Raw genomic sequence first — 70,548 nt, forward strand, 5'->3', positions numbered from 1 at the left:
AAACTAGAAATATAATTGTTTTTTGTATCTCAATCCACTGCATCCGCCTATGTCCCACTTCCGATCTGCGGTGAAAGGTGACAGAGCTGGAGTAGTGTTTGTCAGACCATCGGTCTTCTCACAAAATCGTCTGTGGTGTCCGAATGGTTTGGCCTACAAACTATTATTTCCTTTATGGAAAGGAATGAATAAGAATATGTACATATAAATATATGGATGAGCAATGGCCGAACAGCATAGGCAAGATGCAGTAGATGATATAGAGTACAGTAAAAACATATGAGATGAGTAATGTAGGGTATGTAAACATTATATGAAGTGGCATTGTTTAAAGTGGATAGTGATAAATTTATTACATCCAATGTTTAATAGTTAAAGTGGCTAGAGATTTGAGTCAGTATGTTGGCATCAAATTAAAGTTTATTTGTCACGTGCACCGAATACAACAGGTGTAGTAGACCTTACAGTGAAATGCTGAATACAACAGGTGTAGTAGACCTTACAGTGAAATGCTGAATACAACAGGTGTAGTAGACCTTACAGTGAAATGCTGAATACAACAGGCGTAGTAGACCTTACAGTGAAATGCTGAATACAACAGGTGTAGTAGACCTTACAGTGAAATGCTGAATACAACAGGTGTAGTAGACCTTACAGTGAAATGCTGAATACAACAGGTGTAGTAGACCTTACAGTGAAATGCTGAATACAACAGGTGTAGTAGACCTCACAGTGAAATGCTGAATACAACAGGTGTAGTAGACCTCACAGTGAAATGCTGAATACAACAGGTGTAGTAGACCTTACAGTGAAATGCTGAATACAATAGGTGTAGTAGACCTTACAGTGAAATGCTGAATACAACAGGCGTAGTAGACCTTACAGTGAAATGCTGAATACAACAGGTGTAGTAGACCTTACAGTGAAATGCTGAATACAACAGGTGTAGTAGACCTTACAGTGAAATGCTGAATACAACAGGTGTAGTAGACCTTACAGTGAAATGCTGAATACAACAGGTGTAGTAGACCTTACAGTGAAATGCTTACTTACAGGCTCTTACCAATAGTGCAAAAAAGGTATTAGGTGAACAATAGGTAGGTAAAGATATAAAACAACAGTAAAAAGACAGGCTATATACAGTAGCGAGGCTATAAAAGTAGCGAGGCTACATACAGACACTGGTTAGTCAGGCTGATTTGAGGTGGTATGTATATATGGTTAAAGTGGCTATGCATATATGATGAACAGAGAGTAGCAGTAGCGTAAAAGAGGGGTTGGCGGGTGGTGGGACACAATGCAGATAGCCTGGTTAGCCAATGTGCAGGAGCACTGGTTGGTCGGGCCAACTGAGGTAGTATGTACATGAATGTATAGTTAAAGTGACTATGCATAAAAGATAAACAGAGAGTAGCAGCAGCGTAAAAGAGGGGTTGGGAGGGCACACAATGCAAATAGTCTGGGTAGCCATTTGATTACCTGTTCAGGAGTCTTATGGCTTAGGGGTAAAAACTGTTGAGGAGCAAAGATATACAAAGATATACCTGCAATCCTTCACAACAGTGCAGTGGACAAGGCCTTGTAGAGTTAGAATGGACACCTGGACTTGTTCCTCCGCTTCTTTCTGGGCCTCTCACTGGATTCCAACCACTTTCTGCTGCGAGACCTTTTGAGTAAATCAAGGAGAAGATCAGAGAGAATCCCTCTCCAGGGCGGAGCATCAATCTTTTCCACTGTCTGAGTTGAATGACCATTCACTGGTAGAGATCCAAAGCTATGTGAGCTCAGGAAGTCTCTCTAAAGAAGAACTTCACTGACATGTAATCACTGTCTGTTCTCCAAGTGTACAACATGACTCTGAGTGCTGGTTAATATCAGCACTGAAGAAATGGAAGTCTTGGGAAGATCAACACCTTATGTAAACCTGAGTAAATCATTTTTTGTTGTTCCTTGCTTTAGCAAACTGGACATGGAGAAATGTTGTTGAAACAATTGAACCGACATATGGAACGTTTACAGTGAATGTAGTCTCCGCAAATGCAGAAAATTGCCTTTAAATTTCAATCTCGCTGCTCTTCCTTGATGCAGATTTAATCTAGGCACAAAAGTTTCCCATTTGAACACATTCTGGTAATAGGAGCAAGGCATCACAATGAAATCTAAATTAACCCATGAAAAAACTATAATTACAATAATAAGAATGTTGACATATTTTGTTTCATCAGATGCCTGTGAGCTCACACCAGATTTCAACACCAGACATCCAGCGCTCTTTCTGACAGAAGGAAACAGAAAGATGGTGTACATAACAGACAAATGGACTGACTATCCTGAGCACCCAGAGAGGTTAAACCAGTGGTCTCCGATGCTGTGTAGAGAGCCTCTTTCTGGGCGCTGCTACTGGGAGGCAGAGTGGGAGGGTTATGGGGCTTATGTAGGGCTGACACATAGAAGACTTGTTAGGAAAGGAGGGAATAATGACTGTGTGATTGGCTACGATAACATGTCCTGGAGTTTGTACTGCAATGACAAGTCCTATGATGCCTTTCATAACATAAAGATCACCCCCATCCTTTAACCATCCTCCAGCTCCCGCAGAGTAGGAGTGTACCTGGATTGGCAAGGTGGTACCCTGTCCTTCTACAGTGTTTCCTCTGACACACTGACCCACCTGCACACATTCCACGCCACCTTCACTGAGCCACGTTATGTGGTGCTATGGCCTTGACTCAGCTATTACCCTGTGCAGAGTAAGACAGTTCTGAGTCCTCAGGCAAGTCACCTCCTGCTCCAGCACACATGTTCTAGTCCTGTTTATACCTGGAGCTATAACATAGCTTTGTCCTGATCTTGTCCACATTCTGATTGTGCCTACATTTTTAGACAGGTGTAGACAATCAAAAAACACATTACCTGATTGTGATCAGATCTTCCTTCCCACCTCCGGAGGCAGACAGGCACCCACTGTGTCTGAATATCTTTACAAGTGTAGATGTATCTGGACACTAAAACCATTTATATCATCATCATCCCACCTTCTAAATCAGGCCCCCTTTTGAAGGCCCTCGGATCAACCCTAAAAAAAACTAAACCTAATGAACTCAGTCAGGTTCTCAACTTACTGTCAAATAGTAGAATACAAGAGACCATTTCAAAATCATTTGCATACAAGAAGGGACGAGGAAATCTGGTCACTATGCCGACACAGTGGACGGATGAGAGACACATTTTAATACCATGTGTAGATGCATATCTGACAAAGTGGGCACAATCTGAAAGTGGACAAGGACTTGTTGGAACATGGACACAGCCTGACTTCAGGACTCTAAATCAGTGGGAGTCATTTTCTCTCTGTGTTTTTAGGGTAAATAGCCTTAAGAAATGCTGCAGGAAAAATATAAATGTTTAGTAATTTGTCATTGTTATTTTATTCATGTGGTTTGTACATCTGTTTGTCTTTCTGCCCTTTGAAATGTGTTATCCAACAGGTTAATGTGTGGTGTGAGTAGCCTTATTAGAAAACTAAATAGTGCATTGATTCATGTTTTTATTGAACGATTTCTCTCTCTAGGGATAATTTCCAGTGTACTCTGCAGAGTGGGAACATGTCCCCATCCCCTCTCTGTCGTGCTCTGTAACTTGTTTAGACAATGACTTCAATATCAAGTGTTAGCCTGTAATGCTCAAATCAGTTTGGTTAATGATTGATCATTGAGGGGGGATTTTTTTTTTAATGTGATGATCAGTCTGAAAATGAAGGAGTTGTTATTGTTGAGCAACACCAGGAGGACACCATCTTAGTTCAAACAGTCATGTTTATTGTCTCAGTGCATTTCCAGTAGAAAACACAGCAACGGTATGTTCCAGGGTCAGGTGACGTCAGTGTGAGGTGAGGGAAGTGAGCCAACAGTAGGACTCCAACCGTCTGAGGATAAATAAGCAGTCCTCCCAACCTCAGACAGCTGACGCTTTGGCCACATTAGAGGATGTCGTGCTTCACATACAGAGTACTCAGAATACATACCTGTACATCGTTCACTTGGTGTAAACAGTTACATTTATCATGTGAAAGTTCATCCTTCTCCCATAAATGTGGAGTGAATGTGTGTGTGTAATCTGGGGTATGTATGTGATAGATTTATAATAGGATGTAGTTAGTACAGGCCAGGACCCACTACCTTATTACCGTGACATGTAACAACTACAGCCCTTTAGATTACATTCACCTTACAGCAGCACTGACATCAACCTGTGTGTGTGTGTGTGTGTGTGTGTGTGTGTGCGTGCGCGTGTTAGAGAGCAAAACATAAACTTGAGCTGAAAACTAATCTGTTTTTAAATGTAAAAACATCAACACAGGAAGTTCCACCTCTCAGCACAGGAAGTGCCTGCATACAGTGCTCATTGCCACGTCAACAGAACTCATAAGCATGACAATGCATCATAAAACACGTAACCATAGAGATAATAAAACAGCATTATATTAATGATAACAGTAAAGATGATAAAAACCAAAAGCGCTAAGTGTTAATATTGGTGGCATCTGGAGGGCACCAGTGTGTACAGGCTTTAGTTCCCTTATTAAATCCTTCATTACTGGAATCAGATGTGTTAATGCTGGGCTGGAACTAAACCCTGCCCATCCAGTAGCTCTCCAGGGTTAGTTCATTGACTCAGTGCTCCATTGCTCCGTTGCAGCGTACAACGTGTGACCCATTCTGAACTTTAACCTTCACAAAAGTGCCAGGTAGAGGGGGCAGAAAGGATTGGGGGAGAGGGTGGGGTAAGATACATCCCACCTTAGGCAGGTCTGTAGATATGGTACTGGGGGGTCTTATATGTGTACATAGAATGGATAGAACAGACCCATGTTCTACAATCCACATGTCCCATCCCTTATTGCAACACTGAAAGAGGCACCGCATTCAGCGAGATGATTAAACATTCACTATTAAATATGGTGTGCCCAGTATACATATTGTGGACCATTTATTTGATTTGTAATGTAAATCTGTTCTATGGTCTCATATGTGTTGGGGGAGGGGAGGGTCTCAACTCCATGGTCTGAAAAGTAGCTTCATCAGGCTGATGGCATCGTGGGTAACCTCCCCTCACACCCTGCCACTCCGCCTGGGAGATCCCGTAGAGCTCGGGAGGAGCACAAGGGAGGAAAGGGTGCTACTCCCAGGTAATCAGCCTATAAGAAGCCAAGGGACAGGCACCCAGCCAATGAGAAACCAGGAGACACTCCACCTCTCACTCGCTCACCCTCTTCAGCACCGAGGGAGTGGTGTCCATGAAGGACCTGGCAGGGTGTTGTGGCCAGCTAGACTGTACAGGGGTGGGCTGGGCAGAGTTGGGGCTCATCAGCATGGCACTGTAGATGTTGGAGGCTACCACCAGGATACAGAGCAGGATAGGACCGATGATCGCCCCCTCCAGACCCAGATAGTATGCTCCTCCTGCCACTGCTAGACCAGTCAGATACGGGTGGCCACCACTGTGGGGGGGGACAGACATCAACACACACTTACTTTAATATCATAACAGATTAGATTTCTCTCTCTTACACACTGATCTCATAAACAGTGAATACGCACAAACACGTACACACTCTCTCTCTCACACACACACACACACACACACTCGTACCCTGATATATCGGAGTAGATGGCTGTGTCACACACACACACACACACACACACACACACACACACACACACACACACACACACACACACACACACTCGTACCCTGATATATCGGAGTAGATGGCTGTGTCTACGAAGTAGGTGGGCAGCAGATGGAAGAGTAGCAGTAGCAAGGCTTTGACCCCCTCTCCCTGGGCCAGCCACAGGTCACACACAGCGGGCAGCGCGGCCCAGTACGTCCCCAGGAATGGCACTGCACCCAGGATAGCTGCCAGGGCTGAAGGGGGCGAGGGAAGAGGACACATGGAACATGTTTGACAATAGTAAGACAGAAGACTGGAATAGAACAGTCCTGTTATAATAGAACAGAATAGAACAGTCCTGTTATACAAGTTATTCATCTAATAGTTTGGACACAAGGAGGGTTTTCCTCGTCTCCAGTCTAGTCAGTCAAACATCAGCAAGTTAAGATGTTCTATTTGATCAGTCAGTTTTGAACACACTCACCAGAGGGGATGAAGACGATGTGGATGCCGAAGATGGTGTGTGTCAGCCAGGTGTAGAGACCATAGAACCCTGCCATCTTCAGAGAGGCATCAAACACCCCTCTAAAACACACACAATTAAACAAACATATGTTTTAACATGTAAAATGTGTGAAGTGTGTGTGTGGACGTGTTTAAATATTCTTGTGGGGACCAGAAGTTTAGGTTTAGGAGCTAAGGTTAGGTTTAGGAGCTAGGGTTAGGTTTAGGAGCTAAGGTTAGGTTTAGGAGCTAAGGTTAGGTTTAGGAGCTAGGGTTAGGTTTAGGAGCTAGGTTTAGGAGCTAGGGTTAGGTTTAGGAGCTAAGGTTTGGTTTAGGAGCTAGGGTTAGGTTTAGGAGTTAGGGTTAGGTTTAGGTTTAAGAGCTAGGGATAGGTTTAGGAGCTAAGGTTAGGTTTAGGAGCTAAGGTTAGGTTTAGGAGCTAGGGTTAGGTTTAGGAGCTAAGGTTAGGTTTAGGAGCTAGGGTTAGGTTTAGAAGCTAGGGTTAGGTTTAGGAGCTAAGGTTAGGTTTAGGAGCTAGGGTTAGGTTTAGAAGCTAGGGTTAGGTTTAGGAGCTAGGGTTAGGTTTAGGTTTAAGGGTTAGGTTTAGGAGCTAGGGTTAGGTTTAGGTTTAAGAGCTAGGGTTAGCTTTAGGAGCTAGGGTTAGGTTTAGGAGCTAGGGTTAGGTTTAGAAGCTAGGGTTAGGTTTAGGTTTAGGAGCTAGGGTTAGGTTTAGGAGCTAGGATTAGGTTTAGGAGCTAAGGTTAGGTTTAGGAGCTAGGGTTAGGTTTAGGAGTTAGGGTTAGGTTTAGGTTTAAGAGCTAGGGATAGGTTTAGGAGCTAAGGTTAGGTTTAGGAGCTAAGGTTAGGTTTAGGAGCTAGGGTTAGGTTTAGGAGCTAAGGTTAGGTTTAGGAGCTAGGGTTAGGTTTAGGAGCTAGGGTTAGGTTTAGGTTTAAGAGCTAGGGATAGGTTTAGGAGCTAAGGTTAGGTTTAGGAGCTAAGGTTAGGTTTAGGAGCTAGGGTTAGGTTTAGGAGCTAAGGTTAGGTTTAGGAGCTAAGGTTAGGTTTAAGAGCTAGGGTTAGGTTTAGGAGCTAGGGTTAGGTTTAAGAGCTAGGGTTAGGTTTAGGAGCTAGGGTTAGGTTTAGGTTTAAGAGCTAGGGTTAGGTTTAAGAGCTAGGGTTAGGTTTTGGAGCTAGGGTTAGGTTTAGGAGCTAAGGTTAGGTTTAAGAGCTAGGGTTAGGTTTAGGAGCTAGGGTTAGGTTTAAGAGCTAGGGTTAGGTTTAGGAGCTAGGGTTAGGTTTAAGAGCTAGGGTTAGGTTTAGGACCTAGGGTTAGGTTTAAGAGCTAGGGTTAGGTTTAGGAGCTAGGTTTAGGTTTAGGAGCTAGGGTTAGGTTTAAGAGCTAGGGTTAGGTTTAGGAGCTAGGGTTAGGTTTAAGAGCTAGGTTTAGGAGCTAGGGTTAGGTTTAGCGTTCAGGTTAGGTTTTTGGTTTAATTTGAGGGTTACAGTTACGGTTAGTGTAAGTGTATGGGTTAGGGTAAGTGTACGGGTTAGGGGTTAGGGAAAATAGGATTTAGAATGGGACTGAATTGTGTGTCCCCACAAGGTTAGCTGTACAAGACCGTGCGTGTGTGTGTGTTTATGTGTGTGCTGTGTGTGTGTACCTGATAGCCTCCTCTACAGACTGTCCTATGATGTTAGAGGATGGTCCGGGCTGGGACAGAGGAGTGAGGCTGATCACCCATTTGACAGGCTCGTAGTACTCTCCACTGGAACTCAGCAGGTAGAACAACGTCGTCAGGAATATCACCTACACACACACACACAAAAGGACACACACACACACGGACACACACTCAACAGTGTAAATATTAAGGTATGAAGGCGGAGGCACACAGAGAGAGCTATGTGTGTGTGTGTGTGTGTGTGTGTGTGTGTGTGTGTGTGTGTTACCAGGCTGAGGGCGAAGTTGAGTAGAGCTGTGCCGCTGTGGAAGAGGACAGTGAGGAGTGTGGTCGTTGTGGAGATCAGCAGCCCAACGTTCCGACTCATCACCACCCACAGAGACTCCACTATCTATAGCAGAGGATACACACGTTATACACACACACACACACACACACACACGGTACACACACGTTACACACACACACGTTACACACACACACACACGTTACACACACACACAGACACACACACACGTTACACACACGTTACACACACGTTACACACACGTTACACACAGACACACACACACACACACACACACACACACACACACACACACGTGTACTCACAGAGAGCAGTGTTTCTATGTTCTCCTGAGCGAAGGAGGCGATGTCCTGCCAGTCTAAGATCTCTCCCAGCCAGCTGTTCTGTCTCTGGACAAGCTTCTGACCACCACTACGGTTACGCCCTCCTGTATGGGTTACATTCTGAGACAGAAACACCATACAGACATACACGTAAGCACACAGACACACACACAAACATACACGTAAGCACACAGACACACACACAGACACACACACAAGCACACAGACATACACGTAAGCACACAGACACACACACAAACATACATGTAACCACACAGACACACACACACGCACGCGCACACACACACACACACAGACATACACGTAAGCACACAGACACACACACAGACACACATGTAAGCACACAGACACACACACAGACACACACACAGACATACACGTAAGCACACAGACACACACACAGACACACACGTAAGCACACAGACACACACACAGACATACACGTAAGCACACAGACACACACGCACACACACACGCACACACACACGCAGACGGTGTTGGAAGAGTGAGACATACATGAATGTATAGTGTAGTTCTGGTCTGTGTTTATAAGGGGTAATCAGTGTTTCAGTCTGTATATTCTCAAGCCAAACATGAAGATGTGACCATGTGAACCCCCCTATACTATGGTCTGATGGACCAGGCCACCCCCTGCGTTACCTTGACAAACCAGGAGTGGTACAGTCTATCCCACAGTTCCAGAACCTGCTTCTCTATGACAGCTGTGTGGTTCCCCTTTTCACCAAGCATCTTATGGAGCTACACACACACCACACACACACAATCAGTGATTTTACCAGTGTGTCTCCACCCCCCTCCCTCTCTTTCCATCTCTCTCCTGTTGTCTCTCTTACCTTGAATGTTATCCATTCTCGACCGTGCTGGTAGACGTTAGTGGCAGCTGAGTTCATAGCTTTCTGGATGACCTGTGCCTCAGGGAGCCAACTGGAGGAGAGAGAAAGAGTCAGGGACTGATTAACCAATAAAGCACCCTGTTCAGCTGTTGAGTGATGTCTATGAGAAGCCAGGGGGTTATCACCACAGGGTGGTGTGATGTCTATGAGGAGCCAGGGGGTTATCACCACAGAGTGGTGTGATGTCTATGAGGAGCCAGGGGGTTATCACTACAGGGTGGTGTGATGTCTATGAGGAGCCAGGGGGTTATCACCACAGGGTGGTGTGATGTCTATGAGGAGCCAGGGGGTTATCACCACAGGGTGGTGTGATGTCTATGAGGAGCAGGGGGTTATCACCACAGGGTGGTGTGATGTCTATGAGGAGCCAGGGGGTTATCACCACAGGGTGGTGTGATGTCTATGAGGAGCCAGGGGGTTATCACCACAGGGTGGTGTGATGTCTATGAGGGGCAAGGGGTTATCACCACAGGGTGTTGTGATGTCTATGAGGGGCAAGGGGTTATCACCACAGGGTGGTGTGATGTCTATGAGGGGCAAGGGGTTATCACCACAGGGTGGTGTGATGTCTATGAGGAGCCAGGGGGTTATCACCACAGGGTGGTGTGATGTCTATGAGGAGCCAGGGGGTTATCACCACAGGGTGGTGTGATGTCTATGAGGCCCAGGGGGTTATCACCACAGGGTGGTGTGATGTCTATGAGGCCCAGGGGGTTATCACCACAGAGTGGTGTGATGTCTATGAGGGGCAGGGGGTTATCACCACAGGCTGGTGTGATGTCTATGAGGGGCAGGGGGTTATCACCACAGGGTGGTGTGATGTCTATGAGGGGCAAGGGGTTATCACCACAGGGTGTTGTGATGTCTATGAGGGGCAGGGAGTTATCACCACAGGGTGGTGTGATGTCTATGAGGAGCCAGGGGGTTATCACCACAGGGTGGTGTGATGTCTATGAGGAGCCAGGGGGTTATCACCACAGGGTGGTGTGATGTCTATGAGGCCCAGGGGGTTATCACCACAGGCTGGTGTGATGTCTATGAGGAGCCAGGGGGTTATCACCACAGGGTGGTGTGATGTCTATGAGGAGCCAGGGGGTTATCACCACAGGGTGGTGTGATGTCTATGAGGAGCCAGGGGGTTATCACCACAGGGTGGTGTGATGTCTATGAGGCCCAGGGGGTTATCACCACAGGCTGGTGTGATGTCTATGAGGGGCAGGGGGTTATCACCACAGGGTGGTGTGATGTCTATGAGGGGCAAGGGGTTATCACCACAGGGTGGTGTGATGTCTATGAGGGGCAGGGAGTTATCACCACAGGGTGTTGTGATGTCTATGAGGGGCAGGGAGTTATCACCACAGGGTGTTGTGATGTCTATGAGGGGCAGGGAGTTATCACCACAGGGTGGTGTGATGTCTATGAGAGGCCCAGTCCACTGCTCACCTAGTTAACCCCCAGGCCCAGTCCACTGCTCACCTAGTTAACCCCCAGGCCCAGTCCACTGCTCACCTAGTTAACCCCCAGGCCCAGTCCACTGCTCACCTAGTTAACCCCCAGGCCCATTCCACTGCTCACCTAGTTAACCCCCAGGCCCAGTCTACTGCTCACCTAGTTAACCCCCAGGACCAGTCCACTGCTCACCTAGTTAACCCCCAGGCCCAGTCCACTGCTCACCTAGTTAACCCCCAGGCCCAGTCCACTGCTCACCTAGTTAACACCCAGGCCCATTCCACCGCTCTGTCAGAGCTGAGTGCCTTTGAGCCGTCTGTACCATGAAGAGATGAATGTTGGGTAAATAAAGCAGTTCTGGCTGGATGACAATCTATTCAACCTCCAGTGCCTCCAAGCCACCAGCAAGACCTCAACTCAACACATCTTTACACAGCAATATGTCCTCTCCCACTCACCAGAATCCATGTAGCATTCACTGAGCCTGTCTCCTCCGTCTACAACTCCGGCAGTCTCAGCAAGACACACATCATTGGTCAACAACTCACCATATATCAAGAAGAGCCCACCTTCCACATCATTGGTCAACAACGCACCCCCCAGCAAGAAGAGCTCACTTTCCACATTAATGGTCAACAACTCACCCCCCAGCAAGAAGAGCTCACTTTCCACATTAATGGTCAACAACTCACCACCCAGCAAGAACAGCCCACCTTTCCCAGTGTTTTCCACAAGTACATAGTACCCTGCCAAATAGAAAAAGTAGCCAGCGATGTTGCACAGCGCGTTCAGCCAATGGTGATGGAAAAAATTGGGTTTATTAAGACTATTAAAGATAGTGAAGGAGGGAAATTACAACTTTTCAGGCTGAATGAAGGACGTTTTATGTGCGAGCCAGTCCACGGGGGAAACCAGTGTATGTATTACTGGGAATGCAAATCAATCAGACAGTCGTGCAGATCTAGCGCCCACTATCGGCTGCCTAAGTACATAGCCTACTATGCACCACCACTCCGCGTGGCTACCTAAGTAAATAGCCTACTATGTGCCACCACTCCGCGTGGCTGGCTAAGTAAATAGCCTACTATGCACCACCACTCCACGTGGCTGGCTAAGTAAATAGCCTACTATGCGCCACCACTCCACGTGGCTACCTAAGTAAATAGCCTACTATGCGCCACCACTCCGCGTGGCTGGCTAAGTAAATAGCCTACTATGCGCCACCACTCCACGTGGCTACCTAAGTAAATAGCCTACTATGCACCACCACTCCACGTGGCTGGCTAAGTAAATAGCCTACTATGCGCCACCACTCCACGTGGCTACCTAAGTAAATAGCCTACTATGCGCCACCACTCCGCGTGGCTGGCTAAGTAAATAGCCTACTATGCGCCACCACTCCACGTGGCTACCTAAGTAAATAGCCTACTATGCGCCACCACTCCGCGTGGCTGGCTAAGTAAATAGCCTACTATGCACCACCACTCCGTGTGGCTGGCTAAGTAAATAGCCTACTATGCACCACCACTCCACGTGGCTGCCTAAGTAAATAGCCTACTATGCGCCACCACTCCGCGTGGCTACCTAAGTAAATAGCCTACTATGCGCCACCACTCCACGTGGCTGGCTAAGTAAATAGCCTACTATGCACCACCACTCCACGTGGCTACCTAAGTAAATAGCCTACTATGCACCACCACTCCGCGTGGCTGGCTAAGTAAATAGCCTACTATGCACCACCACTCCACGTGGCTACCTAAGTAAATAGCCTACTATGCACCACCACTCCACGTGGCTACCTAAGTAAATAGCCTACTATGCACCACCACTCCGCGTGGCTACCTAAGTAAATAGCCTACTATGCCCCACCACTCCGCGTGGCTGGCTAAGTAAATAGCCTACTATGCACCACCACTCCGCGTGGCTACCTAAGTAAATAGCCTACTATGCCCCACCACTCCGCGTGGCTGGCTAAGTAAATAGCCTACTATGCACCACCACTCCGCGTGGCTACCTAAGTAAATAGCCTACTATGCCCCACCACTCCACGTGGCTGGCTAAGTAAATAGCCTACTATGCACCACCACTCCGCGTGGCTACCTAAGTAAATAGCCTACTATGCGCCACCACTCCACGTGGCTACCTAAGTAAATAGCCTACTATGCCCCACCACTCCGCGTGGCTGGCTAAGTAAATAGCCTACTATGCGCCACCACTCCGCGTGGCTACCTAAGTAAATAGCCTACTATGCGCCACCACTCCGCGTGGCTGGCTAAGTAAATAGCCTACTATGCGCCACCACTCCACGTGGCTACCTAAGTAAATAGCCTACTATGCACCACCACTCCGCGTGGCTACCTAAGTAAATAGCCTACTATGCGCCACCACTCCACGTGGCTACCTAAGTAAATAGCCTACTATGCCCCACCACTCCACGTGGCTACCTAAGTAAATAGCCTACTATGCACCACCACTCCACGTGGCTACCTAAGTAAATAGCCTACTATGCCCCACCACTCCACGTGGCTGGCTAAGTAAATAGCCTACTATGCACCACCACTCCACGTGGCTACCTAAGTAAATAGCCTACTATGCACCACCACTCCGCGTGGCTACCTAAGTAAATAGCCTACTATGCGCCACCACTCCACGTGGCTACCTAAGTAAATAGCCTACTATGCCCCACCACTCCGCGTGGCTGGCTAAGTAAATAGCCTACTATGCGCCACCACTCCGCGTGGCTGCCTAAGTAAATAGCCTACTATGCGCCACCACTCCGCGTGGCTGGCTAAGTAAATAGCCCACTATGCGCCACCACTCCGCGTGGCTGGCTATGTGAAACACACCAAAGAAAATACATGAATGTGTCAGAAAATAATCATTCGGCAAAGTCGTAAATTTCACCTCATCGTCACATCACATTACATGTGCGTGCAAATTCACAGGCATCATGCTCTCTCCCTCAGTGTAAAATCATTTGACTGCAACCAAAGATCTGTATATAATGACGAGATGCTCATGTCTCTGCCCAAACAATGGGAGTCGTTGTCCCAAAGATGGGAAGGCAGGTGACAAGCTTAGGTCCAAAATAAGAACATAGAAACGCATTGGACAGATTTTGGCGAGCGTGAAACCTCTCACTTTGCCTCTTCCTCTCTGCTGAATTTCCCTGTCATCACTCACTTTGTGACTGACCAGCGCCTGTCCTATAAATAGATCGCTAGAAGAAGGAAAGTAGCCTAGTTAATATGAAGTGGAAAATGTAGCTGGCTGAAAATGAGTCTGTAACCGGCTGATTAGCTGACTGCCGATGCTAATGGAAAACACTGCCTTCCACATCAAAACTCACCCCCCCAGCAAGAAGAGCTCACCTTCCAGATCAACAACTCACCCCCCCAGCAAGAAGAGCTCACCTTCCACATCAACAACTCACCCCCCAGCAAGAAGAGCCCTCCTTCCACATCAACAACTCACCCCCCAGCAAGAAGAGCTCACCTTCCACATCAAAACTCACCCCCCAGCAAGAAGAGCTCATCTTCCACATCAACAACTCACCCCCCAGCAAGAAGAGCCCTCCTTCCACATCAACAACTCACCCCCCAGCAAGAAGAGCTCACCTTCCACATCAACAACTCACCCCCCAGCAAGAAAAGCTCACCTTCCACATCAAAACTCGCCCCCCAGCAAGAAGAGCTCATCTTCCACATCAACAACTCACCCCCCAGCAAGAAGAGCTCACCTTCCACATCAACAACTCACCCCCCCAGCAAGAAGAGCTCACCTTCCACATCAAAACTCACCCCCCAGCAAGAAGAGCTCACCTTCCACATCAACAACTCACCCCCCAGCAAGAAGAGCTCACTTTCCACATCGATGGTCAACAACTCACCCACCCAGCAAGAAGAGCTCACCTTCCACATCAACAACTCACCCCCCAGCAAGAAGAGCTCACCTTCCACATCAACAACTCACCCCCCCAGCAAGAAGAGCTCACCTTCCACATCAAAACTCACCCCCAGCAAGAAGAGCTCACCTTCCAGATCAACAACTCACCCCCTAGCAAGAAGAGCTCACCTTCCACATCAACAACTCACCCCCCCAGCAAGAAGAGCTCACCTTCCACATCAAAACTCACCCCCCAGCAAGAAGAGCTCACCTTCCACATCAAAACTCACCCCCCAGCAAGAAGAGCTCACCTTCCACATCAACAACTCACCCCCCAGCAAGAAGAGCTCACTTTCCACATCGATGGTCAACAACTCACCCCCCCAGCAAGAAGAGCTCACCTTCCACATCAACAACTCACCCCCCAGAAAGAAGAGCTCACCTTCCACATCAAAACTCACCCCCCAGCAAGAAGAGCTCACCTTCCACATCAATGGTCAACATCAATGGTCACATACTGTACCTTGGCAATGTCTAATTTGGAGAACCTGGCTAGCAACCGACACACCTGGTGTTCCACCTGGATGTCACACACCTCCAGGACATAATCACAGAGGAGAATCCAACATGAACCCCAGCAGCAGGGGCAACACACTCCTCCTGTGGCAAACCATGCAGGTCTGGCTTTGGCCTGCACAGCCACTGGCACAACCACAACCCCACACAGTAATCACACCTCTGTGACAATTGGGAGTAACGTCATCATCAATAATGATGGACAGCCAAGTGTACAAGGTGTGTGTGTGTGTGTGTGTGTGTGTGTGTGTGTGTGTGTGTGTGTGTGTGTGTGTGTGTGTGTGTGTGTGTGTGTGTGTGTGTCTCACTTGGCCCATTCTGGATGGCTGGACACAGTCTCGTTGATAAGGTTACTGGTGACCTCTATGATATGAACACTCTCATGATGAACCTACAGAGAGAGAGAGAGAGAGAGAGAGAGAGTGAGGTTATGCTGAAAATAGCCTATATCTCAATTAGCTATGTACAGTGGAAGAGGAGGAAATCAAACTATGGTAAGCTCTGAGGAACACACAGTACCGCACCATAGCAGTGAGCAGGAGACCCATGAGCAGAGTTCCTGTCACCAGCAGGAAGATGATGAAGATACTGATGAGTTTATCCAGGGAGCGCTCTAACCATATGACCATCTACAGAGAGAGAGAGAGAGAGAGAGAGAGAGAGAGAGAGAGAACAGACAAAGAGTGAGAGAAAAGAGAGAGTGATATAAAAGAAAGGGAAAGGTGAAAGAGAGACATAAGTCAGTATCTGCCATTAGGAGTTGTCGCAGATGTGACTGGACACATGGAGAAACCTGTGTCCTTCTCCCCTGGGAAACCAGAGACCAAGGCAGACATTCTGTGTCTGAACTAAACCCTACCGCCGCCATCTTGGATCCTGAGAACAGCCTGTGTACACAGACACACTCTATCACACACCATGCATGAGTGCACGCATGTTAAACCCCAGGGCTGTGTGTGAGACGTGTGCTCTGTCTGCAATCTCTTTACACGTCTTTATTGTAACTTTTAAGAGGCAGTTCCTCTAAGGGCCACAGAGAAGGACAGTCACTTCCCAGTATTTAGGTTTCTCTATGTCCCCTGCCTTATAACAACCCTATGATACCTTATGACAGCATTATGACGCCTTCCTAAGAGACCTGGGAGTGTGTGAGGTCACTGAGGAAGAATGCTGAACGTTACCATCAGGAGGCTGGAGGTGACGGTGAGATGTTAGTAAGACAGTGTCCCAGTGGTATTACACAACATGGCCACTGACCTGACAGCACATGAAGCAATATGGTGGCAACCTCAGAGTATTGAAACACATCCTGAGTCAACACATAACAGAACGAGAAGCTGAGAGAACTAGAAAATCTACAATATAGACTCTACAGAAATATAGACTACAGCAAAGCTCAGCTCAAGACCAGTCAGAATCAGAATTGGTTTGATGTAACTGCTGTTTTAAAGGTAGACTCAGCGATATGATGTAGATGCACAAAGTAACCAGCGAGTTGGTCAATTTCCACAACAACTAAGAGCGTTGGAGAGAGAGGCTCAACTTCTCCTCTGTTTTGGTCCCGTAGCTAGCACGCTCTATCAGTGTGAAGCGAACCTGTGAACATGCACGGATACTGTGTGACTGTGTGAAAGCGAAGTCTTGTATCTCACTCATCTCAATATCAGTCGTGCTGCTTGAGGCTGAGTCTACCTTTAAAGATGCTAATCTAACGCCTTCACTACAGAATAGTCATTTATATGGATGTCCCCCCCTGTCCAATATGGATCAGACTCCAATTCAATTCAACCCAACCCAGTACCAGCTCAGTCCCACCCCTCCCAAACCCATGTAACCCCCAGGACACCACCCAGATCTTTCTTTAGGAAGTCTGCTAATGCCATGGTACAGCGCTTCATTTCCAGAACTAGGGAATAGCAGGGGGCGTCTACCCTGTCTTGGTAATAGTAGGGGCAGCCCTTCCCCCCCAACCCAACCCCCCCGGCACTCCCCTCAGCTTGGTCTAAAGCAGTCTCTTCTCTCCATGCACCTCACACACGCTCAGAAGCCAACCAGCCAATCAAATCACAGAGGAGAAGCTACGGAAGGTTGAGGAGCCAATAAATGAGCTCGCCCCACCGTAGCTTCACCACAACAGAAGCAGGAAGCAGGGAGGAAGTGAGGTCAGCGAGGGGCGGAGACAGGATGGAGGGATGGTTACAGCGTCACTCCAAGCTACTATAGGGCGCTCACACTGCTTCACATACTCTCTTTCTTCCTTCCTTTATCATTCTCTCTCTTTTGTTCTCGGACTATTTCACACTCATACACAATCTTCCTCTTCTTCTCTCTTTCATTCTCATTTTGACATTATCAGACACACACTTTCATGCTCTCTCTCTCTCTCTCTCTCTCTCCCTCTCTCTCCCTCTCTCAGCAGAGCTCTCCTCCAGAACATTACCTGCTTGTTAAGCCAATGCCAGAGCTTCAGGAGGAGACAAAGAGACATTGGGGAAATTATTATTTGACAGACCTGTGAAGCAATCATCACATGGTTCCCAAGCACAAACAACACAGATTGTGATTGGATACAGGCAGTAAAGGGGGGCTTTAGAAAACAGGAAGTGCTGCAGGGTATTTCTGATTGGATGCAGGGAGTGAATGCCGTTCTGATTGGATACCAGATGTGTCAACGTGTGCTTGAGCAGAATACAAAAAAACAACAAAACGGTGCAGACAAAAAGAGAGCGAGAGTGCAATATTTTTTCTTCTTTCCTCAATGAGGTGTAGAGGTGAAGACGAGGGGGGTTAGACAAGGGAGTGAGAGGAGGGGGGTGAGACAAGGGGGTAAGACGAGGGGGTGAGACAAGGGGGTAAGACGAGGGGGGTGAGATGAGCGGGTGAGACAAGAGGTAAAACAATTAAGTGACATCATTCAGTAGTAATATAACCTGTAGGGAGATCATTCAGTAGTAATATTAACCTGTAGGGAGATCATTCAGTAGTAATATTAACCTGTAGGGAGATCATTCAATAGTAATATTAACCTGTAGGGAGATCATTCAGTAGTAATATTAACCTGTAGGGAGATCATTCAGTAGTAATATAACCTGTAGGGAGATCATTCAGTAGTAATATTAACCTGTAGGGAGATCATTCAGTAGTAATATTAACCTGTAGGGAGATCATTCAGTAGTAATATAACCTGTAGGGAGATCATTCAGTAGTAATATTAACCTGTAGAGCGATCATTCAGTAGTAATATTAACTCATTCATATATCATAGAGAAGACCAGCTCCTGCCTCTTCACCCAGCTTCAACACTTACCTTAACTGTCCAGAACCGTTACCCCAGGGTAGACAGGACACTACCCTGCTGCTAGCCGATCAAAATCACAGAATCACGGTGGATAACAATTGTGTTGTATCTTGTCTACAGTGTTGTATGCATCAGAACCCTCCAGCGGTGACCAGAGATAGATCAGGAAGTGGTTTATAAAAATACAGGGTGGCTGTGTGTCTCGGGGAGGTGGCAGGGTGGCTGTGTGTCTCGGGGAGGTGGCAGGGTGGCTGTGTGTCTCAGGGAGGTTGGCAGGGTGGCTGTGTGTCTCGGGGAGGTGGCAGGGTGGCTGTGTGTCTCAGGGAGGTTGGCAGGGTGGCTGTGTGTCTCAGGGAGGTTGGCAGGGTGGCTGTGTGTCTCGGGGAGGTTGGCAGGGTGGCTGTGTGTCTCAGGGAGGTTGGCAGGGTGGCTGTGTGTCTCGGGGAGGTGGCAGGGTGGCTGTGTGTCTCGGGGAGGTGGCAGGGTGGCTGTGTGTCTCAGGGGGGTTGGCAGGGTGGCTGTGTGTCTCAGGGGGGTTGGCAGGGTGGCTGTGTGTCTCAGGGAGGTTGGCAGGGTGGCTGTGTGTCTCAGGGAGGTGGCAGGGTGGCTGTTTGTCTTATGGGGTTGGCCGGGGGGGTGGGCCATTACCTTGGTGTCAACGCGTAGCAGGAACTGAACGAGTCCTTTGATTGGTCCAGGCATGATGGCGTCCTGTCGCTCACGGCCAAACTTCTCCAGTCCTACCCACCATGACGACAGAGTCTTCTCAGCGAATCGCTTCAGACCAAAATGTACCACCAGCTTCTTCAACACCCACACTGCAACACACACACACACACAAACACACACACTGTTATGCATTTTTGTGTGTGTGTGTGTGTGTGTGTGTGTGTGTGTGTGTGTGTGTGTGTTTCAGATATTACCAGCCACTGGGATAGGCAGTAGTTGTAGCATCCAGAGATTGAGCCAGACTTGGACCAGTACAAAAGCCCAGGCCAGCAGGACAAAGTAGATATCACTGGCTCTTTGGGACCCCTTCTCCTTCTGGAAGAGACCCCTCAGCTCAGGACGGGCCTGACGGGGGAACGGGAAGACAGAGGGGGGACCGGAAGGGCCAGGGCCCACAGAGTCCACCCCATCTACAGAGAGAGAGGAGGGGGAGATGAGGAAAGGAAGGAGTGAGGAGAGGAGAGATGAGAGGTGTTAAGCCGTTGTGACTGTGACAGTCAAGACAATGAAGTATATTTGGATTGAAAACGTGATGGAAAGTGGTCGTTAAATCAGTCCAAACCTTCAACATCTACTGAATTAATATAGAATTATGACTTAGAGAGCTTTTTGTGGCTGATGGTTAGTTACTGCAGTACAACGCCTACGTGTGTGTGTGTGTGTGTGTGTGTGTGTGTGTGTGTGTGTGTGTGTGTGTGTGTGTGTGTGTGTGTGTGTGTGTGTGTGTGTGTGTGTGTGTGTTATCTGACCTGCGGAGACACTACTGGTGCTGGTATCTCTCTCGGGGCCCAAGTGGAGGTTACTGCAGGAGATGGCCATGTAGATGGTGTTAGCAGCGAACGACAACACCTGTCCTGACAGCTCACCCGAGTTGCCAGGGACAGGTGGTTTCTCTTGAGAGCCCACGATGAGGAGCGTGACCATGATTACAAACACAGGAACTCTCCACGAGCCAGTCAGAGACACTAGAGAGAGAAGCATGGGGGAGAGGGGGAGGTATATGGTGGGAGGGGAGTATGGCAATGTGATGATTAATGAACAGTAGACTCCTTTTGAAACTACATCAGAATGTACTACCCCCCCCCCACCTGTAAATACCTCTGTCCTAGCAGTGCTTCAGCTCTCATCAGAATGTACTACCCCCCCCCCGCCCCCCCATGTAAATACCTCTGTCCTAGCAGTGCTTCAGCTCTCATCAGAATGTACTACCCCCCCCGCCCCCCCCATGTAAATACCTCTGTCCTAGCAGTGCTTCAGCTCTCATCAGAATGTACTACTACACCCCCCCCCCCCCCCCCCTGTAAATACCTCTGTCCTAGCAGTGCTTCAGCTCTCAGAATCTTTTAACATTTCCGCCTGAAGGTTAACACCCCTCCCTCTCTCCCAGCACACTACCAGCTATCGATTAATACTAAAGACTAAATATCCTGAGACCACGGCCACACACTTGACCTTTATACACTTCCTTATCTTATGATGGAACATAAGTTACCTCCACTCCCTCTCCCACTCCCTCTCCCTCTCCCTCTTCCACTCCCCTGTCTGTATCCAGGTAGAAGAATAGAACATGCTGTCCAGACAGGTCCAGGCATGGCTCTCACTCACATAGCTCCTCCTCTCTCTCCCTCTCTCCCCCTCTCCTCACCCAGGTAGAAGAGTAGTATGGTCCAGACAGGTACAGACATAGTCCTCAGGTATCTCTCTGTACCGGGGCTCCATTTGCAGGCTACAGCCAGCACATACCCCAACACCACTGTCATCACCTAGAGAGAGGAAGACAGGAAGATAGAAGATGGGGGGGGGGGGGGCGTAGAGCAAGAGAGAGGGGGGGCAGAGCGAGAGAGAAGATGGTGGAGGGAGTAGAGAGAGAGAGAGAGAGAGAGAAGTTGAGGGAGGAAGTAGAGAGAGAGAGAGACAGAGACGATGATGAGGGAGTAGAGAGAAATCTAAATGTAGTTAGCTGAGTACTTGATTCATGTAAGGGCTGCATTACAGTCTTATCCCCTGCCCATCCTGTTGTAGGCTACAGTATTGGAAAAGCCTTTCTTATTGTTGTGGGGGCCTTCCTCCCTCAGCGTCAGTGGTGTCCCTGTCACTCACCCACACATAGTGGAAGCAGTCCAGCGCGCTCCCGATGACGCCACACACGTGCCCGATGATCACCTGCATGCCAATGACGCTCCAGAACAGGTAAAAGAAGTAAATGAGTGGCGCGCCTGCCCCGATCACCAGCAGCACCGTAAGCCTCTCCAGCACCAGACCCCCCAGGAAATCCACCCCGTGGTTGAAACACCACACCGGGACCAGCAGCGTCCCCAGGAGTATCGGCGTCCCGCTGTCCTGCAGGCCGTTGAGCCAGGAGCGTCCCAGCCGGGCTAGGGAGTGTTTAAATGGGTGTAGGAAGGTCCCGCAGAGAACGGCCCAGAGCAGTGGTCTCAGAAAGGCTTCCAGGATAAAGAAGACTAGCACAGCCGCTCCACAACAGATAGCCACGAAAATCATCGCTCCTGTGTTGTAGAAGGCCTGTTTGATGTTCTTGTCGAATTTGAGGGAGGAAGGCTGGCTGAGTAGCTGGCTCATCATGCCCACCGCTGGCTGGACGCTCTCGGAGAACGAGACGTAGTGAGGCCGGGCGGAACTAGGGGTTTCCGCGGGAGAGGAAGGAGCCGGCTCTGCCTCCGGCCCCGAGTCCTCCTCGTCTGCCATCTTCAATGAATCCGCCTCGGTCTGCGTTCCTCCTGCGGATCCCACCCAATTCCACCACAGACGGAAGAAGAAGCGTTCGTTTCCAGGATCTTTGATACCACTATCACACATGAGGAACAACACAACACTAGACGTACTGGTGACGTAACCGTCGCAAGGTATGATGGGTATTGTAGCTGGCTGGTGCCAGACAGAGCTGTGCTCGCTGCTTAGTTTGCTGCTAGTAGCCTACTCTTTGGAATGCCCAGTTGAACTACACACAGAAACGTGAATAAACAGACCTTTGTCAGGAGGATCACCACGAATTCAGGATGTCCGTGCTGTCACGAAGGAAATATGCAAAGTAATCACATATTTGCATAGCCTATCATTACAATCATTACAAAACAGGTATAGTTAAAACTTCATTTTAAGTGCCCATATTAGAGTGTAATGTGCACTGTTGAAACTACATCTCCACTCAGTGTTGTTGCTAGCACTTGCCGCTAAAATAAAGTGTTCAATCTGGGTCGATTTGGTTGAGCTGGTAAGAACAGATCAGTAAGTCAACCTCACTGGCTGGGATCTAATATGGGTGGTATCGCAGATGTGGAAAAATACACTACTTCAAAGCATAGTACATGTAATGTACTAAGTACAATGTAATTACTAGTTGTTACACAGGATTTAGCTAGTTAAAATGAAGTGTATCTTGAGGGGTATTTACTTATACAGTACACATCCTGACAACCTGGCCCTCAAGCTTCTGGAAGTTTCACTTCATTTCACAATAAGGTACAGAAATTAAGTGAAACTTCCAGAAGCTTTAAAATGAGGGCCAGGTTGTCAGGATGTGTAGTGTACTGTATGTATACACATTAATTACAACTAAATACCCCTCAAGATACGCTTCATTTTAACTAGCTAAATCCCGTGTAACAACTAGTAATTACATTGTACTTAGTACATTACATGTACTATACTTTCAAATAGTTTGTTTTTCCTCATCTGGGATGACCGAATTAACCCAGATTGAACACTTTATTTTAGTGGCAAGTGCTAGCAACAACACTGAGTGGAGATGTAGTTTCAACAGTGCACATTCATGAGTAAGTGATTAGAGGCTATTGAGCACCATCTCTCCAACACCCAGCACATCCACGAGGGATCAAAACCTTTGTGACAGTTGGAACTGTATGCAGCTGAGAATGAACAAAACACTCAATTGGTGAATTTAGTGGAAACCTGCCCATTTGTAACAAGCGTGGCAACAAGGATTCATTGTTACACCTTTGTAATTACAGACCTCAATTACTACCAGTTACATGTTGTTACACTGTAACTATGAGCTGTTACAGTTAACTACAATACCTGTTACACTGTAACTATGAGCTGTTACAGTTAACGACAATACCTGTTACACTGTAATTACACTGTAATAAGGGCCTTTTTAAAATGAAGGGTTACCTAGTTAGCCGTAGTCTATCCCTATCCTCTATTATCTGGAATTATTTTGAATGTGCTGCTTGTCCAAAAATATGTCAGCCACACAACCACACAGTTGTTGTATGGTTGTGTAATTCATTGTAAATTCATTAGATTGCAGATGAAATGTACGTGGCCTAGAGGGGCACATGATGCAGCTGACAGAGCCATCACATGACCCACAAGGATGAAAACCAGATGTTGGAGTGTATTCTTACTGAACACAGCTTTATTGATAACAAAAACACTTGCATGTTAGACACTAAACACTGTTTCAGTGAGGAAGCATTTCCATGGAACACAACGGTTCAGTGAACGGTACAAATACAACTGGACTCTGTGCCATAGATTCCTTCAGCGTTAGGCCATATGCTGCAGGGCCAAGGCAAGCTGTCAGACAGAGCCCCTGTCCCTGGCTGTCATCATGTCCACTACAGCCTCAGTGCTGATCGGTGTGTTATTGCATATCTACAAAGGAATCATGCACCATCAATCATACAGTCAGTTGCCCTATCATCAGCAAACAGTGATCACACACACACACACACACACCTCGCCACAGACAAAGGAAACATGACCAAGCACGTGGTGGAATAAATCAGTCCTAAGAAAATGGACCCTCTCACACATAGAGAAAAGAGAACCCTGTCTTAATCATCAGCATGTAAAATGGCATTGTGGAATACAGTAGAGAGTTCAGTGTTACTCAGTGAGACTGGGCTGAAACAAACAAAAAAACATCTGTTAAACCACCTAGTCTTAGTTTATGTATACAAATACTATAATACTACTACTAATAATACTGTATTTCCCTGTGGAGAATGAGTGTTGTGTAAAGCATGGCTGCATACAGAAGCAGTATGTTTCAGCAGGATAATAAACTATGACCCGTCTGCCTTTCTTTGGCTCACATCAATCTGGACGGTTCTCTCTAAGTGAAGTCTCTCTCCAGGCTCAGTAGTCTGTCCCAGTGTGTATTGTCTCCTTCTATCGTGTCTGTAGGTTCTTCACATATTCAGGGTCCAGTTGTGATTCACCACATGCATTGGAGTAATACTTGTTGTCAGGAGTGTGATACCTTACTGTCGTAAACATAAATACACTAAATGAAATACCTTGCCAAAACTAAAGGTTATGCTACTGTTCTCTAGAAACACACAGTATTTCAGATATTCTGACTAATGGGTTAGTGTATGTTGTTATGGTAGCACAGTACAATTTTCAGAATGATTTGCAAGCTTCCTGATGAGTCCTCAATGTAAATTATATATAGTATCCTACTGTATATATTTATTCATATATATTTATAGTGTAATTCTGTGTAAAGAGCACCCTGCATTGAGGGTGTGGCAGACAGAAATACAATGAACTTATTGCTGTCTCTTTCCTCTTCTCTCCTCGTCTCCTCTCATTTCTCCACTTCTCTCCTCGTCTCCTCTCATCTCTCCACTTGTCTCCTCTCATCTCGTCTCTCCTCGTCTCTTCTCTCCTCCTCTGTCATCTCGTCTCCTCTCTTCTCTCCTCTCTCTGGGTTAATTGGTTGTCTCTTCTCTCCTTTTGTCTCCTCTCTCATCTTCTCTCATCTCGTCTCCTCCAATCTCATCTCCTCTCGTCTCCTCTCTCTCAGGGGGTGCCCATCAGCAGATAGAAGGTGAGGGCTACTATGAGCAGCAGACAGAAGGGTGAGGAGAACGTCTGGTAGGCAGTAGACGGCATGAAGATGTCCTCATATTTATAGATGCTGATCATGTGATCAGAGACTGGCGGAGCATCGTTGTCATGACGTGTGATGGAACCTGGAGGAAAGAGAAGAGTGGGGAGGAGAGTAAGAGAAAAAGGGTAGGGAAATCATTTACATGTAAAGTGCATTCGGAAAGAGCCCAGATTTGGGAACTCAATCGAACATCTCTGGAGAGACCTGAAAATAGCTGTGCAACGACGCTCCCCATCCAACCTGGCAGAGCTTGAGAGGATCTGCAGAGGACAATGGGAGAAACTCCCCAAATATAGGTGTGCTAAGCTTGTAGCGTCATATCCAAGAAGCCAAAGGTGCTTCAACAAAGTAGTGAGTAAAGGGTCTGAATACTTATGTAAATGCAATATTTCCAGTTTATTATTTTGAATACATTTGCAAAAATGTCTAAAAACCAGTTTTTGCTTTGTGATGATGGAGTACTGTGTGTAGATTGAGGAGGAAAACACATAATTTAATACATTTTAGAATAAGGCTGTAACGTAACAAAATGTGGAAAAAGTGTAGGGGTCTGAATACTTTACGAATGGACTGTACATACTAATGAACACACACATCCACTCTCTGCACACACACAATACCACACACACACCCAGTCCTTGACTGACCTTGTATAGCAGGCCCCCAGGCCAACAGGTAGAACCAGGAGAGATGCAGATCCACCAGTGTCTCCTCTCTCGGGACATAGAGAGGCCGTTTGAAGCGACAGGTCACACGGTTGTTGTCAAACACACCCTCTTCGTCCCTGGCAGGATTCCTCTTGATCTCCTTAGCCCACTGGCCCACGTTGTAGAAGTGATGGATACGAACACGCCCATTATCGTCATGGACACAGCCCATCACGTCATCTCCTCCCTGAGAGGGGTGGGGGTGAGGAGAACTAATCAGCATGAAGGATAGGTTGACCAATCAGCCTTGTTTTTGTGATGTGTCTTTCATGGCAGACTTCATGTGTACCAGATGTAGTAAAAGCCTGAGCTGACTCTAACCCCAAAATGTCTGTAGAGGTGCTGTTGACTAACCAAGAGTAGATTGTATCAAAAGAAAGAAAGTCCCACTCTTTACAGCGAATAGGCACACACCTGTCTATGTAAGGTCCCACAGTGGACAGGGCATGTTAGAGCAAACACAAAGCCACGAGGTCGACGGAATTGTCCAAAGAGCTCCGAGACAGGATTGTGTCAAGGCACAGATCTGGGGAAGGGTACCAAAACATTTCTACAGCATTGAAGGTCCCCAAGAACACAGTGGCCTCCATCATTCATACAATGGAAGAAGTTTGGAACCACCATGACTCTACTTAAAGCTGGCCGCCTGGCCAAACTGAGCAATTGGGGGAGAAGAGCCTTGGTCAGGGAGGTGACCAAGAACCCCATGGTCACTCTGACAGAGCTCCAGAGTTCCTAGACAATGCAGGAGTGGCTTCGGGACAAGTCTCTGAATGTCCTTGAGTGGCCCAGCCAGATCCCGGACATGAACCCGATTGAACCTCTCTGGAGAGACCTGAAAATAGCCGTGCAGCGACGCTCCCCATCCAACCTGACAGAACTTGAGAGGATTTGCAGAGAAGAATGGGAGAAACTCCCCAAATACAGGTGTGCCAAGCTTGTAGTGTCATACCCAAGAAGACTTGAGGCTGTAATCGCTACTAAAGGTGCTTCAACAAAGTACTGAGTAAAAGGGTCTGAATACTTATGTAAATGTTATATTTCAGTTTATTTTATTTTATAAATATGCAACAACAACAAAAAATGTGCTTTGTCATTATGGGGTATTGTGTGTAGATTGAAGAAGGAAAAAATTATGTAATCCATTTTAGAATAAGGCTGTAACGTAATAAAATGAATACTTTCTGAATGCACTGTATATGCTCCCAACAATTGAATGGGTAAATCAATAAACACAATAACCTAATCAAATAATAACCTAATAACATAATAACATCATTGCAGTAATGTTGGTTATTAGGTTTACCCACTCAACTGTTGGAAGCAAATTTAGAGTGTAAGAACAGATCTCACACATGCTCATACACACACACACACACACCTATGCCCGCACACACACAGATACGGTCCCTTACCATCTTCTTGTCTGAGGAGAAGCCTACAGCCACCCAGCCGTCAGTGTCAGCACTCATCTCATACTCCACGTCTGTCCCGATCCGCCGGTAACTCATGAAATAGTCACACGTCTCTGCATCACACCCCGGCTTCCCATACCTACACACACAATGAGGAAATGTAACCTCTTCAGAGTGATGTGCACCCACACCTGCCAGAGTGGGACCACAGTACACAGAGAAACCCCTTGACACACACACATGCTTGCAAGCAAGCAAAACACATACACACACACTGACCTTATGCAGCCCTTGGTGACTCCACAGTCTACGACTTTGATCCTGGCGAAGGGATCCACAGGAGGGGCGGTGGGGAAGGGGTAGCCTGGAGAACACACACCACATACAAAATCATTAGGCCTGCCTCCCCAAAAATCATCTTCTAGAAGTTCTACCATATTCGTAATTTGGTGGGTTTCAGCCTAATGTGCATTCAGAGAAGCACAACTGCTCCTTCACGTTTCATAACAAAATTGGGATAGTTTGAAATATGTTATTTTAAAAGTAAAATAAATACTAAATAAATTCTAATAATATACAACATTTAATGTGGTGAAGAACTGTCCAATGCTCGCCCATCTCCAGACCGGCCAGTGAGAGCCAGAGCGAGGAGCTGCGGGTAGCTGGCCAGGGTCCTGATCTATGCATGAGTGGACTCGAGTGGAAGTAAGACACTGTACGCTCGGTCTGTCAACCTGCGCATCATCACATAAATAGCCAATTAACCACGAATTACGTATCAACCACAGATATGTAGATGCGCCCTCTGATTTCCATCAAGAGAAGGCCTACACATAAACAAACACAGCCTTGATGACCATGAAGGCCACAGTAAGCAAAATGCCTCGTTCAGAAATGGCCTATCCTGTATCCCTTTCTCACCCTCATCCGATAGATGTCTAGACTCCAGGAACTCCGAGGCGAACGTACTGTATGAGTCCTTATGGGGCTCCTTGTGGCCCGGCTCTCCGTGGTCTCCGTGGCTCGCCCGCAATGCGCCTTCATCCGTGGGACTCGGCGCTACCCCCCGCCAACTGCCCTGGACCAGGAGCACCGTCAGCTGTAGCAGGCTGCGCAGGAAAATCATGGCCAAAAAGGGAGTATAAAAACGGTCTAAAGGAGACAGAACTGAGACGGAATCCTCATTGTTGGTTGTATTTGAGCATTTCTTTACGGAGCCTAATCACTGGACCTCAATCGCATCACTACAGAATATTTTCAACGCGGTTGTTTAGTGTGTCGTAGGCTATTTCCCGTAGTGTGAATGGGCGCGAGAGGAGCGGGATCCAGTCATGTCAAACGAATGAGCCTCGGTTAAACCAATCTGGAATTAGCGGGATTTGTAACTGAACCGATCTGTTTTGCCAATTCACTTAAATCTTGTGGGAAACGGAGACGTCCATGATAATCCAAGTGATTGGATTTCATCTTAAAATAATGTAATGATATCCCAGTTTAGGGATGAATGTGTCTGTTGTTGGTTTCGCCCGTCTCCTCTCCTCTCTCCTAATGGCCCATTACGTCCATCGATAGAGCCAATCGCTGCAGCGTCCAATAGGAAACCTCGATGTACACTTTGCATTATCAATATACAGTTTAAATTCCCATTCAGCACTGTTTATGTAAACACAGATGCCAATTGAATAACACTATGAGGTAATGTAGGGATTTATACATTTATTATGCAGAAATGTCTGCTATGATAGGTTGGTTTCTTATTCCTTTGTGTGAATGTGAAAATATTCTAGAATCTACATTGCATGTTATTGTTGACAGCATTGATAACTCCCAAGGACTAAGGCCAAACTGCTGAAAAAAGCAGGACACACAATTCACCAGTGGTTACAACTGGCTTTACAAGGATTGTGATTCTCAAATCTCTCCGGTTCTTCTTCTCTTGTCAACAATACAAAGATAATAATTGTAATTGTTTGTCTTTAATGCTTGTTTATTTATTGGTTAGAGGAACATTGGAACCCAGAGCAGCTCACATCCGACATCTGAATTCATTACAGAATGCATGGTGCTCCCCTCACAAAGGGAAGAGCAGGAAGACCTGGAAAGTGTTAGGGTTATCATTATCATCAAAGAGCCCGCTGCCTGAGGGGAGACTCATGTAGACCACATCTCCATCCTCCAGCTCTAGAGACATTGCATTAGATATGTATGTATTATCCTCATCATTATTATGTTCCTGTATCCATATAACTCTGGCTATTCTTGTATAGGCACACACCCAGGGTTTGCGATATGTGGTAATCAAAAGGGGTGAATCTGAGTAGACTCCTCTCACTGGTGCTGTGAAGACACCAGTACGGAACAGACGCAGGGAGATGTCTTTCTCTCATAAACATGGTTCTACACGGCACAAAAATATAAACGCATCAATCAACAATTTTTAAACTAATTGTTTTTTTGACCAATCAGATCAGCTCTGCAAAAGATCTGATGTGATGGGTTAAAATACCAATTACTGGAAAAAAGATCAGAATTGTACTGCCTGTCTAAACGCAGCCTTAGTATGTATGGTCATTAGTACCTGTAGTTGGTTGTACACTCCACCAATGTTGGTCATGACTCTGATGAAACCAGGGTCTCCCCCTGTTCACTGTGACCCTGTAGAGTGATGTCATTCTCCCTAACCCCTCCACTCAGGCTCTGAGCCCATGTCCCAGACAGACAGAGCAACAACACCAGCAGAGCTCCAGCATCCCTCATTCTGAAACAATACCTCTTCAGAACTAATGTAGTCTACTGGACTCAGTCCCCTTCTCTATACACACTGGTCTTGGTAAAGGAATAATGACAATTGAACCTATGACTCTGACGGAAACAAATGAAGAAAAAAACCAACACCAAGGACAGATAAAGTGAAACAGTGGGTGAGCTGACCTCATTGAAATGTGACTCTGTATGAGGCGGTGGGAGAACTGAACCTGTTATTGGGTTGAAAATCTCTCTTCATCTCCACAGTTTGTACATGTTCTATGTCCACTGATGTTACTGGAACCACACCAAGCACTCTACTAAGAGCCCGTCCTTGGAGGTTTAAGGAGGTCTGTATAATATAGAACGTGTATATAACATGTAGGGATAAAGAGAGCTCTCAAACCCAGTGACAGGTTCAGTTCTCCCATCATCTCATACAGAGTCGCATTTCAATTATTTTCAATTTTTTTTTTTCAAAATATTTTTTATTTCACCTTTATTTAACCAAGAAGGCTATCTGAGAACAAGTTCTCATTTACAACTGCGACCTGGCCAAGATAAAGCAAAGCAGTGCGACACAAACAACAACACAGAGTTACCCATGGAATAAACAAGCGCACAGTCAATAACACAATAGAACAAAAAAATGGAGAAAAAAGTATATACAGTGTGTGTAAATGGCGTGAGGAGGTAAGGCCATAAACAGGCCACAGTGGCGAAGTAATTACATTTTAGCAAATTAACACTGGAGTGATAGATGAGCAGATGATGATGTGCAAGTAGAGATACTGGTGTGTAAAAGAGCAAAAAAGTAAATAAAAACAATATGGGGATGAGGTAGGTAGATTGGGTGGGCTATTTACAGATGGACTATGTACAGCTGCAGCGATCAGTTAGCTGCTCAGATAGCTGATGTTAAAAGTTAGTGAGGGAAATATGAATCTCCAGCTTCAGTGATGTTTGCAATTCGTTCCAGTCATTGGCAGCAGAGAACTGGAAGGAAAGGCGGCCAAAAGAGGTGTTGGCATTGGGGATGACCAGTGAGATATACCTGCTGGAGCGCGTGTTACTTGTGTTGTTGTCATGACCAGTGAGCTGAGATAAGGCGGAGCTTTACCTAGCATAGACTTATAGATGACCTGGAGCCAGTGGGTCTGGCGACGAATATGTAGCGAGGGCCTGTCGACTAGAGCGTATAGGTCGCAATGGTGGTTGGTATAAGGGGCTTTGGTGACAAAACAGATGGCACTGTGATAGACTGCATACAGTTTGCTGAGTAGAGTGTTGGAAGCTATTTTGTAAATGACATCGCCAAAGTCGAGGATTGGTAGGATAGTCAATTTTACGAGGGTATGTTTGGCGACGTGAGTGAAGGAGGCTTTGTTGCGAAATAGGAAGCCGATTCTAGATTTAATTTTGGATTGGAGATGTTTAATATGAGTCTGGAAGGAGAGTTTACAGTCTAACCAGACACACAGGTATTTGTAGTTGTCCACATATTCTAAGTCAGAGCCGTCCAGAGTAGTGATGCTAGTCGGGCGGGTGGGTGCGGGCAGCAAACAGTTGAAAAGCATGCATTTGGTTTTACTAGCTTTTAAGAGCAGTTGGAGGCCACGGAAGGAGTGTTTTATGGCATTGAAGCTCGTTTGGAGGTTAGTTAACACAGTGTCCAAAGAAGGGCCAGATGTATACAGAATGGTGTCGTCTGCGTAGAGGTGGATCAGGGAATCACCCGCAGCAAGAGCGACATCGTTGATATATACAGAGAAAACAGTCGGCCTGAGAATTGAACCCTGTGGTACCCCCATAGAGACTGCCAGAGGTACGGACAACAGGCCCTCCGATTTGACACACTGAACTCTGTCTGAGAAGTAGTTGGTGAACCAGGCGAGGCAGTCATTAGAGAAACCAAGGCTGTTGAGTCTGCCGATAAGAATACGGTGATTGACAGAGTCGAAAGCCTTGGCCTTGGCAGCTTTCCAATCTTTAGGGATCTCGGACGATATGAAAGAGAGGTTGAACAGACTGGTAATAGGGGTAGCAACAATGGCGGCGGATAATTTTAGAAAGAGATGGTCCAGATTGTCTAGACCAGCTGATTTGTACGGGTCAAGATTTTGCAGCTCTTTCAGAACATCTGCTATCTGGATTTGGGTGAAGGAGAAGCTGGGGAGGCTTGGGCAAGTAGCTGTGGGGTGTGTGGAGCTGTTGGCCGGGGTTGGGGTAGCCAGGTGGAAAGCATGGCCAGCCGTAGAGAAACGCTTATTGAACTTCTCGATTATCGTGGATTTATCGGTGGTGACCGTGTTACTTAGCCTCAATGCAGTGGGCAGCTGGGAGGAGGTGCTCTTATTCTCCATGGACTTTACAGCATCCCAAAAAGTTTTGGAGTTACAGGGTGCAAATTTCTGTTTGAAAAAGCTAGTCTTTGCTTTCCTGACTGCCTGCGTGTATTGGTTTCTGACTTCCCTGAACAGTTGCTTTTAAAGAACGACCAGGCATCCTCTACTGACGGGATGAGGTCAATATCCTTCCAGGATACCCGGGCCAGGTCGATTAGAAAGGCCTGCTCACAGAAGTGTTTTAGGGAGCTTTTGACAGTGATGAGGGGTGGCCGTTTGACCGTGGACCCATAGCGGATGCAGGCAATGAGTCAGTGATCGCTGAGATCCTGATTGAAAACAACAGAGGTGTATTTGGAGGGCAAGTTTGGCAGGATAATATCTATATGGGTGCCCATGTTTACAGATTCAATGAGGTGGTGTTAGTGTTTTTTAAATTTTACATTCCCGTCAGAGACATACAGTATGTTCAATTGTCATGATTCCTTTACCAACACCAGTCTGTGTGTGAACGAGTCTTTACCTGAACAGCTGTCCGCACAGTGGCACACACACAACATTCTCACTTTCTTCACTGGTTGTGCTTATCCCTGCCTCTAGATGGCAGTATAGGTCCACTGTTCTAATGTCTGGCACAGTCGGTACTGTGCAATTGGTTTAGCCATAGTAATCACAATGATTGTGTGCTAAAGTACAACACTGTTATGTTAATGAAATAACCAACAGAATAATTAGATATGAAAACCAACCTTTATGATAACAGACTTTGTTTCATTTCATACATTTCTAGCTGGGCAGACGGAGAGGGACTCGACTGAGACTGGGGAAGACTGGGGTAAAATCATAACCCACCTGTAGGTGTTGCTAGTGACTGACTGAGACTGGGGAAGACTGGGGTAAAATCATAACCCACCTGTAGGTGTTGCTAGTGCAACACGTGAACAGGTTCAAATTGTCTCTGTCTCTGCAGCTGCTAAATCCAGTGTGTGTGTGTGTGTGTGTGTGTGTGTGTGTGTGCGTTTGTGCATGTGCGTGTGTGCGTGTGTGTGTGCGTGTGTGTATGCTTGTGTTAGTGAGTGTGTGTGTGTGTGTCCTTGCTGCACTGATGACCTTTCACCCCTCTTCTCTCTGTCTGAGCTCTGTAATGACCCTGATCAATCGCTCCGCTCACTCCCGATCCTCCCAATTATCCTCTGTTTATCCAACTATTATTATCTCTCTCTCTCTCTTCTCACCCTCTCCCTCTTTCTCTCTCTTCTCTCTCTCTCTCTCTCTCTCTCTCTCTCTCTCTCTCTCTCTCTCTCTGTGTCTCTCTCTCTCTTCTCTCTTCTCTCTCTCCCTCTCTCTCTTTCGTCTGTCTCTTCTCTCTCTGTCTCTCTCTGTCTCTCCTCTCTCTCTGTTTCTCTTCCTTCCCCCTCTCAATCTCTCTCTCTCCCTTTCTCCCTCTCAATTACCACTCTACATGGGGGAGCAGTGCATGGTGGGTAATGAGGGACTCCTGACTTATCTTAGTAAAGTCAAAGGCCCGTTCATTACCACATAGACACCCTAGACACTCACACACACAGGGAGAGAGAGAGGATGGATGGAGGGAGAGAATCTGCTAAATGTCAGCGGTGTGTCTCCTGGGTCTGAGAGACGAGTGAGTGACAAGAGAACAACAGCCGCCAGCCCAATTCAGAAACACTGCCACTGTGTGTGTGTGTGTGTGTGTGTGTGTGTGTGTGTGTGTGTGTGTGTGTGTCTGCATCTATGTGTGTATGTCTGTGTGTGCACTGTGTGTCTGCATCTGTGTCAGTATACCTGTGTCTGTGTGTGTACAGGTCTATCTCCCCACACACACGGTAAGATGTGGATGTTGAGAGGGATCAGCAGTGATGTGGATGGCTTAGTCAGAGCTGTCAATCAATACTGGTCTCCAGAGAATACTGGCCTATTGAACACAGACAGACTACTCACATCTGGTCTCCATCTCTCTCACTCTCTCTCCATCTCTCTCACCCTCTCTCTCTCTCCATCTATCTCACCCCCCCCTCTCTCTCTCTCTCTCTCGTCCTCTCCTACCCTCTCTCTCTCTCCATCTATCTCCCCCTCTCTCTCTCTCGTCCTCTCCTACCCTCTCTCTCTCTCCATCTATCCCCCCCTCTCTCTCTCTCGTCCTCTCCTACCCTCTCTCTCTCTCCATCTATCTCCCCCCCCCCCCTCTCTCTCTCGTCCTCTCCTACCCTCTTACCTTCTGGTCTTCCTTGCTTCACACACACAAAGCGCTGTGATGTTCTGTGGTCAGTGCTCTAACTGTAGGGTCTTCAGCCGCGAGATGTCATTTAGCAGCCGTCAGGAATCACTCCACTCAAGAGAGGAGGGTAAGTACAGCTGGCTGGGCCATTACACAGGTGCACACACACACACACACACACACACACACACACACACACACACACACACACACACACACACACACACACACACACACATTCCTTTAGTTAGGGATCAATAGGCTGTTGCTGTTGGCAGCTGTAGTCTCTCTATCGCTCCAGCATTGATGTGATGTGGCCGCAATGTGGTCACTCTGCACCCACAGATCCACCTGACCTCAAATGATCTGTGCTTCCCTGGGGACCCATTACCAAGTACAGAGAACTGAACGCTGACGCACAACAAAACAAACGGTTAGATTTGATATCACAGAGTGAGGTGGAGCAGAATCTAAAACCATATGGTTGTATTGAATTAATGGTAGAGATAAGGTACTGTTGTATTGAATTAATGGTAGAGATAAGGTACTGTTGTATTGAATTAATGGTAGAGATAAGGTACTGTTGTATTGAATTAATGGTAGAGATAAGGTACTGTTGTATTTAATTAATGGTAGAGATAAGGTACTGTTGTATTGAATTAATGGTAGAGATAAGGTCCTGTTGTATTTAATTAATGGTAGAGATAAGGTACTGTTGTATTTAATTAATGGTAGAGATAAGGTACTGTTGTATCGAATTAATGGTAGAGTTAAGGTAGAACCATCTAGGATTGGTCTAGATAGAACCATCTAGGATTGGTCTAGAACCATCTAAATCAAATCAAATTTTATTTGTCACATACACATGGTTAGCAGATGTTAATGCGAGTGTAGCAAAATGCTTGTGCTTGTAGTTCCGACAATGCAGTAATAACCAACAAGTAATCTAGCTAACAATTCCAAAACTACTACCTTATAGACACAAGTGTAAGGGGATAAAGAATATGTACATAAAGATATATGAATGAGTGATGGTACAGAGCAGCATAGGCAAGATACAGTAGATGGTATTGAGTACAGTATACACATATGAGATGAGTATGTAAACAAAGTGGCATAGTTAAAGTGGCTAGTGATACATGTATTACATAAAGATGTAGTAGATGATATAGAGTACAGTATATACGTATACATATGAGATGAATAATGTAGGGTATGTAAACATTATATTAGGTAGCATTGTTTAAAGTTTAAAGTGGCTAGTGATATATTTTACATCAATTCCCATAATTAAAGTGGCTGGAGTTGAGTCAGTGTGTTGGCAGCAGTCACTCAATGTTAGTGGTGGCTGTTTAACAGTCTGATGGCCTTGAGATAGAAGCTGTTTTTCAGTCTCTCGGTCCCTGCTTTGATGCACCTGTACTGACCTCGCCTTCTGGATGATAGCGGGGTGAACAGGCAGTGGCTTGGGTGGTTGTTGTCCTTGATGATCTTTATGGCCTTCCTGTGACATCGGGTGGTGTAGGTGTCCTGGAGGGCAGGTAGTTTGCCCCCGGTGATGCGTTGTGCAGACCTCACTACCCTCTGGAGAGCCTTACGGTTGTGGGCGGAGCAGTTGCCGTACCAGGCGGTGATACAGCCCGACAGGATGCTCTCGATTGTGCATCTGTAGAAGTTTGTGAGTGCTTTTGGTGACAAGCCAAATTTCTTCAGCCTCTTGAGGTTGAAGAGGCGCTGCTGCACCTTTTTCACGATGCTGTCTGTGTGGGTGGACCAATCTAGGATTGGTCTAGACAGAACAATCTAGGATTGGTCTAGATAGAACCATCTAGGATTGGTCTAGATAGAACCATCTAGGATTGGTCTAGATAGAACAATCTAGGATTGGTCTAGATAGAACCATCTAGGATTGGTCTAGATAGAACCATCTAGGATTGATCTAGACAGAACCATCTAGGATTGGTCTAGATAGAACCCTCTATGATTGGTCTAGATAGAACCATCTAGGATTGGTCTAGATAGAACCACCTAGGATTGGTCTCGATAGAACCATCTAGGATTGGTCTAGACAGAACCATCTAGGATTGGTCTAGATAGAACCATCTAGGATTGGTCTAGATAGAACCATCTAGGATTGGTCTAGAACCATCTAGGATTGGTCTAGATAGAACCATCTAGGATTGGTCTAGATAGAACCATCTAGGATTAGTCTAGACAGAACCATCTAGGATTAGTCTAGACAGAACCATCTAGGATTGGTCTAGACAGAACCATCTAGGATTGGTCTAGATAGAACCATCTAGGATTGGTCTAGATAGAACCATCTAGGATTAGTCTAGACAGAACCATCTAGGATTAGTCTAGACAGAACCATCTAGGATTAGTCTAGACAGAACCATCTAGGATTGGTCTAGACAGAACCATCTAGGATTGGTCTAGATAGAACCATGTAGATTGGTCTAGATAGAACCATCTAGGATTGGTCTAGATAGAACCATCTAGGATTGGTCTAGATAGAACCATCTAGGATTGGTCTTGCTGTGTGTGGATGTGGCTGAGAGGGTAGTGCTCCAGCTTTGGCTGAGGGGATTGGCTTATCAGCAGAGGGACAGAGGACATCCATCACGTTTTTAATTTTTAATTTAACCTTTATTTAACTAGGCAAGTCAGTTAAGAACAAATTCTTATGTACAATGACGGCCTACTAACAGGGGGTTAACTGCCTGTTCAGGGGCAGAACGACAGATTTGTACCTTGTCAGCTCAGGGATTCGATCTAGCAACCTTTCGGTTACTGGCCCAACACTCTAATCACAAGGCTACCTGCCGTCCCTCTACCATTAATTCAATGTCCCAGAGCACTGACACACACACACACACACACACACACACACACACACACACACACACACACACACACACACACACACACACACACACTCACAGGCTTCTGGCTTCTTAAGTAGGAAGGAGCTCTAAAGGCCTGGATCAGATCTAATCTCCTTCAGAGAAAGAGAGAGGACTAGGAATGGGAGAGAGAGAAAGAAGGAGAGTGGGAGGGAGAGAGAGAGAGAGAGAGAGAGAGAGCAGAGATAGCGCGAGAGAGAGAGAGAGAGCAGAGATAGAGGGAGAGAGAGAGGGGGGAGAGAGAAAGAGAGAAAGAAGGAGAGAGAGACAGAAGGAGAGGGGGAGAGAGAGAGAGAGAGAGAGAGAGAGAGAGAGGGAGAGAGAGGGGGGAGAGAGAAAGAGAGAAAGAAGGAGAGAGAGAGGCAGAGTTAGTGAGAGTGACTCAATCTGTGAATGATGGCCAAGCCACTTCACACACATACGCACGCACATACAACGCACACACACACACACACACACACACACACACACACACACACACACACACACACACACACACACACACACACACACACACACACACACACACACACACACACACACACACACACACACACACACATGCACACCCTGAAGCAGTGATTATGGTGTTGGGCAGCAGTGGGAGCTGGGAGCTGGTCTGTCATTAGTGTGGTTAATCACAGCTCTGCTCCGCGTGAAGCTCTCCACCCTCCAGAGACAGGCTGATGAGCTGTGAGCCGTGCCCAGTCTACGTTGCCCCAGCCTGGGCTATGGCGGCTCCCCCGGCCCCCTGCCTGCTCCAGCCACGGACACTAATCTATAACTCCACTCTGGAGCACGGGGCTAAGGCTCTGCCTGCCGGACAGAGAGACGCTATGCATTCTAATGACACACACACACCTGCAGACACACACACACCTGCAGACACATACAAACACACACTAACAGAGACGCACTTACAGAAACACACAGGCTTCCAGATCAGTGTCTGGCTTCTAATATGAGTTATCTCCACTTGGCTAACCAGACCATCACACCAGCACTCTACATCTCAACCAAACAACAACCTTGTCCCACTGCGGTTAAACCGCTAACCACTGACCTTAAGCCTTATTGACCAGGCCCTGACCTCAGACCAGGGTTAATGACCAACCCCAGAGTGGAGCGTAGAGCTAAATGGCTGTGGGGCGCTGAAGGACCATGAAGGGTTGTGAGAGGAACCCTCTAGCTGTGACCCTCCCTCCCTCCCCCAGGACCGAGAGCAGACCTCCTCCATACCGTCTTTCCCTGTGCCCGGGACACATTCATACACATTCACACCAGTGGAGGCTGCTGAGGGGAGGACGGCTCATAATAATGGCCCGAACTGAGAGAATGGAATGGCATCAAACACATAGAAACAATATGTTTTATACCTTTCAATTAATTCTGCTCCAGTCATTACCACGAGCCCATGCTCCCCAATTAAGTTGCCACCAACCTCCTGTGATTGACACATTTGGGACGTGAGGCGTCCCCAAAAATGAGAGGAGTGTGGCTCCCAGTGTTGGTGAAGCTACTCTGAAAGTAGAGTTTACCTAGATACCAATTACTTCACACTGCAAGAAGTGAAGCTACATTAGAGCTACCCTTAAGAAAAATATAGTTTCCTGAACTAAAGTTACTTTGAAAAAGTAGTTCACTACATCCAAACTACTTTGTGACAAATGATCATATGTACATCTAGAATGTCATCGACTAGAAATTGCAAGAACATTACACTTTGGGATCATATGTTAACAGAATATGTAATTTAACCTATTAAACACAAAAACACTGTTTCATGTGAGAATTAGGCAGTTATGACACCGAAAAATAAAGGAAATGATTGCCTACTTCACCCATATTTTTGTTTCTTTTTGCAAAGTTGCAGTAGTTAGCTATACCACTACATGACAAAAAGTAATTAACTGAAACACAACCAAGATTTTATTTTATTTCAACTACCACCAAGCTACTGTAAAATGTAGTTAAATTACTAGTTGAACTACATATAGTTCACTATTCCCCAACACTGACTCCCTTAGTGAGCGATTGGCTGGTCCTCCTCTATCCCACAGTCCCCTGTGAGCTCATTAGCCCTAATCAGCAACCCCCGCCCCTCACCCTACACACACATTACACTCTCCATCAACAGTTTATGTGCGTATGTATGAGTGTTAAAGGACGATGAAGGTCAGAGAGACCCATGGGTACCTCCAGTCTCCCCCCACAGCCCTCTGCAGTAGACAGAGAGAGAAGGGGGAGGGAAAAGAGCTGAAAAGGAGGAGACAGGTGGGTGGAGAAATAATGTGCTAAATTAGTATAGGCCTAATGACTCTGTGTATCTAAGAGTGACCTGGGACCAGAGAGACCAGAGATAAATCAGAGAGAGACCAGAGAGACCAGAGATAGACCAGAAAGAGACCAGAGAAAGACCAGAGAGAGAGACCAGAGAGAGACAAGAGAAAGACCAGAGAGAGATCAGAGAGAGATCAGAGAGAGAGACCAGAGAGAGACAAGAGAGAGACCAGAGGGAGACCAGAGAGAGACCAGAGAGAGACCAGAGGGAGAACAGAGAGAGAGACCAGAGGGAGACCAGAGAGAGACCAGAGAAAGACCAGAGGGAGACCAGAGAGAGAGACCAGAGAGAGACCGCAGAGAGACCGGAAAGAGAGACCAGAGAGAGACCAGAGAGACCAGAGAGAGACCGCAGAGAGACCGGAAAGAGAGACCAGAGATAGATCAGAGAGACCAGAGAGAGACCGAAAAGAGACAAGACTGACCAGTCAGTGATAGTCTTTGTAAGAAGTGGTCAGGTTAGTCTTACTGGACTAGAACAGCCTGAGACATAATAACCTGTGGCCCACAACATCATTATCTCTCTCTCTCCCTCTCTCTGTTTTCTGTCCTTTCTAGTCTCGGTCTGTCCCTCCCTCCTGGTCCTTTTCCCTCACTCCATTCTTCCCTCTCTCCACATCTCTCTGCCATGTAGCAGTGATCATAGCTGAATGAACCTGTAGAGTCTTAATCAGAGCCTTGGCAGAAACATCCCTTACACCGCCCCAATCATCTCCTATACCCACACACAAACACACTCTGCACACGCACAGCAAACACACATGCACACACTAAACAAACACGCATCCTTAATGTGACACCAATCATCTCCTCTTCATTTCAGTGAGCGCCCCACCCCAAAATAACACACGACACACCATCCTCTCCACTCAATCAGCTTCAACAGTGTGTGTTTGTGTTGAGGGGGGGTGGGGGGGATTCATTTCTCTATTTATCTCAGTGACCTGAATTAAAGTGTAACCTCCCTCCCCCTCCCCCTCTCCCGTCAGGGTAGTGTGTGTATTGATAATGGCCATTAGCATATTTATGATCATTGCCAGCCTCGTATTGTTTGCGTGGAACATTAATCATCATCTGATGCCTGGCAACTGACAGCTCAATCTAACAGGCCATCACTGGGCACACACACACACACACACACACACACACACACACACACACACACACACTCTATCTCATGTTGAGGAGGAGGGCATTGTCTAATGGCTAACACACACACATACTTCAACACATTGACAAACCAGACTAAAAAACGGCATTGTCTTTCTGCAGTTAACACACACACACACATAAACACACACAGAAACTTTAACACAGACTTCAACACATTGACAAACCAGACTAACAGACTGGCATTCTCTTTCTGCAGCTAACACACACATATCCACACACGCACGCAAACATATAGACAAGAAGACATGCATTGTCTTTGTGCTACACACAAACACAGTGATTGACGTTCACCCCGGTGTGTGTAATCATGTGAGGTTGTTCTCTCCAGCTGAGACGAGGGCTCGCTGGCATCACGGTTGGCGTGCTGATGGTCCCTCTGTACCAGGCTGGGCCCACTGCTCCCCCAATCAGCCTCAACCCCCTCCCTTGACGCCCGCATGCACCACATCCCTCCCTACCCCACCCCAGTACCCATGCCCAAGGCAAGTCTCCACAAATAACCCCCCCCCCCCCCCCCCCCCCACCGGGTGTTTAACTAAGCATCGGGTGTGAGCTTAGCACAGAGAGGTTAGTAGGTGTGTATGCAGACACATGAGGTAGAGGAAGACTGAGGTTAGCTTCCTCCACCGCTTCTCCTCCCTCCCTCCACCCTCCCTCTCTTGTCCTCTTCATCCCTACCCCCATCCATCCCTTCTCCTCCTCCTCCTCATCCCTACCCCCCTCCATCCCTACCCCGCTCCATGCCTACCCCGCTCCATCCCTACCCCCCTCCATCCCTACCCCCATCCATCCCTTCTCCTCCTCCTCCTCATCCCTACCCCCCTCCATCCCTACCCCCATCCATCCCTTCTCCTCCTCCTCCTCATCCCTACCCCCCTCCATCCCTACCCCCCTCCATCCCTACCCCCCTCCTCCTCCTCATCCCTACCCCCATCCATCCCTTCTCCTCCTCCTCCTCATCCCTACCCCCCTCCATCCCTACCCCCCTCCATCCCTACCCCCCTCCATCCCTACCCCCCTCCATCCCTACCCGCTCCATGCCTACCCCCCTCCATCCCTACCCCCTTCCATCCCTACCCCCCTCCATCCCTACCCCCCTCCATCCCTACCCCGCTCCATCCCTACCCCCATCCATCCCTACCCCGCTCCATCCCTACCCCCCTCCATCCCTACCCCCCTCCATCCCTACCCCCCTCCATCCCTACCCCCATCCATCCCTACCCCCCTCCATCCCTACCCCCCTCCATCCCTACCCCCCTCCATCCCTACCCCCATCCATCCCTACCCCCCTCCATCCCTACCCCCCTCCATCCCTACCCCCCTCCATCCCTACCCCCCTCCATCCCTACCCCCATCCATCCCTACCCCCCTCCATCCCTACCCCGCTCCACCCCTACCCCCCTCCATCCCTACCCCCCTCCTCCTCCTCATCCCTACCCCCATCCATCCCTTCTCCTCCTCATCCCTACCCCCATCCATCCCTTCGCCTCCTCCTCCTCATCCCTACCCCATCCATCCCTTCTCCTCCTCCTCCTCATCCCTACCCCCTCCACCCCTTCTCCTCCTCATCCCTACCCCCATCCATCCCTTCTCCTCCTCCTCATCCCTACCCCGCTCCATCCCTACCCCCCTCCATCCCTACCCCCCTCCTCCTCCTCATCCCTACCCCCCTCCATCCCTACCCCCCTCCTCCTTCTCCTCATCCCTACCCCCCTCCATCCCTACCCCCCTCCTCCTCCTCATCCCTACCCCCCTCCATCCCTACCCCCCTCCTCCTCCTCATCCCTACCCCCCTCCATCCCTACCCCCCTCCTCCTCCTCATCCCTACCCCGCTCCATCCCTACCCCCCTCCTCCTCCTCATCCCTACCCCGCTCCATCCCTACCCCCCTCCATCCCTACCCCCCTCCTCCTCCTCATCCCTACCCCCTCCATCCCTACCCTCCTCCCTCCATCCCAACCTTCCATCCCTACCCTCCTACCCTCCATCCCAACCTTCCATCCCTACCCTCCTACCCTCCATCCCTACCCTCCTCCCTCCATCCCTACCCTCCTACCCTCCATCCCTACCCTGCATCCCTACCCTCCATCCCTACCCTCCTACCCTCCATCCCTACCCTCCTCCCTCCCTACCCTCCTCCATCTCTCCATCCCTAACCCCATCCATCCCTTCCCCTCCTCATCCCTACCCCCTCCATCCTTACCCTCCTTCTCCTCATCCCTACCCCCTCCATCCCTACACTCCTACTCCTCATCCCTACCCTCCTCATCCTCATCCCTACCCCCTCCACCCCTACCCTCCTCCCTCACTCTATCCCTACCCCCTCCATCCCTACCCTCCTCCCTCCATCCCTACCCTCCTCCCTCCCTCCCTCCCTACCCTCCTCCCTCCCTCCCTACCCTCCTCCCTCCATCCTTACCCTCTATTCCTACCCTCCATCCCTACCCTCCTCCCTCCATCCCTACCCTCTATTCCTACCCTCCTCTCTCCATCTCTACCCTCCATCCCTACCCTGCTCCCTCCATCCCTACCTTCAATCCATACTCTACTCCCTCCATCCCTACCCTTCTACCCTCCATCCCTACCCTCCTCCCTCCATCCCTACCCTCCTACCCTCCATCCCTAACCTCCTCCCTCCATCCCTACCCTCCTCCCTCCATCCCTACCCTGCATCCCTACCCTCCTCCCTCCATCTCTACCCTCCATCCCTACCCTGCTCCCTCCATCCCTACCTTCAATCCATACTCTACTCCCTCCATCCCTACCCTTCTACCCTCCATCCCTACCCTCCTCCCTCCATCCCTACTTTCCATCCCTACCCTCCTACCCTCCATCCCTACCTTCAATCCATACTCTACTCCCTCCATCCCTACCCTTCTACCCTCCATCCCTACCCTCCTCCCTCCATCCCTACCCTCCTACCCTCCATCCCTAACCTCCTCCTTCCATCCCTAACCTCCTACCTCCAACCCTACCCTCCTCCTTCCATCCCTACCCTCCTCCCTCCACCCCTACCATCCTACCCTCCATCCCTACCCTCCTCCCTCCATCCCAACCCTCCATCCCTACCCTCCTACCCTCCATCCCTACCCTCCTCCCTCCATCCCAACCCTCCATCCCTACCCTCCTACCCTCCATCCCTACCCTCCTCCCTCCATCCCTACCTTCCATCCCTACCCTCCACCCTCCTACCCTCCTCCCTCCATCCCTACCCTCCTACCCTCCATCCCTACCCTCCTCCCTCCATCCCTACCTTCCATCCCTACCCTCCACCCTCCTACCCTCCTCCCTCCATCCCTACCCTCCTACCCTCCATCCCTACCCTCCATCCCCTGTTCTGCCTGCCACTCTGGGAGACAGCCTGTGACCTCTCTCCCCTGTTCTGCCTGCCACTCTGGGAGACAGCCTGTGACCTCTCTCCTCTGTTCTGCCTGCCACTCTGGGAGACAGCCTGTGACCTCTCTCCTCTATTCTGCCTGCCAATCTGGGAGACAGCCTGTGACCTCTCTCCTCTGTTCTGCCTGCCACTCTGGGAGACAGCCTGTGACCTCTCTCCTCTGTTCTGCCTGCCACTCTGGGAGACAGCCTGTGTGACACCCAGGACACATCAAGATTCAAGACTAGATAAATATGACCAGTTCTATTCACAGTAAAGATAACTCCTATTCTACAATACAGTATTAGATCTGTGTCTCTCTGTCTACGCCATCTTTTGAGCAGCAGCCCCTACAGCCTACTGTAGACTGGGTAGAGTTAGTCCTATAATGTCTCTCCTTGCAGAGCCATAAACATAGAGTTTTATTGAGGCTATCTATAACCCGCCACTATCAGACATTGTTGATAGCTTTATTAAAACCTCCCAGAGATGGTTATTTTATGTCACTGGACTAAATCACTTTTACACAAAGTTTGTGTGTGTGTGCATGCAGGTGCACATGTGTGTTTATGCGTGTATCACTCCGAAGGCTCTGCAGAGTTAACAGTTACGAGGTACAGTATATGCTAATATATTTGAATACTTTATAGAAGCAGTAAAATCTGAAATCCATAATTTGCTAACGTGTTCCATGTAAAACAGCGCTGAAAGACGTCCCATGAATATCAATGTAGATTTGCTTTGTTTAAACAATCTATCAATGACACTCTACAGGCCTACAGCGTTCTCTCTTCTCTGCATTAACCCTTTACACCGACGAGGACATTACTCATCCCAACAAGGGACGTTTGGAGGACAGAGTTACCAGAACTACCAACATCCTAGACCAGTGGTTCCTAACGTCTTTACCTTACTGTACCACCAACTGAATTTAGCTCTGCCCGGAGTAGCCCAGAAGTGCCCCCCATTTGCAATTTACCAGTAAGCCTATGTTCTCATGAGTCTTCAAGTACCCCCTGTGGATAGACCAAGTCCTAGTACCCCTGGTTGGGAACTACTGTCCTAGACAATAGACAAATTCAGTTGACTTTTGATAAGTGCACAATCCCTCTCTGAGTTGGAGCAATCCTCATGACTTCTCATCACTCTGGGTTGGAGGTGATGGCGAGATGTATATGTGTGTGTGTGTTCTCTCGGGGCTCTAGCCCAGCGGTCTGTGACCAGGTGAAGGCTTGTAGTGATTAACTTGTTTGTTATTCCCTCATCTCCATTTAGCCCATGATTAACACCCAATCAGAAAGCATGATTAACATCCAATCAGAGAGCTGGTTTAAAAAAAACAGAGTTCATCTTTAATGTTGTAATAATAAGGGTACACGCTCCCAAACTGCCAACAAAACAGATAAACACACACACACCGATACATCTCACCTCCCCCTCCCCCCAGCACACATTCACATCGATAAAAACCCAGCACACATACACACACCTATACATCTCTCCACCAACTTCCCAATCTCTCCTGGTGTCTGTGTGTGTGGAATTAGAGCCTATTTAAAACCAACCCCGCGGTCTCATTAATGAATTAAGCCTGAGTGCCGGTGGCTCCCGGTCGGTGGTTATCACTGCAGCTCAGGACACATGGTGTCTCAATAACAGAATTACACTACCCCACCACAGGGCTCAGAGGAGGAGGTGGGAAGGGATGAGGGGGACTGACTGACTTGACGGCTTTGAGGGACAGACAGACAGTCATACAGACAGAGAAACAGACAGACTGTTCTTCTGTCTCCCCATCTGTCTGTCTGTGTGTCCAGAAGCCTGATAGTCTCCTGGTTTAAATCACTGTGTTTATGAGCTGCTGAGAGCCCAGGTGGTGATTGGGGGGGGTCCGTTCACCACACTCAGTCTCCCACCACCTCAGCCCACCCTCTCCCACACTCCTCTCCCCGTGGCTCCAGTGTGTGTGTGTTCTCTCACTGGTGGTTCCAGAGGGCTGCTTTATCTTCCCCTCCTAGCAGGGTCTCTAAATCACCGTGGTAACAGCCCTCCTCATCTCCTGCTAATTCCTCTGCTCACTGAAACATTGACTGAACACACACACATTCACAAACACGGCCCTCTACTTTTCCGCTCCTCTTCTCTCTCGGTGGCATTGCATTTGCAGTGGGTAGATGACAGTTGGATTTGTAGTGTGTGTTCGTGTGTTGGACACCTGCCTGATACACAACAGTCTGGTACAAAAGAGAAAAAGAAAGAACTTGACAACAAAACAAGCAGAGTTGGTAAACCAGATATGTGTCCTCTGACTGTTTTATTAAGACTTGAGGCATGTCAATAAGAGCTCTTCTAGAGGTTAGTAACACAGACTGACCAGCAGACAACATGACCTTCTATGCTACACACACACACACACACACACACACACACATAATGACCAACACACAGCATCATCTCCTAATAACCCAGAGACCGACAGCAACAGCAATGTACAGGCCAAACATTCCCTCATTGTGAAAAGTAACCAAGGTCTGAAAGGGCAGAGGAAGTGGCAAACATCCTGCTTATCGATCTGTGGCTGCCAACTGGCTAATGGCGCTCGGTGGCATGCGCAAACACACAGCAGCACGTCTATCACACTACAGATCCATCAGAGTGGTTTTGTAGCTCTTGTTCATTAAGCCCTTGGTCACCCCCTCACACACACACTTCTGGAACCAAGGGCCGGTGCTGGTATTGTTACGAGAGGCCCCGGGGCAGTATGGGTAAAGTCCTTACTCTTTTGTTAATTGGAGCTGAGATTCCATCCCTCCATTCCCTCAGCAACCCCTCCTGGAGGAGCAATGACTAATTGTCTAGAGTCCTCCTCAGTCAGCGTACCTCTACATTACCCCCTCCCCAGTCTGTCCTCCAGTCCTCAGTAACCGTATTTTATCCCTACACATCTAGCCCATCCACCTCTACCTGGCTATAGTTGCAGTAGGATGAAAATGATCTCAGGTCAGTTCTCCATTCTTTAGTTAGGATTTAGGCAGGGATTGAGAGAAGGTAAGATGATCTAGATGTGTCTAAGGGCGACTTCTACCGAAAGCTGCTCCGCTAACGCACCCCAGCCCAGTTACTGCTCCAGCAGAGGTGTCACTGGGTCAGTCTGAGGATGTACCCGTGCAGCTGGTTTGAGAAGGCCTCCAGGGAGAACTTCTCCTGAACCCGCCTCCTGCCGGCCTGGCCCATGTCCCTGCGGAGCTGGGGGTCTCTGAACAGCTTCTCCATGGCCAGGGAGAAGGCCTCGGCCGTGGGCTCACACAGGAAGCCCGTCTCCCCGTCACCTACACTCTCCAGAGGCCCTCCAGACCTCACAGCAATGACGGGACAGCAGCAGTACATGGCCTCCACTGGCACTATCCCAAAGTGCTCTCTGCTGGGCGTGTAGAGAACGCATGCACTGCCCCGCAACAGCGCCACCTTCTGGCTGTCTGAGGGAGAGCGCAGGAAGGTGACAGAGTCCTCCAATCCCAGCCGTGCTGCTAGCTCCTTCAGCTCAGCGTAGTGCTGGACATTCTCCGCAACACGGCCGTCGTACCCCCCTGCCACCACCAGGTGGATTCCTGCCTGGTCCCCTGTGGCGAGGCGGGTCTTCAGGGAAGAGAGGCCCTCCAGGGCCAGACCCAGGCTCTTCTTCCTCTCATAGCGGTTCAGAGACAGGAAGAGGCAGGACACACCTTCAGGGATCAAGCCCCCCAGACCCTGCTCTAGCTGCTCCTCAGGGGGGCTGTCAAAGCTGTGTGTGTTGAGGGAGGGATAGAGGACGTCAGTCTGGACCCCATCCAGGGAACGGAAGGTCTCCCTAAAGACCACTGCGGTGAAACAACTGTTCACCAGCACCTGGGACAAGAAACAAGAAGGATCAGTCAGTGATATCTCATCAACAAGGTCAGAGGAGAGAGCTCAATTGGGAAAATCAATACTAGTTTCCATTGAAATTAAATGAATTAAACTGTTGGTATTTTCTACTCTTAAAATCTAATCCTTCTTTCTCTGGTTCTATACTCTAATCCTTCTTTCTCTGGTTCTATACTCTAATCCTTCTTTCTCTGGTTCTATACTCTAATCCTTCTTTCTCTGGTTCTATACTCTAATCCTTCTTTCTCTGGTTCTATACTCTAATCCTTTCTCTGGTTCTATACTCTAATCCTTATTTCTCTGGTTCTATACTCTCACCATATCAGCCATGCCAGTGGTGAGTTCCTCCAGTCTGTCTATGGGGGCGCGGTAGAGCTTTTTCAGAGCTGAGCCTCTCTGGGTCAGGAGCTGGTCTGGGAAATGACAGTAGAACAGAACCTTTTTCCTCTGACGAGACAACCTCAGGACTGGGATACACACCGACACCTGTAATAGGAGAGAGAGTAGGGTTGTATCTACTACAATCACAACTACAGAAAAAGTGAAAGCAAAAAAAGACGAGTGTGAAGGTGAGAGTCAAAATGAAAAGGTAACCTAGACCTTAGTGCTGCTTTTGATTCCATCGATCACCACATTCTTTCTTTTGGAGAGATTGGAAACCGAAATTGGTCTACACGGACAAGTTCTGGCCTGGTTTAGATCTTATCTGTCGGAAAGATATCAGTTTGTCTCTGTGAATGGTTTGTCCTCTGACAAATAAACTGTACATTTCGGTGTTCCTCAAGGTTCCGTTTTAGAACCACTATTGTTTTCACTTTATATATTTTACCTCTTGGGGATGTCATTCAAAAACATAATGTTAACTTTCACTGCTATGCGGATGACACACAGCTGTACATTTCAATGAAATATGGTGAAGCCCCAAAATTGCCCTCGCTAGAAGCCTGTGTTTCAGACATAAGGAAGTGGATGGCTGCAAACGTTCTACTTTTAAACTCTGACAAAACAGAGATGCTTGTTCTAGGTCCCAAGAAACAAAGAGATCTTCTGTTGAATCTGACAATTAATCTTGATGGTTGTACAGTCATCTCAAATAAAACTGTGAAGGACCTCAGCGTTACTCTGGACCCTGATCTCTCTTTTGAAGAACATATCAAGACCATTTAAAGGACAGCTTTTTTCCATCTACGTAACATTGCAAAAATCAGAAACTATCTGTCAAAAATGATGCAGAAAAATTAATCCATGCTTTTGTTACTTCTAGGTTATACTACTGCAATGCTCTACTTTCTGGCTACCCGGATAAAGCACTAAATAAACTTCAGTTAGTGCTAAATACGGCTGCTAGAATCCTGACTAGAACCAAAAGATTGGATCATATTACTCCAGTGCTAGCCTCCCTACACTGGCTTCCTGTTAAGGCAAGGGCTGATTTCAAGGTTTTACTGCTAACCTACAAAGCATTACATGGGCTTGCTCCTACCTATCTCTCTGATTTGGTCCTGCCGTACATACCTACACGTACGCTACGGTCACAAGACGCAGGCCTCCTAATTGTCCCTAGAATTTCTAAGCAAACAGCTGGAGGCAGGGCTTTCTCCTATAGAGCTCCATTTTTATGGAATGGTCTGCCTACCCATGTGAGAGACGCAGACTCGGTCTCAACCTTTAAGTCTTTACTGAAGACTCATCTCTTCAGTGGATCATATGATTGAGTGTAGTCTTGCCCAGGAGTGTGAAGGTGAATGGAAAGGCTCTGGAGCAACGAACCCCCCTTGCTGTCTCTGCCTGGTCGGTTCCCCTCTCTCCACTGGGATTCTCTGCTTCTAACCCTTTTACAGAGGCTGAGTCACTGGCTTACTGGTGCTCTTTCATGCCGTCCCTAGGAGGGGTGCGTCACTGACGTGATCTTCCTGTCTGGGTTGGCGCCCCCCTTGGGTTGTGCCGTGGCGGAGATCTGTGTGGGCTATAATCGGCCTTGTTTCAGGATGGTAAGTTGGTGGTTGAAGATATCCTCTAGTGGTGTGGGGGCTGTGCTTTGGCAAATTGGGTGGGGTTATATCCTTCCTGTTTGGCCCTGTCCGGGGGTATCATCGGATGGGGCCACAGTGTCTCCTGACCCCTCCTGTCTCAGCCTCCAGTATTTATGCTGCAGTATTTTATGTGTCGGGGGGCTAGGGTCAGTTTGTTATATCTGGAGTACTTCTCCTGTCTTATACGGTGTCCTGTGTGAATTTAAGTATGCTCTATCTAATTCTCTCTTTCTTTCTCTCTCTCTGAGGACCTAAGCCCTAGGACCATGCCTCAGGACTACCTGGCATGATGACTCCTTGCTGTCCCCAGTCCACCTGGCCGTGCTGTTGCTCCAGTATGAACTCTTCTGCCTGTGGCTATGGAACCCTGACCTGTTCACCGGACGTGCTACCTGTCCCAGACCTGCTGTTTTCAACTCTCTAGACAGCAGGAGCGGTAGAGATTCTCTTAATGATCGGCTATGAAAAGCCAACTGACATTTACTCCGGAGGTGCTGACTTGCTGCACCCTCGACAACTACTGTGATTATTATTATTTGACCATGCTGGTAATTTATGAACATTCGAACATCTTGGCCATGTTCTGTTATAATCTCCACCCGGCACAGCCAGAAGAGGACTGGCCACCCCACATAGCCTGGTTCCTCTCTAGGTTTCTTCCTAGGTTTTGGCCTTTCTAGGGAGTTTTTCCTAGCCACTGTGCTTCTACACCAGCATTGCTTGCTGTTTGGGGTTTTAGGCTGCGTTTCTGTACAGCACTTTGAGATATCAGCTGATGTAAGAAGGGCTATATAAATACATTTGATTTGATTTATGCTGAAGTGAAGAGAAAAAAAAAATGTTGACGGTGTGTCACAAACCTGATCACAGAAGACCACGTCATACTCTACTCCACTGAGGAAGACCACGTAGAGAGCTACGTAGATCATCCTGAGGTAGGCACACAGGGCATGCAGGTACCCAAACACACTGGTGGGCAACCAGTCACCCACACACACCTGGAGATGACAAACAGGGTCAGATAGGAAAACAGTGCGAGTGTGTTTGTGTGTGTTATAACACTGTTATTAGATTACACTGTTATAGACACCCACCACGTTCAGGTCTGGGTCCAGTGTCTCTGAGAAGCAGTGTGTGGGATCATGGTGGGCCGTCCAGATCTGAACACTGCAGCCGCGAGAGCGTAGAGCTACAGCTGCATCCACCACCAGCCTCTCTGCACCACCTATACCCAGGTCTGGGTGGAGAAACACCACCCGCACCATCCTGGAGGAGACAGACATGATGTTTAAAGAAGCCTGATGACACTGACAGGTTGACAGGTGCGTCATCAACATGGGGCTTGTTCAGAAGGGTCAGACAGTATTAATACATTCAATACAACGTTACAGAATGGAGGACATTATTGACATGGCAGAGAGGTGGATTGTTTAGTCTACAATGCCACAACCCATAGAACGTTCTCCCGTTGAATTGGCTAAGCTCCATAACATCAGCTAACCGTGATGTTGTTGAAAAAGGCAATAGATATCTATAGCCGACAGCTACACTAAACACAGTGAACATAGAGCTTATATCAACCTGAGAGTAGCTAGTATCAGAGACCAGCTAGTATGCATTCGTTACTAATTCAGTGTGGACGTTGTCTGTCATAAACTTTACCTTTCACTCCTTGATAATGCAGTCTGTCCAACTTGTGTCCAGGAAACAGTGGTCAACTTACGAACACTAACATGCCACTGAGCCTACTAATCGACATGATGGCTCAAATGTTCAATTAATTTACAACGGCAAAATCCCCCTGTGTTGAACCAAAATAGCGTCAGATGCCACCCTCTGGAGCACGTCGCTTCCTATGAGACACGTCACCTCTCTCGGCACGCACACTTTTCATTTGCCTTTCGTTCAAACTCCAAAATTAGATTAAACAAATAGAAATTAAAGTACACTTTTTTTAATAAATACTTTTTTACCATGAGATTATATATTAATCTAGAATTTGTAATAAATTGAATCCGTTAGATGTCAATTATGAGCTCCTTGGTTCAGGCTTGACATAGGGCACCTAAAATGGTCCTTCGTTCTGTAATCGTGTCCTTTTTAGACAAGCGTCATCTTTCTTGGATTCCTTCTGAATTTGCAGCGATTTGTGTACAGCACTGCTGCCCTTTTGACGTGGACTTCAGTTCGAAGAACAGTTGAAGTTTTCTTCTTTAGTTGAAATCCAAAGTACAACTTAAAATGGTAAGAATTCTATAATTTTTCCAAATAATTTATATCGTTGTACACCTCTAACTTGGCTTTAGCCAACTGACTAAGCTACCTTACGTTAGCTCTCATTCAATTTAGCTAGGCATAACAGAGACATTCAATTAGCCTCTGTTAGCAAGCTAACCAAGTACAATTGCAGACATGATGTTATAGATTAGTCTTATTTAACATTGCTGTTTTATATTATAATCATTCTTTACCGCCGAGGTGACTGTCAGGTTTAGAAGCCATCTAAGGTAGCTAAAGTTAGTTAGTATGATGATCCATGATCTATTTGTAGACGTGGCTATTTTTCGAATCAGCGAATCTTTATTCTGTTATATGTAAGACAGCCAGACTATCACAAACAATCATTGCAAGGACATGATCATTTAGAAATTACATTTGACTTTTTTATTTTTATTTTTTTATTTTTTTTATTTCACCTTTATTTAACCAGGTAGGCTAGTTGAGAACAAGTTCTCATTTGCAACTGCGACCTGGCCAAGATAAGGCATAGCAGTGTGAACAGACAACACAGAGTTACACATGGAGTAAACAATTAACAAGTCAATAACACAGTAGAAAAAAGGGGAGTCTATATATACATTGTGTGCAAAAGGCATGAGAAGGTAGGCAAATAATTACAATTATGCAGATTAACACTGGAGTGATAAATGATCAGATGGTTATGTACAGGTAGAGATATTGGTGTGCAAAAGAGCAGAAAAATAAAAATAAATAAATAAAAACAGTATGGGGATGAGGTAGGTGAAAATGGGTGGGCTATTTACCAATAGACTATGTACAGCTGCAGCGATCGGTTAGCTGCTCGGATAGCAGATGTTTGAAGTTGGTGAGGGAGATAAAAGTCTCCAACTTCAGCGATTTTTGCAATTCGTTCCAGTCACAGGCAGCAGAGAACTGGAACGAAAGGCGGCCAAATGAGGTGTTGGCTTTAGGGATGATCAGTGAGATACACCTGCTGGAGCGCGTGCTACGGATGGGTGTTGCCATCGTAACCAGTGAACTGAGATAAGGCGGAGCTTTACCTAGCATGGACTTGTAGATGACCTGGAGCCAGTGGGTCTGGCGACGAATATGTAGCGAGGGCCAGCCGACTAGAGCATACAAGTCGCAGTGGTGGGTGGTATAAGGTGCTTTGGTGACAAAACGGATGGCACTGTGATAAACTGCATCCAGTTTGCTGAGTAGAGTGTTGGAAGCAATTTTGTAGATGACGTCGCCGAAGTCGAGGATCGGTAGGATAGTCAGTTTTACTAGGGTAAGTTTGGCGGCGTGAGTGAAGGAGGCTTTGTTGCGGAATAGAAAGCCGACTCTTGATTTGATTTTCGATTGGAGATGTTTGATATGGGTCTGGAAGGAGAGTTTAGAGTCTAGCCAGACACCTAGGTACTTATAGATGTCCACATATTCAAGGTCGGAACCATCCAGGGTGGTGATGCTGGTCAGGCGTGCGGGTGCAGGCAGCGAACGGTTGAAAAGCATGCATTTGGTTTTACTAGCGTTTAAGAGCAGTTGGAGGCCACGGAAGGAGTGCTGTATGGCATTGAAGCTCGTTTGGAGGTTAGATAGCACAGTGTCCAAGGACGGGCCGGAAGTATATAGAATGGTGTCGTCTGCGTAGAGGTGGATCAGGGAATCGCCCGCAGCATGAGAAACATCATTGATATATACAGAGAAAAGAGTCGGCCCGAGAATTGAACCCTGTGGCACCCCCATAGAGACTGCCAGAGGACCGGACAGCATGCCCTCCGATTTGACACACTGAACTCTGTCTGCAAAGTAATTGGTGAACCAGGCAAGGCAGTCATCCGAAAAACCGAGGCTACTGAGTCTGCCGATAAGAATACGGTGATTGACAGAGTCGAAAGCCTTGGCAAGGTCTATGAAGACGGCTGCACAGTACTGTCTTTTATCGATGGCGGTTATGATATCGTTTAGTACCTTGAGCGTGGCTGAGGTACACCCGTGACCGGCTCGGAAACCAGATTGCACAGCGGAGAAGGTACGGTGGGATTCAAGATGGTCAGTGACCTGTTTGTTGACTTGGCTTTCGAAGACCTTAGATAGGCAGGGCAGGATGGATATAGGTCTGTAACAGTTTGGGTCCAGGGTGTCGCCCCCTTTGAAGAGGGGGATGACTGCGGCAGCTTTCCAATCCTTGGGGATCTCAGACGATATGAAAGAGAGGTTGAACAGGCTGGTAATAGGGGTTGCGACAATGGCGGCGGATAGTTTCAGGAATAGAGGGTCCAGATTGTCCAGCCCAGCTGATTTGTACGGGTCCAGGTTTTGCAGCTCTTTCAGGACATCTGCTATCTGGATTTGGGTTCACGCTGTTCATTGCGCTTTAGGGTACTTACTCATCGCTGGTAAAGAGGGCCTCTAGTAGTAGCTAGTGAGCTGCTTTATTTTTTATATATATATATATATATATATATATATATATATATATATATATATATATATATATATATATATATATATATATATATAAGGAAGTTATTTGTGATTATCATTTCAGAGAACCCCACATCCAAAGTGGGTCATATCCAATGGTTCCATTTCTGTTTTATTCTGTAGTCTTAGTATTTTGTGTGTTTTTAAAGTAACTGTCTCTTCCTCAGCCTGGACCAGCATCAAGTGCAACTAATGTCGGTGCAGGGAGCCGATCCCCCAGCAAGACAGTGGCCCCCCGCGCAGCAGGATCCACAGTCCGACAGAGGTAATAATTTATGACATTTCTATAGCGCTTTCATAATCTCAAAGCGCTTCAAAAACAAAATGCCAATACGTCATCATGGTGCATGGCAGCAAGAGCCACACACAACCTCACCCAACGCAGAAGGATGTACAACAAACAAACACCAAGACTCCAGTCAGACTCAAGGCATTACATACTGGTACCCTTAACCACCCTCAAGCATCAACAGTACCACCTAGCTCCAACCTATAACACAAGAGTACATTACTAAAAATCAACTACATTTTAGGTAGACTAGAGGATGTAAAATTATTTGGGACCCTCCCCTGTCTCTCTGACACAATACTGTAGGTAGAGTGATGGTGTTTAGATATCATGAGATAGATGTTGGTGCTTTAGGCTTAATCAGTATGTAATCAGAGCCTCGCTGTCATCATCATCATTACCCATTACTACCTTATCCCTCATTCACTCATTACCTCATTTAGCCCCCTTTAATCTCAGCGGATGTGTACAGCAGTTATGAATCACTACATCGGGACATTAACTACAGGCGCAAGTCTGAACACAAACTGCTGTAGTAGAGAGAGTTGGGTACTATAGTACTTCTACCTCAAACGGCAGTGTTTCCCCTACATTAATTTAGCAGCGGTGGCCCACTGCTTTTTTTTATGTGTATATCCAGGGGTCACATTAGTTTTTAGAAATCTGCATTTTCAAAAAGCGGATGAACAAAGAATCAGCGTTTCTATAAACCACTTAACTCGACTTTCAATACGAAACCGGTGTTCTTTGGATTAGGGGCGTGCAACTAGTTTTACTTCACACAAAATGTATTGGTTCAACACATTCGGCAGGAAAATCGTTTTCATCAAATGTCAACAGAAGTGCAACGCTATCTGGCTAGCAGCCACGTGTAAATTGGCTTACAATGAAAAAGCAAGGTATTTCTTGCAAAAACTATGCATGGCCATATTTCTGATGTTTATAGGAAATGTAGCTGGCTGGATTCTTTCTAATGCTTTGTTTTGAATTTAATCTTGCATTTTAACTGGCTGCCGGAGAGAAAAACACCAGAGAAAAGTATCCTACACATTACACATCAGTGGAGTGCAACTGAAGCACAAATGACCTTTTACATTGCTGATTTGGAGCGAACCCTTTTTTCTTTTTTTTTCTGTGTTAAACCCCCCCCTCCTCCGTTAGCGCGACCCATGATATCTCTGCTGAGACGCACTTTTAAATGGATGGTAATTGGCTCAATGACTGGAAGTCTATGGGAACAGCTAGCATGTCATTGCGTTACTGCTAGTAGCAATGCTGGTAGCAATGCTGGGGGAAAAATCCTGCGGGGAACACTGGACAGTGTCTGTGATTTGTCATTTCACACAATAATGTTATGGGTTCAGATATGGCTTAGAACTGCACAGTCTCTGCAGAGGCAGTATTTCCTACAGCCTCTGTTTTTACATCTAACCATCTGAGACTCAGGCAAAAAAAACTAATGATCAAAACTGGAGCAAATGAAGGTTAATTGTTTCAGTGTGCAGGCAACTCTGTAAAGGTGTGACTGACATGCTCTCATGGAAATAGCTTGTCTCTTGTATATGATGTTATAGCTCCCATGTTGTGTCTCATATGTGTGACGTCACAGGAAAGCAACGAGCAGTGGCACACGCAGTGCAGGCAGGACCACAGCGTCAGCGGGCGGCACAGGGGGCATGTGGCGCTTCTACACTGAGGACTCACCAGGACTCAAAGTGTGAGTTTATATACACATACAAACATACACACTCACACAAAGTCTCTAGGATTCCTTCAAATGCACACACACACATATGTATCTCACACACACAAGCTCTAGGATTCCTTCAAATGCACACACACACACATATATATATATATATATATATATATATATATATCTCACACACAGAGTAGGTATGTACAGTGTTTATGAGGAAGAGCATGAATGTTTAATGGCAGTAAATGAGACTTGGGGGACTGAAGCTAAATGCTGATCAGACCCCAGGGTGTGTATGTTCCTGGAGCCCCCTCCCCTGCCCCCGGTCCCCTTACAGACACCGTTAGTTCAGCTCCATACTGTTCCTTAACACTGAACACTCCAGCTTTCTAAGTCTGGCTGCTTTCTGACGCTCGGACCGCTGTTCTATGCCTCCTGGTCACAGTTCTAGACTGAGACCACTACTGACAACGGTTAGAGATCTCCTCTACTCCACACAGTTCCAGTTGTTCTGCTGTAGTTACTGAGGGTGTTGCTCCTGTAGTCCAGGACAGACGGTTGTACGGTGGTATGTATCGTGTGTGTGTGTGTGTGTGTGTGGAACGCTGGTCTCAAAGCTTCATTAAGATCTACTCAGAAAGGTCAAGTCAATTACAGCCTTCAGAGAGGAGGGGTGTGGGGTTGGTATGGTAACACTCTCTCCCCCCACCCTTCCACTTCAGGGATGGCGCACCTCTTCTCATCAAATCCTCATCAATGAATGCAGAAACACAATAGGACCACATCTCTGCCTCCCAGGCAATGTTTCCCCTAGAATTGATCTAGATGGGGTGTAGAGGCACCCACATCTGCCAGAATGGAGATTTTCAATGAAAGCAATTTGACCAGTTGGGAGCAGAGGGTATCAGTGCTAGACAGTTATGGGAGGCCTGCCCCACCTCAGTAATACTAGGAGAAACACTGGTCCCAGTTCAATGGTGGTAATTAAGCAATAAGCCACGAGGGGGTGTGGATCATGGCCAATATACCGCGGCTAAGGGCTGTTCTTATCCACAACGCTGAGTGCCTGGACACCGCCCTTAGCCATGAAATATTGCCCATATACCACAAACCCCGGGGTGCCTTATTGCTATTATAAACTGGTTACCATTGTCATTAAAGCAGTAAAAATAAAAGTTTTGTCAAACCTGTGGTGTTTTTTTACCTTTATTTAACTAGGCAAGTCAGTTAAGAACATATTTTTATTTTCAATGACGGCCTAGGAACAGTGGGTTAACTGCCTGTTCAGGGGCAGAACAACAGATTTGTACCTTGTCAGCTCGGGGATTTGAACTTGCAACCTTCCGGTTACTAGTCCAACGCTCTAACCACTTGGCTACCCTGCCGCCCCGTTCTGATACACCACGGCTGTCAGCCAATCAGCGTTCAGGGCTCGAACCACCCAGTTTATAAGGCTGGTTGGAGCTCAAAAGAGCTCCATATGAACCACCTATCTGAATTTTGGCTACTTTAAGTCAAATAAAATTGGCACCGGCCAATTGTCCAGGAGAAGAAAAAATCCCATTACGAAATAATGCTTTTTAGCCTATTTATTGATGTAAAACCAGTCGATAGAAATACATTTGACTCGTCATGCTTATCAGTCTATAGGTTCATTTGCATAATTTAGTGGAATAAAATTGGCGCTTGTGTGTACAGTATATTCATTGTCCTTTTCACGCGTGTAGGCTTACAGTATACTGTCTGGAAGAGTCTGTGTTTCTCGACACGCTGATCAATAGAATGGGTAAACTAATAGATTGACACGCTAGTGATGTTGCTGTTCGTTACTCATCTTGTTGTCTGAGGAAAGTCAATGTGGACAGTTATTCTAACATCTTCAATGTGCACATAACAATTTGGTAAGAAGGACCGCACGTTGTTGCCGACGTTGTCATTCTGAGCACTGTGGGTGGACACCCTAATCCAGTTACTCACCCAATGCATATGGGTCCAGTAAATTTCACATGCTCTCGGTCAAATGTTACGGAGCCATGTTTTCCTAATGGAAACCCTGTACAACACTAAGCCCCAGGCTACTTCTCTCTCCTGCTCTCACTATATATACAAAAGTATGTGGACACCCCTTCAAATTAGGGGATTTGTCCAGCACACAGCCATGCTATCATAGACAAACATTGGCAGTAGAACGGCCTTACTGAAGAGCACAAGTCAGTTTGTCAAATTTCTGCCCTGCTAGAGCTGCCCCGGTCAACTAAGTGCTGTTACTATGAAGTGGAAATGTCTAGGAGCAACAATGGCTCAGCCGCGAAGTGGTAGGCCACATAAGCTCACAGAACGGGACAGCCGAGTGCTGAACCGCTTGCAACACTCACTACCGAGTTCTAAACTTCCTTTGGAAGCAACGTCAGCACAATAACTGTTTTTCGAGAGCATCATGAAATGGGTTTCCATGGCCGAGTAGCCCCACACAAGCCTAAGATCACCATGCGCTATGCCATGGTGATGAATCACGCTTCACCATCTGGCAGTCCAACAGACGAAATCTGGGTTTGGCGGATGCCAGGAGAATGCTACCTGCCCGAATGAATGGTTCCAACGGTAAAGTTTGGTGGTGGAGGAGGAATAATGGTCTCAGGCTATTTTTCATGGTTTGGGCTATGTGTCTTAGTTCCAGAGAAGGGAATTCTTAATGCTACAATGACGATTCTGTGCTTCCAACTTTGTGGCAACAGTTTGAGGAAGGCACTTTCCTGTTTCAGCATGACCATAACCCCATGCACAAAGCGAGGTAGATACAACAATTATTTGTCAGGATCAGTGTGGAAGAACTTGACTGGCTTGCACAGAGCCCTGACCTCAACCCCATCGAACTTCATTGGGATGAATTGGAACGCCTATTGCGAGCCAGGCCTAATCAACCAACATCATTGCCTGACCTGAATGGAAGAAAGTTCCCGCAGTAATGTTCTGGTGGAAAGCCTTCCCAGAAGAGTGGAGGCTGTTCTAGCATCGAAGGAAGCGACCAACTCTTAATTTTCATGATACTAGAATGAGATGTTTGATGAAAAGGTGTCCACATACTTTTGGTCATGTAGTGTATAGCTCCACAAGTGCATACTGGATGGCCCTCAAACTCAACTCTGGACCTGGAAGCCAGTTCCACTGCTTTGTGTCATTGTTCCCCTCTAGTCAGGGACTGATTTAGACCTGGCACACCAGGTGTGTGTAATTAATGATCAGGTAGAACAGAAGCAGCAGACTCTGTACCTCGTTGGGTGAGTTGAATACCACTGCTGTAGGGGATTGGGCCAGTTTGGGATTGTGCCACTGTTTTCTGTGTGTATGCATAGTAACCTATGTCTCTCCTCTGTGTATGGGTGGTAACCTGTGTGTGTATGGGTGGTAACCTGTGTGTGTATGGGTGGTAACGTATGAGTGGTAACCTGTGTGTTTGGTCTCTCCTCAGAGGTCTGGGTGGTAACCTGTGTGTGTGTGTGTGGTCACTCCTCAGAGGTCCGGGTGGTAACCTGTGTGTGTGTGTGGTCTCTCCTCAGAGGTCCAGTACCAGTGCTGGTGATGAGTTTGCTGTTCATCGCGTCGGTCTTCATGCTGCACATCTGGGGGAAGTACACCCGCTCCTAAACCCCGCCCCATGACCCTTCACCCTCAATCCCTGACCCTGCGGCGCAGCTTCTTAACACATCAGACCTGGACCAAACAACCAACCAACCTGAATCCCCAAACAACACTGCTCGCCTGTCCTGGCGGGCGGTACAGACCCAATCTGTCTGGTGTTCTCTTAGAGCAGCAGTCTAGTGTCCAACTCAAACTGAACTGCAGACCACCAGTGTGTTGCCCTTGAACACAGATCATCTAGGACTGAATCCTGACATGAGACTCATCTCCTACTGGCTGTTGTAGGTTCTGTTGATGACAATGGGTGATTCCTCTCCAGTAAGGATCAGGCACCTAGTCCCCTCATCAGGACGTCAGTAAGCATCTATATATTTCAGCCTGAATTGGAACCTGTAGATGTTTTGTTAACATCATTTGGACAACATTTTTATTGTGATATTGTACAATAAATGGACTCAAACAGAATTTGTTGTGTGTTGATGTCCATATTAGCATTTACACTCTGTAAAACTGCTTCATGCAAATTCATGATCCTTGAGTGCCTCTCAGGACATCTTGTCTGCTGCCAATCATGGTCTTTAGTGTCTATGTGGGTTTCCCATAGCACTGTATTAGACCATGTCCCAGAGCTCATGTACTGTACACTGCCTTTGGCAAAGTGTAGCTAATTTAGTGTGGATCAATCAATGTCCGTACTGGACAATTACATGGTATCGTATACCTTTTGTGTATATACTGTATGGACCAAGGGAGCGGTTAGGTTTTATAGACATCTTTAATATTAGATTTCTATTGAAAGGAGCTACTAATTCAAGCGTTACCCATGGCACGGTATGTGACCGGTGTGTAGGTTTCCTGCCAGGTACAGGCTGTATCGGGTATGTTCAGGAGAGCACCAGCCTTTTTCAAACCGCTCCTCAGGGACCCCCAGACATTTCATCATTTTGTTGTAGCGCTGAACTCACACCTCATTCAGTTAGTCAAGGGCTTGATGATTAGTTGACTCCGCTGTGCTAGCTCTGGAACAGTTCAAGGTATGGAAAGGCCTGGGGGTCCCTGAGGAGTTTGACAAGGCTTGTCTTACACCAGGGCTTCCCAAACTCGGTCCTGGGGGCCCCCTGGGTGAATGTTTTAGTTTTTTTCCCAGGCACTACACAGCTGACTCAAATAACCAACTCATCAAGCTTTGATTATTTGAATATGCTGTGTAGTGCTAGGGCAAAAAATAAACAACACATGCCCCCAGGGGGGCCCCAGGACCTAGTTTGGGAAACGTTTCCTCGACCGCATTAGAATAGCATCATCCTAATGGGAGAGCAAAGGAACCTCTCTCTCTCACACACACACACACAGGAAAAGAGGATATACTGTAGGTCACTATAGTAACAATATAATAGCCATAAGCTATGACTTCTATGGCTGACCATAACAGATGTGATAAATTCAAAGCGCTGTACAGTACGTTTCATTACAACTGACTTTATTACAGTGGTGAAGAACCCTTCATCCTCCTCTACCTCTATTTCTCTGGGAGGACAGGCTCATACTAATACATGGAATGATATTGACACACATTTGTATTTGATACCATTTTGTTCACTTAATTTCAGTCATTATTATGAGCCGTCCTCCCCTCACCAGCCTCCTGTGGAGAGGAGAATAAACATAATATGCTATTTAGAAGACGTTGTTCTCCAAAGATGTGCATTTAATTAGTTTATTTTACATATGGATGGACCCGGTTATCAAACCCACTATCCTGGCTTTGGAAGTGCCTTGTTCTACAAAATGATCTGCAGAGGACTACACAGGGGAGAGAATATAAAGTGACTGATCTTCTCCCATCCTCTCCTCTCTTTGGTTTCTGTTATCCTCTCTTCTCTTTGGTTCCTGTCATCCTCTCCTCTCTTTGGTTCCTGTCATCCTCTCCTCTCTCTTCTCTTTGGTTCCTGTCATCCTCTCCTCTCTTCTCTTTGGTTCCTGTCATCCTCTCCTCTCTCTTCTCTTTGGTTCCTATCATCCTCTCCTCTCTCTTCTCTTTGGTTCCTGTCATCCTCTCCTCTCTCTTCTCTTTGGTTCCTGTCATCCTCTCCTCTCTCTTCTCTTTGGTTCCTGTCATCCTCTCCTCTCTTCTCTTTGGTTCCTGTCATCCTCTCTTCTCTTTGGTTCCTGTCATCCTCTCCTCTCTTCTCTTTGGTTCCTGTCATCCTCTCCTCTCTCTTCTCTTTGGTTCCTGTCACCCTCTCTTCTCTTTGGTTCCTGTCATCCTCTCCTCTCTCTTCTCTTTGGTCCCTGTCATCTTCTCTTTGGTTCCTGTCATCCTCTCTTCTCTTTGGTTCCTGTCATCCTCTCTTCTCTTTGGTTCCTGTCATCCTCTCCTCTCTCTTCTCTTTGGTTCCTGTCATCCTCTACTCTCTCTTCTCTTTGGTTCCTGTCATCCTCTCCTCTCTCTTCTCTTTGGTTCCTGTCATCCTCTCCTCTCTCTTCTCTTTGGTTCCTGTCATCCTCTCCTCACTTCTCTTTGGTTCCTGTCATCCTCTCTTCTCTTTGGTTCCTGTCATCCTCTCCTCTCTTCTCTTTGGTTCCTGTCATCCTCTCCTCTCTCTTCTCTTTGGTTCCTGTCATCCTCTCCTCTCTCTTCTCTTTGGTTCCTGTCATCCTCTCTTTTCTTTGGTTCCTGTCATCCTCTCTTCTCTTTGGTTCCTGTCATCCTCTCCTCTCTCTTCTCTTTGGTTCCTGTCATCCTCTCCTCTCTCTTCTCTTTGGTTCCTGTCATCCTCTCCTCTCTCTTCTCTTTGGTTCCTATCATCCTCTCCTCTCTCTTCTCTTTGGTTCCTGTCATCCTCTCCTCTCTCTTCTCTCTGGTTCCTGTCATCCTCTCCTCTCTTCTCTTTGGTTCCTGTCATCCTCTCCTCTCTCTTCTCTTTGGTTCCTGTCATCCTCTCCTCTCTCTTCACTTTGGTTCCTGTCATCCTCTCCTCTCTTCTCTTTGGTTCCTGTCATCCTCTCCTCTCTCTTCTCTTTGGTTCCTGTCATCCTCTCCTCTCTCTTCTCTTTGGTTCCTGTCATCCTCTCCTCTCTTCTCTTTGGTTCCTGTCATCCTCTCTTCTCTTTGGTTCCTGTCATCCTCTCCTCTCTTCTCTTTGGTTCCTGTCATCCTCTCCTCTCTCTTCTCTTTGGTTCCTGTCACCCTCTCTTCTCTTTGGTTCCTGTCATCCTCTCCTCTCTCTTCTCTTTGGTTCCTGTCATCCTCTCTTTTCTTTGGTTCCTGTCATCCTCTCTTCTCTTTGGTTCCTGTCATCCTCTCCTCTCTCTTCTCTTTGGTTCCTGTCATCCTCTCCTCTCTCTTCTCTTTGGTTCCTGTCATCCTCTCCTCTCTCTTCTCTTTGGTTCCTATCATCCTCTCCTCTCTCTTCTCTTTGGTTCCTGTCATCCTCTCCTCTCTCTTCTCTCTGGTTCCTGTCATCCTCTCCTCTCTTCTCTTTGGTTCCTGTCATCCTCTCATCTCTCTTCTCTTTGGTTCCTTTCATCCTCTCTTCTCTTTGGTTCCTGTCATCCTCTCTTCTCTTTGGTTCCTGTCATCCTCTCTTCTCTTTGGTTCCTGTCATCCTCTCCTCTCTTCTCTTTGGTTCCTGTCATCCTCTCCTCTCTCTTCTCTTTGGTCCTGTCATCCTCTCCTCTCTTCTCTTTGGTTCCTGTCATCCTCTCCTCTCTTCTCTTTGGTTCCTGTCATCCTCTCTTCTCTTTGGTTCCTGTCATCCTCTCCTCTCTTCTCTTTGGTTCCTGTCATCCTCTCCTCTCTCTTCTCTTTGGTTCCTGTCATCCTCTCCTCTCTTCTCTTTGGTTCCTGTCATCCTCTCCTCTCTCTTCTCTTTGGTTCCTGTCATCCTCTCATCTCTCTTCTCTTTGGTTCCTTTCATCCTCTCTTCTCTTTGGTTCCTGTCATCCTCTCTTCTCTTTGGTTCCTGTCATCCTCTCTTCTCTTTGGTTCCTGTCATCCTCTCTTCTCTTTGGTTCCTGTCATCCTCTCTTTTCTTTGGTTCCTGTCATCCTCTCCTCTCTTCTCTTTGGTTCCTGTCATCCTCTCCTCTCTCTTCTCTTTGGTCCTGTCATCCTCTCCTCTCTTCTCTTTGGTTCCTGTCATCCTCTCTTCTCTTTGGTTCCTGTCATCCTCTCCTCTCTCTTCTCTTTGGTTCCTGTCATCCTCTCTTCTCTTTGGTTCCTGTCATCCTCTCCTCTCTCTTCTCTTTGGTTCCTCTCTTCTCATCCTCTCTTCTCTTTGGTTCCTGTCATCCTCTCCTCTCTCTTCTCTTTGGTTCCTATCATGCTCTCCTCTCTCTTCTCTTTGGTTCCTATCATCCTCTCCTCTCCTCTTTGGTTCATGTCATGCTCTCCTCTCTTCTTTGCTTCCTCTCATCACCTCTCTTCTCTTTGGTTCCTGTCATCCTCTCCTCTCTTCTCTTTGGTTCCTGTCATCCTCTCCTCTCTTCTCTTTGCTTCCTCTCATCACCTCTCTTCTCTTTGGTTCCTGTCATCCTCTCCTCTCTTCTCTTTGCTTCCTCTCATCACCTCTCTTCTCTTTGGTTCCTGTCATCCTCTCCTCTCTCTTCTCTTTGGTTCCTATCATGCTCTCCTCTCTCTTCTCTTTGGTTCCTGTCATCCTCTCCTCTCTCTTCTCTTTGCTTCCTGTCATCCTCTCCTCTCTTCTCTTTGGTTCCTGTCATCCTCTCCTCTCTCTTCTCTTTGGTTCCTGTCATCCTCTCCTCTCTCTTCTCTGTGGTTCCTGTCATCCTCTCCTCTCTCTTCTCTTTGGTTCCTGTCATCCTCTCCTCTCTTCTTTGGTTCCTGTCATCCTCTCCTCTCCTCTTTGCTTCCTCTCATCTCCTCTCTCTTCTCCTTGCTTCCTCTCATCTCCTCTCTCTTCTCTTTGCTTCCTCTCATCTCCTCTCTCTTCTCTTTGCTTCCTCTCATCTCCTCTCTCTTCTCTTTGGTTCCTGTCATCTCCTCTCTCTTCTCTTTGCCTCCTCATCTCCCCTCTCTTCTCTTTGGTTCCTGTCATCCTCTCTTATCTTTGGTTCCTGTCATCTCCTCTCTCTTCTCTTTGCCTCCTCTTCTCATCCTCTCTTCTCTTTGGTTCCTGTCATCCTCTCCTCTCTCTTCTCTTTGGTTCCTGTCATCCTCTCCTCTCTTCTCTTTGGTTCCTGTCATCCTCTCTTCTCTTTGGTTCCTGTCATCCTCTCCTCTCTCTTCTCTTTGGTTCCTGTCATCCTCTCCTCTCTCTTCTCTTTGGTTCCTATCATCCTCTCTTCTCTTTGGTTCCTATCATCCTCTCCTCTCTCTTCTCTTTGATGCCTGTCATCCTCTACTCTCTCTTCTCTTTGGTTCCTATCATCCTCTCCTCTCTCTTCTCTTTGGTTCCTATCATCCTCTCCTCTCTCTTCTCTTTGGTTCATGTCATCCTCTCCTCTCTTCTCTTTGCTTCCTCTCATCACCTCTCTTCTCTTTGGTTCCTGTCATCCTCTCCTCTCTCTTCTCTTTGGTTCCTGTCATCCTCTCCTCTCTCTTCTCTTTGCTTCCTCTCATCTCCTCTCTCTTCTCCTTGCTTCCTCTCATCTCCTCTCTCTTCTCTTTGCTTACTCTCATCTCCTCTCTCTTCTCTTTGCTTCATCTCATCTCCTCTCTCTTCTCTTTGCCTCCTCATCTCCCTTCTCTTTGCTTCCTCTCATCTCCTCTCTCTTCTCTTTGCTTCTTCTCATCTTCTCTCTCTTCTCTTCGCCTCCTCATCTCCCCTCTCTTCTCCTTGGTTCCTCTCCCCTTCTCTCCTCTTTGTATTTGATACCATTCCACCTATTCTGCTTTAGCCATTACCACGAGCTCCTCATCCCCAATTAAGTTCCACCAACCTCCTGTGGTGGCTTCATACACACGGTATATATTCGCACTGAATAGGATGCTGTCTACCAACTCAAAGCTGTGAGATCTGTTGCTCTTTGCTCGAGACACTAATACTAACTGAACAGAAAGACCGTGAGGACCACTCACTCCTAGAACAAAGACCACTCAACTCTCCAGGCATGCCAAGACCATGCACTCACACAAAAAGACAGCTCACTGCCTCACTCATAGACCACTTACCCCTAGGATCGCTGAAACCACTCGTAGTACTATTTGTTGTGTGCAAGACAGATGGTACATTGGACCTGTGTTATGAATGTAGTCCTACCAGAGGAAGCTGGTGGGAGGAGCTATAGGAGGACGGGTTCATTGTAATGGCTGCAGTGGGTATAAACAAACCATATGTTTGTGTTTGATACCGTTCCGTTGATTCCATTCCAGCCATTACAATGAGCCCTTCCTCCTATAGCTCCTCCCACCAGGCTCCTCTGAGTCCTACCTAGTTAGTCTTATCTGTCATGTCTGTGACTGTGAGTCTGGTGATTGTCTTCTCTTGTTAGAGAGATAGGTCTTGGTTAGCCAGGTGTCCAGTCGGTCTCTGCTTCTTTATTCTCATTCTCAGCTAGGCTAGGTCTTGCTCTGCCTGCTGCAGTGACATTATCAGCCTGAAGGGGGTGCTCCAGACTACTGTGTGAACCTCAGTCACTGTGGAGGGAGACAAGAAGCCGTCTCTCTGCTCCTCACAGAGCTCTACTACTGTAGAAGTCTTGCCACCGGGCACACACTGGTTGAATCAACATTGTTTACACGTTGAACCAACATGTAATCAACATTCAATTGAGTCTATTTAGAGTCAAACATCCCATATTGCATTCCTGCTATTAACTTCTCATAAACAAGCTTCTCACTCGTCTGAAGGACTTTTGCCAGTTTATTCTGTCTCTCATTGCATCCTCCCTGTAATTGCCACTAGTAACTGACTGCATTTGACTAGAGCTTTTGATCCATACGAACAAGATGAAGTGACACTGTATGGCTGTTTCTCTGTGTCGACCTCTCTGTTCAGTTACACTTCTGCAGTTCTGAGGACAGCATTCCCTGGATGACCATGGTAGAAAAGCATTCCCTGGATGACCATGGTAGAAAAGGACAAACGTGTCAGTAATAGTGTAGAGTGGTGCTACAAACCTGTTTATCATGAATTACTTTTCTTATGAGTGTGTTTTAACTATGCACACGTTTCACTTTTGAGTGTTTTCATATTTTGAATTGGTGGCACGTGTGACAATTCTGCACTTGACGATCGATTGATCGGAATTCTCACACGTGCCAATAATTCAAAATATTAAAACAGTTGTCATGTACACACTAGTTGTCCAACCTGCAGTCCTCTTGTAGCTGCCACTGAAGATGACACTGATGTGTGTGTGTTTCTGCCAGCCTGAATGCTGGTTCCTTGTGTTTAGTGTAGCATCTGAATGCTGTTCATTAATTCATCCTGTCAACCGACTCCAGTTTCACATGAGCTCCCAGAGTTCGTGGCAAATCCCGGCATCGGCCTTACACACACACACACACACACACACACACACACACACACACACACACACATTCACACACATTCACACACACACACACACACACACACACACACACACACACACACACACACACACACACACCGCACACTGGCCCAACACACTGTGGCCCAACACGGCACCATGCCAGAACTACTCAACAGAGCAATTAAATATGGAACACACACCGACGCTCCCACAACGTTACAACACCCAAACACGGCCGTCAACATGTGGAGCTCAGAACTCTCTGTGCGTCTGTATAGACCTCTTTCATTGTGTGTGCATGCACCTACACGCGTGTGCGTATCCATGGGGACCCATGTCACAAAGTAGGACTGAGAGCCAAGGTTTATTGTTGGTTGGTTGAACCCAACTCCATAGCTAAAGGTGTTTGTAGTCAAGTATATAGGAATACTCTATAGCTAAAGGTATTTGTAGTCAAGTATATAGGAATACTCTATAGCTAAAGGTATTTGTAGTCAAGTATATAGGAATATTCTATAGCTAAAGGTATTTGTTATCAGGTATTCAGGAAGACTCTATAGCTAAAGGTGTTTGTAGTCAAGTATATAGGAATACTCTATAGCTAAAGGTATTTGTAGTCAAGTATATAGGAATACTCTATAGCTAAAGGTATTTGTTATCAGGTATTCAGGAAGACTCTATAGCTAAAGGTGTTTGTAGTCAAGTATATAGGAATATTCTATAGCTCAAGGTGTTTGTAGTCAAGTATATAGGAATACTCTATAGCTAAAGGTATTTGTAGTCAAGTATATAGGAATACTCTATAGCTAAAGGTATTTGTAGTCAAGTATATAGGAATATTCTATAGCTAAAGGTATTTGTTATCAGGTATTCAGGAAGACTCTATAGCTAAAGGTGTTTGTAGTCAAGTATATAGGAATACTCTATAGCTAAAGGTATTTGTAGTCAAGTATATAGGAATACTCTATAGCTAAAGGTATTTGTTATCAGGTATTCAGGAAGACTCTATAGCTAAAGGTGTTTGTAGTCAAGTATATAGGAATATTCTATAGCTCAAGGTGTTTGTAGTCAAGTATATAGGAATACTCTATAGCTAAAGGTATTTGTAGTCAAGTATATAGGAATATTCTATAGCTAAAGATATTTGTTATCAGGTATTCAGGAAGACTCTATAGCTAAAGGTGTTTGTAGTCAAGTATATAGGAATATTCTATAGCTAAAGGTGTTTGTAGTCAAGTATATAGGAATACTCTATAGCTAAAGGTATTTGTTATCAGGTATTCAGGAAGACTCTATAGCTAAAGGTGTTTGTAGTCAAGTATATAGGAATATTCTATAGCTAAAGGTATTTCTAGTCGAGTATTCAGGTAGACTCTATACCTAAAGGTGTTTGTAGTCGAGTATTCAGGAAGACTCTATACCTAAAGGTATTTGTAGTCGAGTATTCAGGAAGACTCTATACCTAAAGGTGTTTGTAGTCGAGTATTCAGGAAGACTCTATACCTAAAGGTATTTGTAGTCGAGTATTCAGGAAGACTCTATACCTAAAGGTATTTGTAGTCGAGTATTCAGGAAGACTCTATACCTAAAGGTGTTTGTAGTCGAGTATTCAGGAAGACTCTATACCTAAAGGTATTTGTAGTCGAGTATTCAGGAAGACTCTATACCTAAAGGTATTTGTAGTCGAGTATTCAGGAAGACTCTATACCTAAAGGTGTTTGTAGTCGAGTATTCAGGAAGACTCTATACCTAAAGGTATTTGTAGTCGAGTATTCAGGAAGACTCTATACCTAAAGGTATTTGTAGTTGAGTATTCAGGAAGACTCTATACCTAAAGGTGTTTGTAGTCGAGTATTCAGGAAGACTCTATACCTAAAGGTGTTTGTAGTCGAGTATTCAGGAAGACTCTATACCTAAAGGTATTTGTAGTCGAGTATTCAGGAAGACTCTATACCTAAAGGTGTTTGTAGTCGAGTATTCAGGAAGACTCTATACCTAAAGGTATTTGTAGTCGAGTATTCAGGAAGACTCTATACCTAAAGGTATTTGTAGTCGAGTATTCAGGAAGACTCTATACCTAAAGGTGTTTGTAGTCGAGTATTCAGGAAGACTCTATACCTAAAGGTATTTGTAGTCGAGTATTCAGGAAGACTCTATACCTAAAGGTATTTGTAGTTGAGTATTCAGGAAGACTCTATACCTAAAGGTGTTTGTAGTCGAGTATTCAGGAAGACTCTATACCTAAAGGTGTTTGTAGTCGAGTATTCAGGAAGACTCTATACCTAAAGGTATTTGTAGTCG

The 70,548-nt window shown here is 46.8% G+C and overlaps 4 protein-coding genes and 1 long non-coding RNA gene across 11 annotated transcripts; 2 read left to right on the forward strand and 3 right to left on the reverse strand.

Moving 5' to 3' along the window:
* Positions 1-3,797: 3,797 nt before the first annotated feature.
* Positions 3,798-22,218, reverse strand: LOC118944092 (transmembrane protein 245). 5 transcript variants are annotated; one of them, XM_036961939.2, is made up of 16 exons: positions 21,464-22,192; positions 21,009-21,126; positions 20,113-20,328; positions 19,558-19,773; positions 19,283-19,452; positions 17,777-17,800; positions 15,861-15,965; positions 15,645-15,727; positions 9,367-9,457; positions 9,173-9,271; positions 8,474-8,611; positions 8,130-8,252; positions 7,841-7,986; positions 6,159-6,259; positions 5,754-5,928; positions 3,798-5,500 (listed from the first exon to the last, which is right to left on the reverse strand). In XM_036961939.2, exons 1-16 carry the CDS (start codon positions 22,178-22,180, stop codon positions 5,257-5,259), a joined length of 2,766 nt encoding a protein of 921 aa, XP_036817834.1. In that variant the 5' UTR covers positions 22,181-22,192; the 3' UTR covers positions 3,798-5,256. The 5 variants fall into 5 exon arrangements, with proteins under 5 accessions (XP_036817834.1, XP_090045431.1, XP_036817840.1 ...); XM_090189305.1 differs by having other exon boundaries at positions 20,969-21,126; positions 21,464-21,599; XM_036961945.2 differs by lacking the exon at positions 17,777-17,800 and having other exon boundaries at positions 21,464-22,218.
* A 7-nt stretch (positions 22,219-22,225) lies between these two features.
* Positions 22,226-26,282, forward strand: LOC149984859 (uncharacterized). 2 transcript variants are annotated; one of them, XR_016484351.1, is made up of 2 exons: positions 22,226-22,459; positions 25,161-26,282. It is a non-coding gene; the product is annotated as an uncharacterized LOC149984859 (long non-coding RNA). The 2 variants fall into 2 exon arrangements; XR_016484349.1 differs by having other exon boundaries at positions 22,275-22,412.
* On the reverse strand, positions 23,741-28,918 carry LOC110508190 (DOMON domain-containing protein FRRS1L). Of its 2 annotated transcripts, none has more exons than XM_036962096.2 (5): positions 28,291-28,918; positions 27,649-27,733; positions 27,370-27,508; positions 25,895-26,141; positions 23,741-25,329 (listed from the first exon to the last, which is right to left on the reverse strand). In XM_036962096.2, exons 1-5 carry the CDS (start codon positions 28,493-28,495, stop codon positions 25,157-25,159), a joined length of 849 nt encoding a protein of 282 aa, XP_036817991.1. In that variant the 5' UTR covers positions 28,496-28,918; the 3' UTR covers positions 23,741-25,156. The 2 variants fall into 2 exon arrangements, with proteins under 2 accessions (XP_036817991.1, XP_036817998.1); XM_036962103.2 differs by having other exon boundaries at positions 28,339-28,682.
* Positions 28,919-46,772: 17,854 nt separating this feature from the next.
* On the reverse strand, positions 46,773-52,301 carry LOC110508156 (ALG2 alpha-1,3/1,6-mannosyltransferase). Its single transcript, XM_021588600.3, has 5 exons — positions 52,089-52,301; positions 51,521-51,692; positions 51,287-51,424; positions 48,712-48,879; positions 46,773-48,375 (listed from the first exon to the last, which is right to left on the reverse strand). Exons 2-5 carry the CDS (start codon positions 51,689-51,691, stop codon positions 47,629-47,631), a joined length of 1,224 nt encoding a protein of 407 aa, XP_021444275.2. The 5' UTR covers position 51,692; positions 52,089-52,301; the 3' UTR covers positions 46,773-47,628.
* Positions 52,302-52,583: 282 nt separating this feature from the next.
* LOC110508208 (protein transport protein Sec61 subunit beta) lies at positions 52,584-61,252 on the forward strand. The gene is made up of 4 exons (XM_036962200.2): positions 52,584-52,670; positions 55,328-55,425; positions 57,059-57,166; positions 60,706-61,252. The coding sequence occupies exons 1-4, from the start codon at positions 52,668-52,670 to the stop codon at positions 60,791-60,793; spliced, it is 297 nt and encodes a 98-aa protein (XP_036818095.1). The 5' UTR covers positions 52,584-52,667; the 3' UTR covers positions 60,794-61,252.
* Positions 61,253-70,548: the final 9,296 nt, after the last annotated feature.

This window comes from Oncorhynchus mykiss, chromosome 2, assembly GCF_057628025.1.
Source record: "Oncorhynchus mykiss isolate SJ-2025 chromosome 2, ASM5762802v1, whole genome shotgun sequence".
In the NCBI taxonomy this organism is placed as follows: domain Eukaryota; kingdom Metazoa; phylum Chordata; class Actinopteri; order Salmoniformes; family Salmonidae; genus Oncorhynchus; species Oncorhynchus mykiss.

Bases quoted from the DNA above. Each gene is read 5' to 3' on its own strand.
- LOC118944092 (XM_036961939.2), bottom strand. From the start codon at position 22,180: ATGTGTGATAGTGGTATCAAAGATCCTGGAAACGAACGCTTCTTCTTC. The intron at 21,127-21,463 runs GTGAGTGACAGG...TCCTCTCTCTAG, and splicing joins ACTGCTTCCACTATGTGTGG to GTGATGACAGTGGTGTTGGG. The intron at 8,253-8,473 runs GTGAGTACACGT...CCTCTGCTATAG, and splicing joins ACATAGAAACACTGCTCTCT to ATAGTGGAGTCTCTGTGGGT.
- LOC110508156 (XM_021588600.3), bottom strand. From the start codon at position 51,691: ATGGTGCGGGTGGTGTTTCTCCACCCAGACCTGGGTATAGGTGGTGCA. The intron at 48,880-51,286 runs GTTTGTGACACA...CTCCTATTACAG, and splicing joins ACGTGGTCTTCTGTGATCAG to GTGTCGGTGTGTATCCCAGT. The intron at 48,376-48,711 runs GTGAGAGTATAG...TTCTTGTCCCAG, and splicing joins CCACTGGCATGGCTGATATG to GTGCTGGTGAACAGTTGTTT.
- LOC110508208 (XM_036962200.2), top strand. The intron at 55,426-57,058 runs GTAATAATTTAT...GTGACGTCACAG, and splicing joins GGATCCACAGTCCGACAGAG to GAAAGCAACGAGCAGTGGCA. The intron at 57,167-60,705 runs GTGAGTTTATAT...GTCTCTCCTCAG, and splicing joins GACTCACCAGGACTCAAAGT to AGGTCCAGTACCAGTGCTGG.
- LOC110508190 (XM_036962096.2), bottom strand. From the start codon at position 28,495: ATGATTTTCCTGCGCAGCCTGCTACAGCTGACGGTGCTCCTGGTCCAG. The intron at 27,734-28,290 runs GTGAGAAAGGGA...TGTGTTCTCCAG, and splicing joins TAGACATCTATCGGATGAGG to GCTACCCCTTCCCCACCGCC. The intron at 26,142-27,369 runs GTAAGGGACCGT...CACCCCTCTCAG, and splicing joins TCTCCTCAGACAAGAAGATG to GGAGGAGATGACGTGATGGG.